Raw genomic sequence first — 66962 nt, 5'->3', positions numbered from 1 at the left:
ACTACTTAGGTACTTCCAAATTCTTGGATCATATGTTGTATTTTGTTATCATGTACTATTCATTTCTGTTGTGCATTCTGCAGGTCCATGACCTCTTTGCTGAGTGATGACGAAGAGCGATATGTCTCCTCACCTGAGGGTGGTGATAGAGAGATGAGACACAGACCCCACTCGGCACCACTGAGTTCTGTGTTTGGAATCTCTGAGGATTCTGTCTTCAACATGGTCCAGAGAGGCCAGTCGCAGAGTGACATCGTACTGTCATCCAGTTGGAGTAGACGGGAGAAATACAGACCTGTCAAAATACCAACGGACACCAGGTTTATGATGGGTATTGTAGAGTTGGTTATGAACCTTCTCAACTCCAGATTGGCTGAGCTAATGCGAAGTTTCAGTCAGGGAACTCTAGGTCCGCTGTCTGGTAGTATCTCAGCAAGTCAGCAGTTTGCCCAAGAAATGCTAAGCATGGTGTCTGCTAAGATGTATTCCCATGCCATAGAGCATATTGCTCACGGCTACAAGTCTCCCCTTGAGTTAGAGAGGGAGCTTGAGGCCATATTGGGTCCTCTGGCTGGACAGGTTATAGTCATCATCATAGATAGCATCTTTAAGGCTAAAGCCAACGGAGGAAACAAGGGACGAGCGACCAGCCCCTTGACCTATTTTCTCACTGCCATTTCGGCAGAAATACAAAGCCTAGTTGTTCAGAGATCGGCTAGCAGACCGTCCACCAGACTGTCCAACAACAACCCACTGCTGAACATTTCCAAGTCAAAGGTCTTAAGATCAGTTCTGCTCAAAATGGCAGAACTCTTTGGCCAAGGTCCAAGTGAAACCTGTCTAGTTCCAGTAATCCAGAGTCAGTCCGACAACTCTGTTTGCGACTGGACTCTGAATGCAGGCACCGTTCATCCAAGTCAATTTCTGTCCCACAACAGAATGTCAGAAGTGTCATCCGATGTTGTGGATCTTGTACTTGAGGTTTTTGGGATAACAGGATTTTTGGATAGCAGGAGCTCGTCAAGGCCACAGAGTGCCTGCTCCTACAACTCAGCTAGTGGAGCAATAGATATGAGAGCTCTTGCTGGGGACTTGGTCAGACAGGTGTCTGTCAAACTCAGACCCTTTGTCTCTGAGAGTCAACTCTCCACCATGTCCATGACAGATCTGTCATCTATTTCTGACTCCACCTTGAAGCAGTTGTGTTGTAGCTCTGCTGTTGCTGCAGCAACGGTCTGTCAAGCAATCAAAATGGAGCTCGAGAACCAGAGACCAACCGACCTGTCAGCCAGAGACCTACTATCGTCTCTGGTACAGAGCATTGAGGACATGGATATTTCTGACATCCTCCAGGGCCCGTCGGCCATTTTGGAGGAGGCTGCTATGATTAAGCACCCAGAGATCTCCACCTCGACAATATACAGGTCTCTGCTTCTCGACTCATCTCTCGCCTCCTCTAACATGGTCACTGAGAGCATTATCTTCAACAGCCCACCCCCATCAGAGGAGAATGTGAGTATTCAGAATGTGCTCCCTGTTGATAAAGTTGACATCCTCCATGGTCAACCAGTGGAGGGATATATCGTCAAAGCTGAGCAATGCATCACTCAGGTCATTCAGGATGCAGCTGTGACATATACTAGCGTGCTGGATAAAACCGACACTTGTGGGAAACTGTCGGAAGTTCTGTCTGTCTGCGTTTCCGCTGAGAATATTGAGGATGCATCCTCTGATCTATTTGGTGGAATTATTTCCGACCTGCATGAGGTATCTGAGGTCAATAAGACCTCCATGCGTACGAAATCAGGTCGCAAAATGTTCTGGATGGAAGTGAGTTCAGGTTCCCAGAAGATTTATACCAAAACCCTGGACAAACTGAGGAAGCTTTTCACCTCTCACCTTCTCACTGAGGGAAAAAATACTCCTGTGCAAATTGAGTTCTATGACACTGGACTACTTGTAACTGAGACCACTGTGGAGGTATCTCCTGTACAGAAGACAGACAGTAATACCTCTTCAATGTCCTCAGCCCACCAGCTCACCCTCGACACCTGCACTAAAGGGGTCATCAAACAGGTGATCTCGGTGCTGAGGGTGGAGACTTCAAAGGAAGTCAAATGCGAGAGCATGTCAAATGCATCCTTCGACTTCAACCAGAAGTTGGACTCTATAATTTCGAAATTGGAGAGCCTCACCATTTCGAGTGACGTGACGTCAGCCAAGATTGCCAGGCTCACGCGATCTCGTAGTGCAGCCAGCAGATCCTCTAACATTTCCATCCAGAGCTTTCACAGTGCTGAGTTCCAAGCTACGGCCAAACTGATTGTGCGTGAGGCCATTCTCAGAGCTGCTAGCGAAGCCAACTGTTCTTTGTCACAGAGCATGACTAGCAGCACCTTCTCACACCATGTGGTTTCTACAACTGAAGATATAGTGAATATGATCATGCAAGACCTTGGAAGTCTATCCCGGTACACAGTGGAGGACGCAGACTCCTTCCCACTAGGAGAGAAAAAGCTGCAGTCCCAGCTCAATCCCAGAGTTGTCTTTGACACCTTATTGGATGCTGCTCAAACCATGTACCACAGAGTAAAGGATAGACTGAACGTCTTTTTGTCTTTTCCACCCGTGTCAGTCACCACAGCCAAAGATGTGCTGGACTCCACCCCTGTGGAGACACTCAGATGCTCAAAGTCCCCTGACACTGCTCTTGTTAAGGACAGGAGCCGCACTCCGTCTGTGAGAAGTGAGAAGCCATTTTCAAAAGTCAGTTTGACTAAAAGGTCTAAAGCCCTTGTGTCTTCGAGTGGCTCCTCCACAGACCACCATGTAATTGACACATGCAGTGAGGATGTCACTCTGCCTACCAGGAGTATGTCAGTTGTGAGCGACACCAGTTTGAAGAGAACCTCTCCTCTCCATGGTAGTGGATTGAGTGCAAGTTGTGAACCTCTTGTGGCTCTACAAGACGGAACAGTGGCAGTCAGCCAAGAAGGCTTTAGCAAAACTGCAAAGGAGACGCTCAGCTTGATCCTAAATGTGATCAAGTGCAGATTGGCCAACTCTGAGAGTTCATCTGTTGGGCAGAATGCAAGGGAGGAGCGTCTGATAACCACTAACATGTTAGACTCTCTACTGGAGAGCCTTGACCTGTTGCCTGACATGAGTGCTGCCAATGAGATCACAAGGACAGAATGCCATACCTCTAACGCAATGGACAAGACAGGTTCACAGTCAGCGCTTGTGAGTCAACAAGAAATAAACATATCTGACACCAGTCTCATAGTGAAAACTATAATGGACACATTGAAGACAGACGACCCAGAGATGACTTCAGCAGAAGAACATCTGGATAGGCTCCTGTCAATTGAAGCCCTTCAAGATGCGTCTGGCAACCTGATCGCAAAGGTCCATGGTCTCATTCAGGAGACAACCATAAGCCGCCAGCTTCAATCCACGACTGGCCACAGAAGCCTCTCTCAACCAGCGCTGCCAAAGCCAGCACTGAGGAAGCTGTCAAAGGACGATGCGTCAGAGCTCGTTTACAGCTTTGCCCAGACTTCTGTTAGCAGACTCCTGGGGCAGTGTTTGGTTAGGCCTATGCCACCCACCGCTGACAGGGTTTTGGATCAGGTCATCAAGTTGATGACAGACATGGTGATGGACAGCCTGACTGATCTGTCCAAGTCTGCAATGGAGGATGGTAAGTGAAAGTACCTCTTCATCTGCATAGGACTTCATTGTAACATGATGCTCACTACATTGCGTTTTATGATGTGAACTTTGCTGTTTGCGTCCAAAATGGCACCTTCTTCCATATTTAGTGCACTACTTTTGACCAGAGCCAGACCCTATGGGCCCAGTTCAAAAGTTGTGCACTATAAAGGGAAGAGAAGGCCTTTTGGGACACAGTGACTGATTTCCATTGTTGCGTCCTCTTCTCCCAGTTATTGTACCCAGGTCGGTCACACCAGCTTGCTCTTCTTACTCAGACACCAGCAATGCCGCAAGTGACATCACTCATGGTATTGTAGCTGACCTTAATGCTACTGAGGAATTCCCTGCCAGGGGCCTTAGCCCGGCTGATGTAAAGGCTGACGGCATGGCCCGCCTTCCCTCTGCCAGGGGGGAAGAGACTAAGAAGAACAGGAAGTGGCATTTCCTACACAAAATTGTCAAGATTCCAAAGATCAGGATTAAGGTAGAGGGCTCAGTGTCTTTAGATTACCTCTGTAAGGCAGGGCTGAAATGTACCCTACAGATTCACTAAACCCCTATTGTCTCTGCATTAGAACAATGCTGTTGTCATTGTCTTTAGGAGGTTGAGTGAGGCCGCTGTAATACAATCCTAATACACATGGGAGAGAGAGTCAATGCATGTGTTCCAAATTGCACCCTATTCCCTATATAGTGCACTACTTTTGACCAGAGCTCGATGGGCCCTTGTCAAAAGTAGTGCCTTAAGTAGCCAATAGGGTGCCTTTTGGGATCCATACCATATATTTTACACAGGCTCAGTTGTCCTGATGTGTTTTGTCAACAGCTGTTCAAGACAAAGGGGGAACCAAAGAGCCACCCTGAACAGGATTCTCTGCCTACCAAACGTCTCAGAGAGACTCGTATTTCACAGGGTAAGTGATAAGCATCGATAATGTCATATTGATGTATCACCCTATGGCCAGCTTGTTAAAACGGTGACTACAGATACAGGCGGACAGACAGATACGCACATTCATTTTCTGATTATGAAATATTATTTTCACAGATGCTGAGTGTGAGGTTCCATCCACTTCCCCACCCAAAGAGGACCTGACAACCACACTGGCCCCTGCTCCCCAGGAGTCCCAGTCCCGTAAACGCCCTCTCATAGTCAGGGTGTTACGAGCTATCTCCAGAGCCGTCTCCAAACCATTCAGAGAAGCTTTTGGGAAGAAGAATTAGCCAAATGCCAGATTTTATTACTATTTTAATCAGAGCCTTTATTTAATAAAACATTACTGCATTGATTTCTGTCTATAGTCGTCTTACTGTTTGTGCAAGATAATGGTACTTCAAACCACATCGTCAAACGTAGTTATAGTGAAGCACTGTTTATGATTATTGATTGTGGAAATCACATTTTAATACAGAAAAGATGTCGTTACATAAAGACAGACATATAGGAGAAAACTCTGTCGACTATTCACATGATCAAGACACAACTAAAGCCATGAATGGATCATATTATTATACCTTTATTTCAACAAGGAACACAGACTGAGACCAAGGTTTCTTTTACAGCTGGGCCCTGCGTAGACATGTTACACATTCAGTTTAGCTACAATGATTAAGAAACTACACAAGAAACAAGACCATCACAGATAACACAAAAATACAGCAGCAGATTATTACGTTTGCACACAGGTTATTCCCCTAACAACACAATAACTTGCATTACCCGAAAGTTACAAGCAATACAGAAATAAAAATCCTCCAATAATTATTTAAAATGGGCAACAGGGGGACAAGAGTCTCAAATTTAAGTTTAGTCTGCAGGCTTTTCCATTGGCAAGGAGCGTAACAGGAAAAGGCAGCCATACCCAACTCTGTGGAAATCGCATGGACCTCAAGTGTAATCCATGCTTGAGACCTGGTTTTAGGAATTCTAATTCTAATATTGATGAGTGATGATAAATAAGATGGTAGTTTATTCAGAAGTGCTTCGTAGACAAACACGAGAACATATTCTCGTCTCATGGACAGCGAAGTCCAACCCACATTTTGATACAAAACACAGTGGTGAGTTCTGTAGCTAGCGTCCGTAATAAACCTAAGTACTCAATGATAAATAGCATCCAGCGATTTAAGTGTTGATGCCATAGCATGCATGTAGATAATATCCCCACAATCTATAACAGACATAAAAGTAGCTTGCACAATTTGTCTTCTATTTGTACAGGACAAACATGTCCTGTCTCTAAAGAGGAAGCCTAGCTTGATTTTTAGCCGTTTATAAAGTTCGTCAATATGCATTTTAATAGGCAGTTCATCATCCAACCATATCCCTAAGTATTTATATGCAGAGACCTGATTCATTCGAGAACCATGTAAGCTCTTGTAAGTGCAAGTGTATTTTCAACCAACTTTTTGAACCTATTAAAAATCATAAAATGTGTTTTCTTTGTTTCTTGTTTTAAATGTACATTTTATTTTAACAATTTTAAAACAAGATGAACAGAGAACAGTTGTTACACTTTCTACTCAAGTCATACACTCATAATTACTTAATTGAGTTAAGTATAAGTGCAGTTATAAACACATAATGAGACCTTGTTTTGTATTTCTTGCAATAAAAAAAGAAAAAGGCTACTAGGTCATACATATTCATAACTACTATCGTACGGCTCATGTGATTGGCCCTGAACCCGGAAGTCGTATAAACGGGTCATGCTTTGGGCAGCAGTGCCAGAAGTCGTTCCGTCACTCAAATTTGCACTCTGTGGAGTAAGTGGCTATCGAAATATCTATCGATTGTCGCTACTCATATAATGCATTTTGTAATGCGGACAAAAACCAATGATTTGCAAGAGATCTAAAAACGACGTATAAGCTATTGAGTATCACTAACAGATTTCTGGACAGTAATAATGGAAGATGTGACAGGCGCTCAGCTCATTGCTGAGGCACTAAAAGCTCAGGTGAGATATGTGCAATTTATATAAAAGAGTATTACACTGTATAACGGTATTGCTACGGTTTGGTAAATAATATATTCGTCGCTGATCATGTCCTTGGCAGTGACAATGTAGCACTAGGAGTTGTGAAAGTGTGTCAAAGGTCATTGCACTGGTATAGCGAACTATTCATATTTGTGTAGCAAAACATTTAGATGTTTATGTGGATGTTTGTTAACATATGGAATGGCATATGTTAACACCCCTGTTGATGTATGCCAAAGTGTGTGTCAATGCAAAGAACATCTACACTACACTGTAACAATTCATACTGTATCCACATGTATCTCTCTGCAGAATGTAGAGTATATGTTTGGAATAGTTGGTGTTCCAGTCATTGAAGTGGCTATGGCAGCTCAAGCCTCAGGAATCAAGTATGTGGGAATGCGCAATGAACAAGCCGTAAGCCACCTTTTATTTTTAGGAATCTTCCCATGACATTTTTTTATGTGAATTGGTTGTGGGTACACCAGTAATACTGATGTGGTGTGTGTCATCCAACAGGCTTGCTATGCTGCGTCTGCTGTTGGTTACCTCACTGGACGGTAGGAGGATTGTCATTATAAGAGAGCTCTAGAGATACTGTCTCTCCTCTCTGAAATCCCTGACCTATCTCCATACATTGTTAATGTGGGAAGCAACCCATCTGCCTAGGGAGACTACTCTCTCCATACAATACTAAACCATGGGATATTAACTAGCCATACACAGACTTGTGTGTGAGGGTCAGTTTCATAGCTGTTTTACATTGCTAATTCTGTCTGTCTCAGTTTGTTTTCCTGTCTTACTGCCTGTTCCTCTCTGTCTGCTTATCTTCCTGTCTTACTGCCTGTTCCTCTCTGTCTGCTTATCTTCCTGTTTGTCTGCCTGTTCCTCTCTGTCTGCTTATCTTCCTGTTTGTCTGCCTGTTCCTCTCTGTCTGCTTATCTTCCTGTTTGTCTGCCTGTCTGTCTGTTCCTCTCTGTCTGCTTATCTTCCTGTTTGTCTGCCTGTCTGCCTGTTCCTCTCTGTCTGCTTATCTTCCTGTTTGTCTGCCTGTCTGCCTGTTCCTCTCTGTCTGCTTATCTTCCTGTTTGTCTGCCTGTCTGCCTGTTCATCTCTGTCTGCTTATCTTCCTGTTTGTCTGCCTGTCTGTCTGTTCCTCTCCAGTCCAGGGGCGTGTCTGGTTGTGTCTGGACCGGGACTCATCCATGCTCTTGGTGGAATGGCCAACGCTAACATGAACTGCTGGTATGTTAGAACTCTACAAACAGAAGGCCCTTCTACTCATGTTCAGTGGTCCTTCCTTTCAAAAGAAGGGATGCTATCCCTACACTGCAAAAAATGATCTGAGGACTCCAAACTATCTCCGCTTGTCAGTTGATGTCATTGTGTGATACCACTCTCTCTGTAGGCCTGTGATTGTTATTGGAGGCTCCTCCGATCAAAACCAGGAGACCACTGGGGCGTTTCAAGAGTTTCCACAGGTACTAATTCAACCATGAGGTTTCTGACTATTGAACATTAGGGGGTGGTTTCCCGGACACAGATTAAGCTTAGTCATGGCCTAAAAAGCAAACTCAATAGAGAATCTCTGTCCAGGAAACTGGTCCTAGTAGTTTAATTGCTGAAAGAAGACATAATTTGTTATTTGTGGTCCTCTTTCTCCGTCAGGTGGAGGCGTGCAGACTGTACAGTAAGTTCTCAGCTAGGCCCAGCAGTCTGGATATGATCTCCTCAGTGGTAGAGAAGGTATACAGTCTCCTCTGACTCCCTATGTTTAGTCCTCTTCATATCATTTGGTATCACCTGCAATTGTTTTCTGAACTCTAATTTTCCAGCTTAGCAAGGTAACTTAAGTTCTTCAGAAGAACACCGCCTTAATTGATAGTGAATGGAAGGGTATTTGGTCTGTCTTAGGCAGTACGCACTAGCATGTATGGACGTCCCGGTGCTGTATACGTAGACATATCTGGGGACATGGTCAATGCTAAAGTGGACAGGAGCAGAGTCAGGTTGGTGGCTATCACTGTCTCTCATCCATTTAAAATGTATACTAATGTGTTACTGTTGAATATGTATACCTCTGACTTCACATCACCATTTAGATTTTATTTTGTTCTACCTTTTAACGTCTGAAGTGAACAAGAAATTACCAGATTTTGTTAAATTAGTTAGAAAATATAGCACTATATCAAAGTATTCTCATCAGAGAATAGCAATAAGCCTAGATAGACCTTCATGATTTATTTACCTATGCAATGAAGTTGATAGGTAACATGTTTAATGTTTGACCAATTCTTTCCTATTTCCTTTGTCAGAGAGGTGCCCTGTTGTCCACCTCCTCCAGTGAGTATGGCTGACCATATGGCGATCACAGAAGCACTGGCTGTTCTAAAAGGAGCCAAACGGCCTTTACTTATCATTGGGAAAGGTAGGTCAAACAGCCTTTACTCATCATTGGGAAAGGTAGGCCAAACAGCCTTTACTCATCATTGGGAAAGGTAGGCCAAACAGCCTTTACTTATCATTGGGAAAGGTAGGCCAAACAGCCTTTACTTATCATTGGGAAAGTTAGGCAATGCTTTTTAATAGCCAAACCCAGAACTGACATCTTGTGGAATTGCGTCAGGTACTTGATTCAGTTCTGTGGGGAGATATTAAGAGAAAGATACAAAGATACAAACATGACTCTTCACCCCCCCCCCCTAAACAGAAACTTTCTGCAAGTTTCAGGCAAGTTTATGGGCCAAATGTCCCCATCCCCTTCTGACATTGAAAAGATGCGAGCACCTGTGAAATCGTGATTTGTCCAAATGATCAGTAGTGAAATATCAGCGTACCAGAACAGAGTTCCTCGTTAGTGGAAGGTAGCCTAGTGGTTAGAGCGTTGGACCACTAACCGAAAGGTTGCTGGATCAAATCTCCCGAGCTGACAAGATAAAAATCTGTCGTTCTGTCCCTGAGCAAGGCACTGTTCCCCGGGTGCCGAAGACGTGGATGTGGATTAAGGCAGCCCCCGCACATTTCTGATTCAGAGGGTTACATACGGAAGACACATTTCAGTTGAAGGCATTCAATTGTACAACTGACTAGGTCTCCCCTTTCCCCAGTTCTACCTGTCAGAGAGGCATGTTTGTTCTACATGTTATATTTTTATCTGAACGTTGCACAACGTTGTGTTCAGCTGAATGCATCCCAGCTGGGAAGGTCAGTCTGTTGATATCAGTGTGGCGGTGCCCTCTGTCTGTTTCCCTCTGCAGGTGCAGCCCATGGAAGAGCAGAGGGGGCTCTGAGGGAGCTGGTGGAGGGGTGTGGCCTGCCCTTCCTACCCACCCCCATGGGTAAAGGGGTGCTGCCTGACGACCACCCCAACTGTGTTGCTGCTGCCCGCTCCAGGTCAGCCACTCCTTCTCTCAGCTGGCATCATATTCATGTACAGACCTTTGACTGTATAAGTAGGACCAGGATGAACAGACCAGGAGAACTCTGGGCCTTCCTGAAATCCCCATCTATAACTAGTCTCTTTTCATCACATTTTGTTTAATCTGATTGTGTTCTTTTCCCTGCTCTCTTCCTCTCTTCCTAACCCTCTTCATCCCCTCTTTCTATCCTCCTCCTCTTTTCTTAACCCTCCTCCTTCTCGCTTTCTATCCACCTCTCTTCCTATCCTCCTCCACCTCTCTTCCTATCCTCCTCCTCCTCTCTTCCTATCCTCCTCCACCTCTCTTCCTATCCTCCTCCACCTCTCTTCCTATCCTCCTCCACCTCTCTTCCTATCCTCCTCCTCCTCTCTTCCTATCCTCCTCCTCCTCTCTTCCTATCCTCCTCCTCCTCTCTTCCTATCCTCCTCCTCCTCTCTTCCTATCCTCCTCCTCTCTTCCTAACCCTCCTCCTCCTATACTCCTCCTCTCTTCCCATCCTCCTGGTTCTATGGTCTTGGTGTGGACTGCAGAGCTCTGCTCCAGTCTGATGTTGTGGTCCTACTTGGTGCCAGGCTCAACTGGATCCTGCACTTTGGCCTTCCCCCCAGGTTTGACCCCCATGTAAAGGTCATCCAGGTAGGTCAAAGTTCACCAGTAGGGTTGCTTTTTAAATGTTATTTTCAGGATTCCAGATTGTCTGCTTATTACGTCAGATTTTCTGATTTCTGGAATCTTCCAACAGGGATTTCTGAGAATTTTGGGAAAGTTGCCATAATTTTGCAACCCTAGTCACAGGTCATGTCGTAGTGTACTGCAGTTCATTGTAATCAGGTATAAATGTCTTTGAGTCAGTCTATTGGATTTAGTCTATTACCTATATAGCTTCTCTATAAGTCTCTTGTGGTCTCTCTAAATAATGTCATGGCTGTCATAGTGCTGTACAGTACATCTGTAAGGTGGTGTGGTAAATGGCCAATATACCACGGCTAAGGGCTGTTCTTATGTACGATGCAACGCAGAGTGCCTGGATACAGGCCTTATCCCGTGATATATTGGCCATATACCTTAAACCCCAGAGGTCCCTTATTGCTATTATAAATTGGTTACCACCACATTCTAACAGTGAAAATATTTTTGGGGTCATACCCATGTTAAACGGTCTTTTATACGCCGGGTGGTTTGAGCCCTGAATGCTGATTGGCTAACAGCCGTGGTTTATCAGACTGTTTACCATGGGTATGACAAAACATATATTTTTACTACTCTAATTATGTTGTTAACCAGATTATAATAGCAATAAGGCACCTCAGGGGTTTGTGGTTATGGCCAATATACCATGGCTAAGGCCTGTATGGTATATTGGCCGTATACCACACCCCCTTGGGCCATATTGCTTAAATATACAGTACCTCGGCTTTAACCCAATCAGCATTCAGTACTCAAATCACTCGGTTTATAAAAGGGAACGCTATATACATACACACACACACACATGCATACATACAGTGGCAAGAAAAAGTATGTGAACCCTTTGGAAAAACCTGGATCTCTGCATAAATTGGTCAAACTTTGATCTGATCTTCATCTAGGTCACAACAACAGACAAACACAGTCTGCTTAAACTTATAACACACAAACAATGATACATTTTCATGTCTTTATTGAACACACTTTCAGTTAAAGCTTGGTCGCACATGGGTCTTCCAAATGGACAATGACCCCAAGTATACTTCCAAAGTTGAGGCAAAATGGCTTAAGGACGACAAAGTCAAGGTATTGGAGTGGCCATCACAAAGCCCTGACCTCAATCCTATAGAAAATTTGTGGGCAGAACTGAAAAAGTGTGTGCGAGCAAGGAGGCCTACAAACCTGACTCGGTTACACCAGCTCTGTCAGGCGGAATGGGCCAAAATTCACCCAACTTATTGTGGGAAGCTTGTGGATGCAATGTTTGACCCAAGTTAAACAATTTAAAGGCAATGCTACCAAATACTAATTGAGTGTATGTAAACTTCTGACCCACTGGGAATGTGATGAAAGAAATAAAAGCTGAAATAAATAATTCTCTCTACTATTATTCTGCCATTTCACATTCTTAAAATAAAGTGGTGATCCTAACTGACCTTAGACAGGGATTTTTACTAGTATTTAATGTCAGGAATTGTGAAAAACTCGGCAATAAAAATAAACGTCCCTTTTTCAGGACCCTGTCTTTCAAAGATAATTCTTAAATATCCAAATAACTTCATAGATCTTCATTGTAAAGGGTTTAAACACTGTTTCCCATGCTTGTTTAATGAACAATAAGACACTAACAGCTTACAGACAGTAGGCAATTAAGGTCACAGTTATGAAAACTTAGGACACTAAAGAGGCCTTTCTACTAACTGAAAAACACCAAAAGAACGATGCCTAGGGTCCCTGCTCATCTGCGTGAACGTGCCTTAGGCATGCTTCAAGGAGGCATGAGGACGACAGATGTGGCTAGGGCAATAAATTGCAATGTCAGTACTGTGAAGACGCCTAAGACAACGCTACAGGGAGACAGGATGGACAGCTGATCGTCCGCGCAGTGGCAGACCAAGTGTAACAACACCTGCACAGGATCGGTACATCCGAACATCACACCTGCGGGACAGGTACAGGATGGCAACAACAACTGCCCGAGTTACACCAGGAACGCACCAATCCCTCCATCAATGCTCAGACTGTCCGCAATAGGCTGAGAGAAGCTGGACTAAGGGCTTGTAGGCCTGTTATAAGGCAAGTCCTCACCAGACATCACCGGCAACAACGTCGCCTATGGGCACAAACCCACCATCGCTGGACCAGACAGGACTCGCAAAAAGTGCTCTTCACTGACGAGTCGCGATTTTGTCTCACCAGGGGTGATGGTCGGATTCGCGTTTATCGTTGAAGGAATGAGCGTTACACCGAGGCCTATACCCTGGAGTGGGATCGATTTGGAGGTGAAGGGTCCGTCATGGTCTGTGGCGGTGTGTCACAGCATCATCGGACTGAGCTTGTTGTCATTGCAGGCAATCTCAACTCTGTGCGTTACAGGGAAGACATCCTCCTCCCTCATGTGGTACCCTTCCTGCAGGCTCATCCTGACCTGACCCTCCATCATGACAATGCCACCAGCCATACTGCTCATTCGATGCGTGATTTCCTGCAAGACAGGAATGTCAGTGTTCTGCCATGGCCAGCGAAGAGCCCAGATCTCAATCCCATTGAGCACGTCTGGGACCTATTGGATTGGAGGGTGAAGGCTAGGGCCATTACCCCCAAAAATCTCAGGGAACTTGCAGGTGCCTTGGTGGAAGAATGGGGTAAAATCTCACAGCAAGAAATTGCAAATCTGGTGCAGTCCATGAGGAGGAGATGCACTGCAGTACTTAATGCAGCTGGTGGCCACACCAGATACTGACTGTTACTTTTGATTTTGACCCCCCCATTGTTCAGGGACACATTATTCAATTTCTGTTAGTCACATGTCTGTGGAACTTGTTCAGTTTATGTCTCAGTTGTTGAATCTTGTTATGTTCATACAAATATTTACACATGTTAAGTTTGCTGAAAATTAAAGGCAGTTGACAGTGAGAGGACATTTCTTTTTTTGCTGAGAATATTTTTGTGTGTGTGTATATATTTATATATATATATGTATATATATATATATGTATATATTTATATATATATATTTATATATATATATATATATATGTATATATTTATATATATATATATATATATATTTACATATATATATATATTTTTACATTTATATATTTATATATATATATATATATATTTACATTTATATATATATATATATATTTATTTATATATATATAAATATATACACACACACAAAAATATTCTTTATTTATTATTTATTTTATATATAATATAATATATACTTGACAACGTTCTTTTTTTTTTTTTTTTTTTCAATTTCATTTAACACAACCGATAAGTAAGTGTACCAGTTCGTTTTTATTTAGTTTTCTTTCCTATTTATATATATATATATTATATATTTATATGTGTGTGTGTGTTAGCCTTATCATTATGTGGTGGAACCTGGTTATTTCTGTTGTGTTTGGCCGGTCTTCCAGCTGCTGTTACATGTGTCGTGCACGGTGCTCTTCCTGTCATGTGTTGCGCACGGTGCTCTTCCTGTCATGTGTCGCGTACGGTGCTCTTCCTGTCATGTGTCGCGCACGGTGCTCTTCCTGTCATGTGTCGTTGCTGGTATGTTGTAGTAACGTTCCACATACTTTATTTATGTCAAGGTTGATCTATGTGCAGAGGAGATGGGGAACAACATGCAACCTGCTGCGGCTCTCCTAGGGGACGTCAATGCTATTGTCAAGCAGGTAACACAACTCAGTCCTGGGGGATATCAATGCTATTGTCAAGCAGGTAACACAACTCAGTCCTGGGGGATGTCAATGCTACTGTCAAGCAGGTAACACAACTCAGTCCTGGGGGATATCAATGCTATTGTCAAGCAGGTAACACAACTCAGTCCTGGGGGATATCAATGCTATTGTCAAGCAGGTAACACAACTCAGTCCTGGGGGATATCAATGCTATTGTCAAGCAGGTAACACAACTCAGTCCTGGGGGATATCAATGCTATTGTCAAGCAGGTAACACAACTCAGTCCTGGGGGATATCAATGCTATTGTCAAGCAGGTAACACATCACAGGCATCTAATATGTGCCCCATATCTGTATGTTACTGTATTGCTGGGTCCTGGTGGTCTGTAGTGTCTTGTCAAGTCACATTTTATTTACAGTGCATTTAACAAGTCTCAATACACATTTTTTTAAAGAAACAAGCATTGATTATCCTGTCTGTAACAACTATTTGATTTTCAGCAAAGTATAAATAGAATTAAATTGGTAAAGATGTAGGATCTTATTTGAACCAGTTTGCTACAGCAGGAAAATAATCCTGCAGCAACAGGAATGTGAATTATTATGTGGATTATAATAATTTGACATTTTCTGTAGGGGTTGATACATTTCTCATAGGGGAAAATCAAGTCTGAAATGTATAAGAGTAAACACTTCAGAAGCCTTTTTAAACCTCAAATATACAACACATTTTACATGTCCTGCATTGCAGGAAAGTTCTCCTGCTACAGGGTGCTCAAATTAAGATCGTACATCTGTACTTGATTCAGTTTGCTTAGTTTCTACTCCTCATCTTAACTTTCAGATCCTAGAGTATGTTCGTAAAGATGGCTGGAAGTATCCAGCTGATACAGAATGGTGGACCACATTGAAAGAGAAGATGGCTGCTAACGCAACAATGACAAAGGTGTGTTGGTGTGTGCGTCCATGACCTGTGACCTAAGCAAGCTAGCCTATCTACCACCCCTGATTTGATTGTGTTTCTCTCCAGGCATTAGCTCTTCAGTCAACAACACCCATGAACTACTACCAAGTGTTCCACCACATCTCCCAGCTGCTGCCCCACGACTGTGTCATCGTGAGTGAGGGGGCCAACACCATGGACATTGGGCGTACCATGTTGAACAACTACCTTCCTCGACACAGGCAAGGCATGCTGCCTCACACAAGTCTTTCCCTGTAGGCAAGTAGGAATTAGTTGTTGTTGTCCAGGAACCTGACAGGTTGACTGGATGACTTCTCAATGTAGTGCTGCCTGACAGGTTGACTGGATGACTTCTCAATGTAGTGCTGCCTGGCAGGCTGACTAGATGACTCCTCAATATAGTGCTGCCTGACAGGTTGACCTCTCAATATAGTGCTGCCTGGCAGGCTGACTAGATGACTTCTCAATGTAGTGCTGCCTGACAGGTTGACTGGATGATTATTCAATGTTGTGCTGCCTGACAGGTTGACTGGATGATTATTCATTGTAGTGCTGCCTGACAGGTTGACTGGATGATTATTCAATGTTGTGCTGCCTGACAGGTTGACTGGATGATTATTCAATGTAGTGCTGCCTGACAGGATGACTTCTCAATATAGTGCTGCCTGACAGGTTGACTTCTCAATGTAGTGCTGCCTGACAGGTTGACTAGATGGACTCTCTTAGTATCTTACCCCCCCAGATATTGTTCCTTGCTTCCTACTTAACACACACGCAAACAAAGATACCTTTTTTTACACACTCTGAGCTCTTATTAACACAGCCGTGTGTGTGTGTGTGTGTGTGTGTGTGCAGGTTGGATGCTGGCACCTTTGGGACGATGGGGGTGGGTCTGGGCTTTGCCATCGCGGCTGCAACAGTGCAGAGGAACCAGAACACAGGCCAGAGAGTGGTGTGTGTGGAGGGCGACAGTGCCTTTGGATTCTCTGGGATGGAGGTAGAGACCATGTGCAGGTTGGTACAGTCAAGGTCTCTCTCACATAGCAAAATGTGGTTGTAGTAATCAATGGTCTGGTGCATAGGATAATTAAAGTGTCAACACCCTAACCTAGTCATTGATGCTTTCCCTCGTTATTGATGCTTTCCCCTCTGACCAGGTATAAACTCCCGGTGGTCATCATCGTGGTCAACAACAACGGGATCTACAGCGGCGTGGATGCAGAGACGTGGGAAATGATGGGGAAGATGGGAGATCTCACCACTGTGTGAGTACAGAGGGGTTTGGGTTTAAAGGTCAATTTGGGACTGGGCCTACTCTGACTGGTCAGGATTACCAAGGTCAGGATTACCTCTAGTGATGGTATGTTGGTCATCTTGTCCTCGGTTCTCCCCCCTCGGTTCTCCCCTCTCCTCTCCAGAGCCCCCCCTGTGACCCTGCTGCCTGAAGCCCGCTATGATGAGGTCATGAACGCCTTCGGAGGACGAGGGTTCCTGGTGCGGACAGAGGAGGAGCTGCGTAGTGCCTTACAGCTCAGCCTCAGTGACTGGGAGAGACCTAGTCTCCTCAACGTCCTCATAGACCCCTCCTCAGACAGGAAGCAACAGGTAACTACAGGACAAATCTGACATGACACCCCGTTCCCTGGTCTATACCAGGCAAATTCAAATCTGGACGTCAAAGCCAGTTCGACTGACTGTCCATGGTCTGTCTCTGTCTCTTAGGAGTTTCCATGGCTAACTCGTTCCAACCTGTAGGCCAGTGAGGAAGACCTGCTTCCTTCTGCCACCTGATGGACAAATTGGGTACATCCCAAATGGCAACCTCTTCTCTATAAGTTTCATTATCTATGGGCCCTGGTTAAAAGTAGTGCACTAAATAGGGAATATGGTGCCATTTGGGATGCAGCCCTTGTCAGTGAAGTTTCTCTCTATAACGTGGTGTTTGGAGACTGACAGCTCCTCTCTCGACCATGAGAAGGCTGCATGTGTTTTTGTATCTAAAAAATAATCATGTTTCTATGAAATGTTTTAATCAAGTCACATTTACTACACGGTAGTATTACATTTTCGATTTTGGAAATTTATACCATGATTAAGATGAGAAAATGTGAGAAAATGTCAGGTATAATATTTGTCTTTGGCTTGTTTACTATATTTGTACAAGTGTCCTTGAAAATAAACTTTGTTGCAGACAAACTGAAAGATATTAGTAGTTATTTTAGAAAATTCTAAGTGAATTCAATGTCTTTCAGAGCAGTAGACTAGAGGACTCTTTGCCACTTCCTTTTGAAGTAAAGGAAATTATTCTGTGTCCTGTTCATCTCTCCAGTCCCTCAGTCAGTGTGCCTTGTCCCCAACAGTACCCAGGTAACTGCTGATATTACAAAGTCCTCCAGCTGAAAATAAGCTCATGTGTAGCATGTGGTCAACGCAACTCCTTCCTCAAACTAACCTCTTACCCCTCTTCAGGGTTCCTCTGCCAAGGAAACATCATGGCTGACATTGGTTAATGAGAAATGTGTGCAATGTCAGTCTGTGTGACATTGGGTTGGAATCAGTGGAGGCTCCTCGGGAGGAAGGGGAGGACCATCCTCCTCAGTGAATTTCATAAACATAAAAACAGTGAAGTGAACCTTTTTAGATAAAACTAAATATATTAATGTCGCCAAATAATCTATTAAAATACAGTGTTGCAATGAAGGTCGACAGTAGCAATAACAGCACTCTGTAGGGTAGCACTATGGTGTCGCTGGAGGACAGCTAGCTTCCTCCTCTGGGTACATTGACTTCAATATAAAACCTAGGAGGGTCGTGGTTCTCACCCCCTTCCAAAAATGTACACATATTCCAGAGGACTTCCTTCAACCTATCGGAGCTCTTGCAGCATTAACTGACATGTTGTTGACCCAATCAAAGGATCAGATAATTAATCTAGTACTGAAAGCATAAGCTACAGCTAGCTAGCACTGCAGTGCATAGCACGTGGTGAGTAGTTGACCCAAAGAGAAAGACAATAATTGAAGCTAAACAAACAAATTTATTTTAAAAATTAAGCGAGAGAGAGCTAGCTATATATTTTTTTCCCACTTTCACTTACTTCGCTAGCTAGTTTAGCCTACTCAAACACCTGGCTCAAACAGAGAGGGATGCTATGTTACCTAGCTAGCTGGCTAAGGCTATCCAACACTGGAACTCTTCCAAGTCACGGTAAGCTTTTGGTTTTATGAATTTATTGCCACTGGGGCCGCCAGTGTAACTGCTTGCTGACTATACACTGTAGTGCAATATTGTAGCGGGTTTACTAACTTGTTAGTTCTAGTAGCCATGTTGACTTGATGTGAGCTAATATGGTGACAACGATGTAGGCTGTGTGTAGCGGTTATGATATGAAGGTTTGGCTTGGAAGGTTTTTTTTTTGCCTGACAGCTGATGTGTTGTGCACTGAAGTCCACAAGTGAAGGGAAAGGTGAGAGGAGGAGAGCATGTAGATGCAAGAAGGAATTAACCAATGATCAAAGTCACACTGTGTGTGTGGCTGCTATGGAAGTGAACTGTTTGTGTGAGTGGGTGTATTCATTCCACCTACTCTGTTAAAAAAAACATTTCTTAAACAGAAGCAAACAGAACAAAAAGGGTATAAACATACCTGAATTCCTCCAATAGAAACTCTTGTTTGCAACTGTTGGGCTAACGATTACACCCTAGATCAGCTCGATGCAGGCAAGAGTGTGCAAGGTGGTATTGAATGTGTCACTGTCTGTCACCTTGATTACTGAAATTTCTCTCGACCTGTGCACCTACATTGTAAACTTTCACTCATAGGCTAGGTTGTAGCATCCTCATGATGGCTATAGGGTAAATGTGAGTATCCTAAACCTATCAATGTTACATTGAGATAGGTGAACGTAATATGAATGACAGTCATCCAATATGCTGTAATAGAAGAAAAAATCATCCCTCATCTTAAACAGTACCGACCTCCACTGGTTGGAATAAGGCCTGTGTGTGTGTGTGCGCGTGCGTGCATGCATGTATTTTCAATGTGTGGCTGTGTCCCTGCCTGGCCAGCAGCACCCTGCATGCCTGTCATTCCTCTCAATAGGTCAGGGATTTCCACTGGGACTGGGAGGACAGCTGGGTCCCTGCCTGCTTCCTGCCCTGAGGCCTCCCCAGCCCAGCGTCACCCCCCACGCCCTCCTCCCCTTACAACCGTAACTAAACTCCACCCCAACCTGCACTCAAATAACACGTTTTCTCTTTTGTGAGGGAAACATGATGTATTCACCTTATTTGTTGGATATGTAACAATTATTTACTTAACAAACAGGAAGATATTTCTGTCCTGCTAATGCTGTGTTTTATGGTCTCCACTCTAGCACCCTGCAGCTAGTCTGGGTGTTGAGGACATGGGTTCTACGAGAGATAGCTTGAAGCTGACAAAAAAAAATATGTGTATATATATATATATATATATTTTACCTTTATTTAACTAGGCAAGTCAGTTAAGAACAAATTCTTATTTTCAATGATGGCCTAGGAACAGTGGGTTAACTGCCTGTTCAGGGGCAGAACGACAGATTTGTACCTTGTCAGCTCGGGGATTTGAACTAGCAACCTTCCGGACTTGTGTTGGTGATAAAAACCTAAAAGCTAGCATTCTATAGACAAGATGTGGTCTGTGTGACTCGAGATAGAGAGAGCCTGGAAGAATTAAGAATAATGTTGCCTCATCTTCCTGGCGTCTGGGAAACTAAGTAAAAGACCATCCTGTGTAGATAACCAAGGTGGCTTATGGGAAGGTTAGAAGTGACTGACTAAGCAATCTTGGTATCAGCTATATAAAAACTGTGCGTTGTCTGTAAAGGCTAGACTCTCAGCCTAACAGTCAGTCAAGACTGGTGGGCTGACTGTCTCATTATTGCAATAATTAATTGATGTTAAATAAAGATGATTGTTTGAAGAAATGACTAAGACCAAGTCTCTCTCAGTACTGAATTTCCACAACACTTTTCTGTGGGAATGAAAAGCCAGTGACTGTTCATTATTTCATGACCCGCCACCACTCCTGTCTCACTCAGGCATCCTGATGGGTCAGAGGTCAAAGCCCCCCCCCCCTCCCAGGATAAACTGATGAAGGTCACCCAGACTGTCCGTCTCAAATTATATTTTAGGGTCACACAGAGCACAAAATGGCCTCTGTATTCTTTTATCAACTTCAGAACTCTTCATTAAGATAATAGAATGGGCTGCATTTCTAAAGGCATCTACAGAGAGACATCTGTACTCTGCCCACAAATCACATTGGTCTGGTTAGGGAACCCAGAGTGGTAGGACAAAGAAAAGCAGAAGTAAGCTTTTACTTGGGCATCTCTGCAGGCAAATGAACCTTAATGAAATCATGGAGTGAAATATGACATGGTAATTGAGTTACGGAGAGGGGAGGGCAGAACGGCAGCCAACTCTTACCTACTCCTGTCCTGTACCCATGGCTCCCTGCCACAACCTGAGCCCTCAATCTTCTGCCTCAGAGACACAAGCGCACGCACACACACACACACACCTGAGAGATCATACAATTCCTTTGTTTGCTTTTCAGTTGATAACAATTCCTTTGTTTGCTTTTCAGTTGATTAGGGCATTTACAAGAATAATGTTACTGCTCGTGAGGTAGACCATCAGGCTGACTATAGAAGACTAGGCCAAATCCGGGGGAGTTGATGACAATTCTAGCTGTGGTGTGTTCAGTTCAAGACTCTGTCTCTCTGAGGATATTTATGCCCTGCCAATACATGAAATAGTACAGACAGACACAGCACTTTGTCAGCAGCTGCCTGCTGACAGTCTTTTCTCTGCTTGATGCAGGTCCACTGCTGTGCAATGTGTTCTCTTCCTTCCTGAGAGAACGTCAACAGAATTTCCGTAACTGTCAGTCTGCTCCCCACCACACACCAACCATCCAATCACTGTCAACGACAGAGGAGACTCCTCTACTCGGGGATGCTGACAAACCCCTGACTCCCAGCCCCATGTCAGACCAACCAGATGCCCTGACACTAACTACAGAGTATTGACTCTGGTCAAAAATGTGTACGCAACCATTTGATGTGAGTTCCTTGGCTGAGTAAATAGCTTGTAGCAGTCAACAGCTTCCATTTTCTCATCTTTATTTTGATCTCAATAATGCATGTCTGTGTCAAACATGTTTTAATTATGAAATCAGAGAGGAGTTTTGAAATCCTGATATGCGAGTGCATTCACCACCAAAAAGCATTGTGTAATGTTATCACATGCTACCAGTGTACCTACAGCATACAGTACACTCATATTAGCCAAACTAATGGATATTTCATGTGTTTATACACGGTGCAATGGATAATACATTTATACCTGTCATATAAAAGTTGACGTAATATTCAGTCCTTACAGTTATACAGTTACATTAACAAGAACCATCAATATTTCTTTAAAAGCATATACCTTGTCGAGAGTTGACTAATATTTACTTACAGCATGTAGGCTTCATTCACAGCCTCCTTTGGCAAATCGGTTGCATTTTAAACTTGTAAATTACAGTACCACTAACATGCAGATGTAACATTTAGAACAGTCTTGAAATGACATATTTTCATACATCCACTTTTACGTGAGCAACAATATTTTCCTAAGTGTGGGTGAGGTTAAAGGTCGGCCTCCGTTGGCACGGCGACCTATAGCTTGTGGTAAAGAACAGCTTATCCTGAAACGTTCTCTTAAACTACTGAGGGAATACAGGAAGTACTGCAGACTACAACTATAGTGTTCAGTTCTCCACTGAGTGGTGCAGTAGTTCTGCTCCAGTTATATAAGCAGGCAGGCTGGAGGTATCAAGAGGAGTGCTGCTATAAATACGAGACAGGAAGATGTCCAGAGCTTTCTAACTGATGCACCGTAGACTGTCATAAGGTTTCCCACCCTAACTATCGGAATTCACTTCCTACCAATTAGCAGCTAAAAAAGCTTCCTGTTCTGCAATGAGGAAATGATTTAAGAACATGTAGTAGTAGCAGTAATAATAACAGTTTGCCTGCCTTCACGTGTCATATCTCCCTGCAGACAGTAGTTCACTGAGGTCCTCCTCTTTACCTGGAGGACTGATGGCACGAGTCATCAACATGTACAGTAAGCACATCTGAGTGAGGAGGGGGACAGTTTAACAGTCAGTGTGCAGCATAGACTCATTGGTCTCATCTGTGTTCTACAGTGGATATGAGGGAGGATTTCTCTGAAAACATTATGTTAGAGGTTCCTGAGTTAAACCGTGGAAATGTCAATCTAAACTAAAGCAAAGCTTGACCTTGCCCACAATGTCCACATTCTGAACGGCCCTCTTCAACTACAGTACAGTGCCATCAAAAGCTAAGAGCGCACGGGCCTGGCTGTCCAAATGGCACACTATCCCCTATATAGTGCACTACTTTTAACCAGGGCCCATAGGACTCTTGTCACAAGTAGTGCACTACATAGGGAATAGGGTGTCATTTGGGACAACAGCTGTTCAGTTCTACCAGAAGGTGAGGGTTCCCAGTCTATCAGCTTGGCTGCTATTTCCACAGGCAGTCATCTTGGCTTAATGCTACTACTGTACAGTACATAGCTTTACTGTTCTTCTGAAGAGGATCTGACCAAGGCTTCAGATCTGCCTCTTCAGTACAGACTGACCAAGGCTTAAGATCTGCCTCTTCAGTACAGACTGACCAAGGTTTAAGATCTGCCTCTACAGTACAGACTGACCAAGGCTTAAGATCTGCCTCTACAGTACAGACTGACCAAGGCTTAAGATCTGCCTCTTCAGTACAGACTGACCAAGGTTTAAGATCTGCCTCTTCAGTACAGACTGACCAAGGCTTAAGATCTGCCTCTTCAGTACAGACTGACCAAGGTTTAAGATCTGCCTCTACAGTACAGACTGACCAAGGCTTAAGATCTGCCTCTACAGTACAGACTGACCAAGGTTTAAGATCTGCCTCTTCAGTACAGACTGACCAAGGCTTAAGATCTGCCTCTTCAGTACAGACTGACCAAGGCTTAAGATCTGCCTCTTCAGTACAGACTGACCAAGGCTTCAGTACAGACTGACCAAGGCTCTCAGAATCCTCCTGAATACTGTATAACATGTACTAACATGCCCCTGCTGTCCTGATTAGTACAATTATAACATACAATATACTCCCTACGTACAATTGGAGACGTATACCTACTATATATACACAGTACGAAGCTCATGACAACGATAGTAAGTATTGTGATTGGTTAAATGCCTAGGTAATGACATCTGTGGCCATGGTCTCACAGCAATCTCAGCCTCATGCAAATGCTACAGTACATGACGTCATTGACATTGCAGTAAAATACACAGCACCCTACTTCTGATTGTTCAGACCTGGTTCTCTCTTCTTTAACAGTTCTACGTCGAGGTAAATATGGCTTCCGGCTCCACCCACGAGTCTCTCACTTTCTCAGAGCTTTCCCATTGGCTGTCTTTCCCTTCCTGGCTGTCTCTCATTTGACCGCCTCTCGTTCAGCGGCTGGTCCTATCAGTTGGGCAGAGCCTCTTCAGTCTTGAGTTGAGTTTTATTTAAGACAAAGTGAAATTGTCCAGTGCGAATGGATGAGGGGACGTTTTACTGGCCCCGGCTCCCCTCCTCGGGAGCTACATGGCTTCAGCAGCGATACAACAGAGTTAGTGTGTGTAGTTTTAGTTATTTTGTCAGGCTTAGTCCAGTTTGTCAACACTTCCTTTTTGAGTCTCTTGTTTGCAGTGTTGTTGTTGATCTTTTATTTGCATTACCGTCATCCTGTTCAGTACCAAGGCAAACAAGACAAGAAGGATCCCACTGCTGTGTCCAGGGTCCTCCTCATGTGAAATACTTGCAGTTTGTAGAGTCAATGACACAGTACGGAGTGCATCTGAGACGACCATAAGACCTGGGAATCAAGGAGAATTAGAACCCTCTGTCAACTAATCATGACAATGGCAGACAGTTACTGCTTCATAGGGAACACAAAGTTATGAGGTTACGTACAGTAAGATATGGAAAGCAGACAAGAATGGATCAAGCCAGTAAGCCTACTAACCCTGGGAGATATGAGTTGCATGTCTGATAGCCAAAGTCCTTTCCATCACATTCCTCGGCCCCGTCGTAGCGATAACCATCTCCACAGTAAGCATGTTTACACTCTGAGGAGGAAGGGATGGAGAGAGAAACAGAGGGGGAGAAAAATAGAGACACGCGGAGAGAGAAAGACACAGAGAGACAGGGAGAGATCAATAGCCATTCAAACCAGACCGGTGCTTCTGTGTGTCATCAATAGCATTATCATTTAACAAGTGCATTTATCCAAATCAACTTCCCATGCGGTAACTGAACCCACAACAAACAGAACCATCAGCAGAACCAAACCACGAATCTGGTTCATCCACTCTGATAACATGACTTACTGACGCAGCCGTCGGTGACAATCCTATTCCCGTCGTCACATTCCTCCCCACTGGGAATCTGAACGATCCCGTCGCCACAGTAACCCTCCTGTTCCGGAGCGTTCTCCGTAGACTGGAACGGCGTCAGCTGGAAGAAAGAAGTCTTTTACAGAGATTAGAAACTAAAACTAACCAAATGAAATAAAACTGTAACTTAAAGATGAACCTTGCCAGGCAATACTGTAAGCACTTAGACATATCCCGTTTAGAAGATAGTGTATCAAGTGAGGTACCTGAATGGGCAGCCATCCGCTGGTGTCTTTGAAGTAAAGCGATCTCTGGTCTTTCCGGAAGGCTAGGGCATTGTCCGTATGAAGACGATCTAGTTCTTCTTGATTGTTTACCACAAATATCTGTATGAGAAACAAAAAAATAAATTCTGGGTGAGACACATTAAAGACTAATTTGGCCTATTAAGTGCCTTAGCTGAGGCAAGTTTCTGATTCGCAATAAATGTTGATCATGTGTTACTTGTGTTGCCTGCTCACCGCCGGCACTTTGGCGTAGTCGCTCCTGGAACTATGTTCATCAAACTGTGGACTCTTCACACTAATGGAGTTACAGCTGCAAGGTCCAGGAAGACCTGGTAGCCCCCTCTCACCTTTCGTTCCAACCACGTAGAGTCCTGAACAAGAAATAAACATTTAGATCATATATTATCAATGTAGGCATATGTACAAAAAGTGATGTACACATGAAACCATCTCTATATCACAGAGTACCACATTCAGAGACAGCCATGAGCGAGGTCACAGGGACTATATGTTATAAATACCTCTGCTGAAATGCACTGTCCTGGCCCCCTCGTCTATCTATGAAGTTGGTAAAGCAATCAAATTAATTTGCGCAGACACCTGAACAAGACACCAGCTGTCACAGTTTAATTACATGGTGTCATAATGTTTGTAAATATGTAAGGAGCTTCTTGGCCCACTATGAATTTGTTTTAAGGACATGATGTCATGGCTTTAGCATCCGTCCCATCCCAGATCCCCCCGCCACCCCCCTCATGGTATCTGTTACACCTCAGGAGGGGGAGAGAGGGGCGGTGATCAGGTTCCTCTGAAGCTAAATAAGCTCTCTGGTGTTACCTCCTGCTGTGTTTTAATGTCTGCTTCCTTTCGCTGATGCTGATGCCTGCCTGAAGCTTCTCATACCCATCCCTGAAGCTTCTCAGACCCATACCTGAAGCTTCTCACACCCATCCCTGAAGTTTCTCAGACCCATACCTGAAGCTTCTCACACCCATCCCTGAAGCTTCTCAGACCCATACCTGAAGCTTCTCACACCCATCCCTGAAGCTTCTCAGACCCATCCCTGAAGCTTCTCACACTCATCCCTGAAGCTTCTCACACCCATCCCTGAAGATTCTCACACCCATCCCTGAAGCTTCTCACACCCATCCCTGAAGCTTCTCACACCCATCCCTGAAGCTTCTCACACTGACGGGACCTCATATTAAACCTCAAAATGTACTTTCCAGTGAGATTCTCCATTTTGCCTTTCTTTTAATTACAGGACAAGGTTTTAATAATCTAGGTCTGAGAAACTAGCCTTCAGAGTCCAGAAAATGGGCAGAGCCTCCAACAAAGAACATACCAATCACTCTAAATCTGACTCGATGTTCTTCCCTGGAATTCATCCAGGTACACACTCAGACTGCATATCACAGACTGGCAACAGATTAGCATGTTAGCCCAGCCACACTCCCTAGCCCTACAGCGGTCTCTAAAGAAGCGAAGCTCAGATGGGAGAGCTGATGGAGGTAGAGTCCTTACCTGAGGCTGGGAGACCTGGGGGACCAGGGTGGCCTGGGGGCCCCTGAGGACCTGCTGGACCTAGAGGGCCGATAATCCCATTGTCGCCCTTCCCTCCCTGTTTAATCAGACAAGAAAAATACCACATGTAAAAACATCGACAGACAAACATATGGTAAACCTTTAGTGGTCGAAACATGTCACCACATCATAGTGATTTGAAGTTACAGTATGTTGCTCAAAGAGGGCAGCAGGTAGCATAGTGGTTAGAGCGTTGGACTAGTAATCGAAAGGTTGCTAGATCAAATCCCCGAGCTGACATGGTCAAAATCTGTTGTTCTGCCCCTGAACAAGGCAGTTAACCCACTGTTTCTAGGCCGTCATTGAAAATAAGAATTTGTTCTTAACTGACTTCCCTAGTTAAATAAAGGTAAAAAAAACCTTTTTTAATCACAGCTTCTAACAGCATATGATATTAAGTAATTAAGATCCAAGTAAGATCCTAATACAGTATATCTCTCACCTGTTTAATAAACAAAACACATCTTTAATACAGCATCTCTCACCTGTTTAATACAGCATCTCTCACCTGTTTAATACAGCATCTCTCACCTGTTTAATACAGCATCTCTCACCTGTTTAATACAGTATCTCTCTCACCTGTTTAATACAGTATCTCTCTCACCTGTTTAATACAGCATCTCTCTCACCTGTTTAATACAGCTTCTCTCTCACCTGTTTAATACAGCATCTCTCTCACCTGTTTAATACAGCATCTCTCACCTGTTTAATACAGTATCTCTCACCTGTTTAATACAGTATCTCTCTCACCTGTTTAATACAGCATCTCTCTTACCTGTTTAATACAGCATCTCTCACCTGTTTAATACAGCATCTCTCACCTGTTTAATACAGTATCTCTCACCTGTTTAATACAGCATCTCTCACCTGTTTAATACAGTATCTCTCTCACCTGTTTAATACAGTATCTCTCACCTGTTTAATACAGCATCTCTCTCACCTGTTTAATACAGCATCTCTCACCTGTTTAATACAGCATCTCTCACCTGTTTAATACAGTATCTCTCTCACCTGTTTAATACAGCATCTCTCACCTGTTTAATACAGCATCTCTCACCTGTTTAATACAGTATCTCTCTCACCTGTTTAATACAGCATCTCTCACCTGTTTAATACAGCATCTCTCACCTGTTTAATACAGTATCTCTCTCACCTGTTTAATACAGTATCTCTCTCACCAGTTTAATACAGTATCTCTCACCTGTTTAATACAGAATCTCTCTCACCTGTTTAATACAGCATCTCTCACCTGTTTAATACAGCATCTCTCTCACCTGTTTAATACAGTATCTCTCTCACCTGTTTAATACAGTATCTCTCTCACCTGTTTAATACAGTATCTCTCACCTGTTTAATACAGCATCTCTCACCTGTTTAATACAGTATCTCTCTCACCTGTTTAATACAGTATCTCTCTCACCTGTTTAATACAGTATCTCTCTCACCTGTTTAATACAGTATCCCTCTCACCTGTTTAATACAGTTTCTCTCTCACCTGTTTAATACAGTATCTCTCTCACCTGTTTAATACAGTATCTCTCTCACCTGTTTAATACAGTATCTCTCTCACCTGTTTAATACAGTATCTCTCTCACCTGTTTAATACCGTTTCTCTCTCACCTGTTTAATACAGTATCTCTCTCACCTGTTTAATACAGTATCTCTCTCACCTGTTTAATACAGTATATCTCTCACCTGTTTAATACAGTATATCTCTCACCTGTTTAATACAGTATATCTCACCTGTTTAATACAGTATATCTCTCACCTGTTTAATACAGTATATCTCTCACCTGTTTAATACAGTATATCTCACCTGTTTACTAATCAGGTATATCTCTCACCTGTTTTCTACAGTAACTATCTCACCTGTTTAATACAGTATCTCTCTCACCTGTTTAATACAGTTTCTCTCACCTGTTTACTAATAAATAATATCTCTCACCTGTTTACTAATCAGGTATATCTCTCACCTGTTTACTAATAAAGTATATATCTCACCTGTTTACTAAGAAAGTATATCTCTCACCTGTTTACTAATCAGGTATATCTCTCACCTGTTTACTAAGAAAGTATATCTCTCACCTGTTTACTAATCAGGTATATCTCTCACCTGTTTACTAATAATATATATCTCTCACTTGTTTACTAATAAAGTATATCTCTCACCTGTTTACTAATAAAGTATATCTCTCACCTGTTTACTAATAAAGTATATCTCTCACCTGTTTACTAATAAAGTATATCTCTCACCTGTTTATTAATCAGGTATATATCCCATCTGTTTACTAATAAAGTATATCTCTCACCTGTTTAATGATAAGATATATCTCTCACCTGTTTACTAATAAAGTATATCTCTCATCTGTTTACTAATAAAGTATATCTCTCAGCTGTTTACTAATAAAGTATATCTCTCACCTGTTTGCCCCTCTTCCCTGGTCTGCCCGTCGGTCCTCTATTCCCTGAGATTCCAGGTTCTCCCTTTGGACCCATTTCCCCCTGAGGACATAAACCACAGCACTCCATCAACAACAACATATGCCAGTACGTCATATAAATAATTGTGGTCCAGTTTAGAATTGTGTTCTTCAGTTATTACTGAGGGCCAGTTGATTCTGGTTCTATCCTGTTGTTCAATGAGCCTCCACTACACGTCACCCTACAATGACCTCCTCCTGCTCCTTCTCCCCTTCCTCCAGCTCCTCCACATCAACCCCAGCAGCCGATAAACATCAGATCATGTAACAAGATGTATGTCTCACTTTCTGTCCAAGCATTCCAGGGAAGCCCATTGTGCCCTTGTCTCCCTTCATCCCTCTCTCACTACGGTCACCACGGGAACCCTGATGAGACAGACAGGAGACAAAACAACTGTAAACAAAACATCCATAAACACACTGAAAACACACACATGTTGTTGAACCAACCCAGAGGAACTAAAATATGGTTTGTAATGTAATAGAATAAAAGAAAGCAGTCAAAAACATTTGAAGTAATCACCCACCTTTTCTCCTTTGTATCCAGGTAAACCCTAGGAAGGAAGATCAGAAGTCTGAAGTATAGAAATTATGAATAACATGATGGTTGAAATCAGACAATTTTCTCAGTGAAGGATGAAGGTTCACAGACCTTAGGTCCAAGAGGTCCTCTTGCTCCAGGTATTCCCATCAATCCACCATCTCCCTTCTCCCCCTGCCAGACACAAACGCACGCACGCGTGCACACACACACACACACACACACACACACGGCTCTGACAACACCGTCTTCATCTACCTTTACAAATAATATCATACAGATGTGGTATCTTAATTTTGATCACTCTGTCGCAGAGAATTTTCCTGCACCATAAGAAATTCAAATGAGCCTCATGATTTACATAAATTCACTGAAAACCCACAGTTCTCTTTCCCTTACTAGATCTTACTGCTAATATATAACCTGCTGTGGCCTATCAAAACTACAGTCCATTCTCATTAGAAATTATCACTTAAAAAAAAAAAAAAAATCCTCCTGCTGCAGGATTATTTTACTCCTCGAAACTGGTCAAATTAAGATCTAACACCTGTAGGTACAGGAACACACATATCTTATTGCATAATTTGTGTTCTATCATTTTTTTTCCATACTATGATACGGTATAATATCATATTGACATTTGGGCACCATGAAATAGGACTTACTCACCTTGGGCCCATTTGGTCCTGGCCACCCGGCTGGTCCCTGGCGCCCCGGGAGACCTGGAGGCCCCGTCCGACCCTGGTGGGCCACAACATAATTTCTTTAGCACAGGGTTCCCAAATTGTTTTTTTGCGTGGGTGACCCCTTATGTGATAGCAAATTCATCAGGGACAACCTCATAATATCAGAACACAAGTCCTACTTCAGAGTGGACTATAACTAGCATAGAAGCAGTTTTACTATGACTTCAAGTCTTGGGTTCCAGGAAATACATCTTTAAAGGCCCCTTTTAGCGTCAGAGAAGAAATTCTCATTACCTGGAATTCTACACATTTTGCCTTTGGGCATAGTGGCCATTTTAAAGTTGATTTCTTGCAATTCTAGTACCAGTGTACTAGAATGAGAGGCCTGTAATTTTCATCATAGGTACACTTCAACTATGACAGACAAAATGAGAAAAAGTAATCCAGAAAATCACATTGTAGGATTTTTAATGAATTTATTTGTAAATGATGGTGGGAAATAAGTATTTGGTCAATAACAAAAGTTTCTCAATACTTTGTTATATACCTTTTGTTGACAATGACAGAGGTCAAACGTTTTCTGTAAGTCTTCACAAGGTTTTCACACACTGTTGCTGGTATTTTGGCCCATTGCTCCATGCAGATCTCCTCTAGAGCAGTGATGTTTTGGGGCTGTTGCTGGGCAACACGGACTTTCAACTCCCTTCAAAGATTTTCTATGGGGTTGAGATCTGGACTCCTTCGTTGCCCGGGCGGTGTGTTTGGGATCATTGTCATGCTGAAAGACCCAGCCACATTTCATTTTCAATGCCCTTGCTGATGGAAGGAGGTTTTCACTCAAAATCTCACGATACATGGCCCCATTCATTCTTTCCTTTATCAGTCGTCCTGGTCCCTTTGCAGAAAAACAGCCCTAAAGCATGATGTTTCCACCCCCATGCTTCACAGTAGGTATGGTGTTCTTTGGATGCAACTCAGCATTCTTTGTCCTCCAAACACGACGAGTTGAGTTTTTACCAAAAAGTTCTATTTTGGTTTCATCTGACCATATGACATTCTCCCAATCTTCTTCTGGATCATCCAAATGCTCTCTAGCAAACTTCAGACAGGCCTGGACATGTACTGGCTTAAGCAGGGAGACACGTCTGGCACTGCAGGATTTGAGTCCCTGGCGGCGTAGTGTGTTACTGATGGTAGGCTTTGTTACTTTGGTCCCAGCTCTCTGCAGGTCATTCACTAGGTCCCCCCGTGTGGTTCTGGGATTTTTGCTCACCGTTCTTGTGATCATTTTGACCCCACGGGTGAGATCTTGCGTGGAGCCTCAGATCGAGGGAGATTATCAGTGGTCTTGTATGTCTTCCATTTCCTAATAATTGCTCCCACAGTTGATTTCTTCAAACCAAGCTGATTACCTATTGCAGATTCAGTCTTCCCAGCCTGGTGTAGGTCTACAATTTTGTAGCTTTTTGGTCTTGGCCATAGTGGAGTTTGGAGTGTGACTGTTTGGGGTTGTGGACAGGTGTCTTTTATACTGATAACAAGTTCAAACAGGTGCCATTAATACAGGTAACGAGTGGAGGACAGAGGAGCCTCTTAAAGAAGAATATACAGGTCTGTGAGAGCCAGAAATCTTGCTTGTTTGTAGGTGACCAAATACTTATTTTCCACCATAATTTGCAAATAAATTCATTAAAATTTTCTCATTTTGTCTGTCATAGTTGAAGTGTACCTATGATGAAAATTACAGGCTTCTCTCATCTTTTTAAGTGGGGGAACTTGCACAATTGGTGGCTGACTAAATACTTTTTTGCCCCACTGTATGCCAAAAAAATACTTGACAACTTATTTTTCCTGACTAAAGCTCTGGAAAAAAACGATAACTGTAACTTGATTTTAGTTGATAAAAATGTGACCAGATGAGAATTCCACACGAGACTAATGGACATTTAATTTGACATGAAGCTCCTTTTCATCTGTTTTGTCCAATCAGAAGTCAGGATATTTCATGCAACCCTCTCATTGGCAGAGTTGACATCTTTCAGTTGCGCGATCTGATTTAGCTGATCTGTCCGACTCTCCCACAAAGCTCCCAGGTGGTCTCTTCAGTCCATCTTTTGAACGGATGTGAAGCCAAGACACTTCACTTGTAACTAACCTCAACCAGAAACAATCATGTTTATTCTCTTTCTTACTTTCATGTAGGGAAGTTCTGTTTTGATATCATCAGAAGCTCTATTTTCCCATACAATAATATTTCTGGAATTTCTGGAAAGCTAAAATTCTCCCCTTCAATGAAACAATTGTTATTTACCCCTTCAACAGTCACGATGGGGAGAAAATCAGAGCTGTACATTTTATTTACCTGTAGCCCAGCCTTTATGGTTAATTATGGCTGGCTTTGGTTACAATCTGCCACAATATCAATGTGGCTAAACTATACCAGGGATAGTAGGCCTAGTGGGACAAGGCCACCTGAATGTAATCTACACCTTCATTAGGTTGATATACACTGAGCGTACCAAACATTAAGAACACCTTCCTAATATTGAGTTGCATCCCCCCTTTTGCCCTCAGAACAGTCTCAATTTGTCGGGGTATGGAGTCTACAAGGTGTCCAAAGTGTTCCACAGGGATGCAGGCCCATGTTGACTCCAATGTTTCCCACAGTTGTGTCAAGTTGGCTGGATGTCCTCTGCGTGGTGGACCATTATTGATACACACAGGAAACTGTTGAGAGTGAAAAACCCAGCAGCATTGCAGTTCTTGACACAAACCGGTGCGCCTGGCTCCTACTACCATACCCCATTCAAAGGCACTTAAATGTTTTGTCTTGCCCATTCACCCTCTGAATGGCACACATACAAAATCCATGTCCCAATTGTCTCAAGGCTTAAAAATCCTTCTTTAACCTGTCTCCTCCCCTTCATCTACACTGACTGAAGTGGATTTAACAAATTACATCAATAAGGGATCATAGCATTCACCTGGATTCACCTGGTCAGTCTACGTTATGGAAATAACACTCTCTTCAAACAATAGCATGGTATTCTTTCACTGTAATAGCTACTGTAAATTGGACAGTGCAGTTCGATTAACAAGAATTTAAGCTTTCTGCCAATATCAGATATGTCTATGTTCTGGGAAATGTTCTTGTTACTTACAACCTCAGGCTAATGTGATTAGCATATGTTAGCTCAACCTTCCGGAGGGGGACTCACCAATCCTGTAGAGGTTATGGAAAGAGCATAATGTTTTGTCCACTCAGTGTAAATTGTTATTATGTTGTTTGAGTGTCATTTCTATATAGACGACACTTTCTCATTCTGAACTTCTGACAAGAGTGGAATGGGTGTGGCTTCGTGAAAATGACCACATGAGCAGCTGCCTCTCACCGATTTGACAGCTCTAACAGAGTTACACCTCTGACACCGCCAAAACATCAGCTATGTGGGTGTCGGATATCGCCTGTTAACACTTAATCTGATTAAATCTAGGTCTAAGACTAAAACAGGTGACCAAATTAGTTCTACCCATTTTGCCATGGACACAGAGAAAATGTTGCCGTTTTAGACATAAATTACAGTGCCATTATGTTCAAAACAACATTTTGGGGAATACAAGAAGAATTTAGTTAAAGAAATGTATAATTGATGGAGAACTGTGGATATCTATATACCGATGAACCTCCCAGTCCCAGGCTGTGCATCTAAGGTTTAACAGAAATTGTGGTTGAATAATATATTGTATTGTATTGCACCCTCTAGTCTAAACACTTTTCACAGATCCCTTCTGCAAAATGTGTTTAATCGGTTGTTGGTAGCAATATTAATACAAAATATATTGTATTAATGAATGTATTATTATTGTTAAAAAAATAAGAATCATGCCGCAGACCCCCTGCAGTACCTCCACTTTGGAAATGCCTGATTTAGCAGATTTTTTACAGTTATCACACAATAATGGTTGGAGCAGACTTTTTACAGTTATCACACAGTAATGGTTGGAGCAGACTTTTTACAGTTGTCACACAGTAATGGTTGGAGCAGACTTTTTACAGTTATCACACAGTAATGGTTGGAGCAGACTTTTTACAGTTATCACACCGTACTGGTTGGAGCAGACTTTTTACAGTTATCACACCGTACTGGTTGGAGCAGACTTTTTACAGTTATCACACAGTAATGGTTGGAGCAGACTTTTTTAATATATTTTTTTACCCCTTTTTCTCCCCAATTTCATGGTATCCAATTGTTGTAGTAGCTACTCCCGTACGGGCTCGGGAGAGACGAAGGCTGAATGTCATGCGTCCTCCGATACACAACCCAACCAGCCGTACTGCTTCTTAATACAGCGCGCATCCAACCCGGAAGCCAGCCGCACCAATGTGTCGGAGGCTACACCGTGCACCTGGCAACCTTGGCTAGTGCGCACTGCGCCCGGCCCGCCACAGGAGTCGCTGGTGCGCGATGAGACAAGGAGATCCCTACCGACCAATCCCTCCCTAACCCGGACGACGCTAGACCAATTGTGCGTCGCCCCACGGACCTCCCGGTCGCGGCCGGTTACGACAGAGCCTGGGCGCGAACCCAGGGACTCTGATGGCACAGCTGGCGCTGCAGTACAGCACCCTTAACCACTGCGCCACCCGGGAGGCCGGAGCAGACTTTTTACAGTTATCCCACAGTAATGGTTGGAGCATACTTTGTGGAATGGTATCAAATACATCAAACACATGGCTTCCATGGTTTCCATGTGTTTGATGCCATTCCATTTGTGGCGTTCCGGACGTTATTATGAGCCGTCCTCCCCTCAGCAGCCTCCTGTGTACGGTACATAGGGTATGTGTGGGAATAGCTGAGCCATATCAGAACTGTTAGAACACTACTTTAACCAGACCAGAAGTTCTGAACTGACTAGAAAACACAGGGCATGAAGACTGCCGTATACAAAGAAATTACCAGCTGACCTGGCATCATTTAAATAAAGAAAATAAGTATTGAATGAATCAGCAGCTATCCATGTAAGCTGTGTAGTGTACAGTATAATATTTCCATGTGTAATATCATAGAAGTAGCATATAGCAGGAGTTACAAACATGATTGTTCTGAATAGTTACAGAGAATTCCATAAGCCGATCGGGATGTTGACATGACAACCTGTGTTCTGTATTTACCCTGGTCCGCCATGTGGAGAGAGAGAAGGACTTTAACAAGGTCTGTCACTCTGTCCGCTTTAATTAAATGATAGGCCGTATATATAGAACAGGAAGGCCCTCTGCTTGTGGGAAATAAAATGATTTATGGTCTGGCTCGAGCACTAAGCTAAATTGCACTGCAATGCTGCTGCTGTACACAGCCAGCCCTGCAGCTCAGACAGAGCAGGGCAGTGACTGAGGACACGTTCCAAATGGCACCCTATTCTCTATATAGCGCACTACTTTTGACCATGGGTCCTGGTCAAAAGTAGTCAACTATAAAGGGAATAGGGTGCCATTTGGGACGCATTGTGAAGCTCTCCCAACGGAACTGTTTTAATACATAACTGCAGCCACCAATTGATTAAGACCACACTTCTCTTCTGACAGGTCTCACTCTTCCCCTGTCCCTCCGACAATCTTCTATTTTCTATGCTATACATCTCTATGTGAAGGTGCTGTAACGCTGCACCCTCCTGAACAGGGCCCAGTGAATCTGGATAGGTTTCAGGAGCTAACAGGGTGACCATAAGTTCCCCATCTGTTAGAGGAGACATGGGACGGGGTGGGAGGTTTATCCACTCTCCTCTACAACTCAGCAGAATGATTCTATGCATCTTCTATCTCAGCGGCTCTCTCTGTGTCCTAGCTGTACTGGCATCGTGTCAAGGTTGTGCTGCTTGTCTTTCTCTCTCTGTGTCCTAGCTGTCCTGGCATCGTGTAAAGGTTGTGCTGCTTGTCTTGCTCTCTCTGTGTCCTAGCTGTCCTGGCATCGTGTCAAGGTTGTGCTGCTTGTCTTTCTCTCTCTGTGTCCTAGCTGTCCTGGCATCGTGTAAAGGTTGTGCTGCTTGTCTTGCTCTCTCTGTGTCCTAGCTGTTCTGGCATCGTGTACAGGTTGTACTGCTTGTCTTTCTCTCTCTGTGTCCTAGCTGTCCTGGCATCGTGTCAAGGTTGTGCTGCTTGTCTTGCTCTCTCTGTGTCCTAGCTGTCCTGGCATCATATCAAGGTTGTGCTGCTTGTCTTTCTCTCTCTGTGTCCTAGCTGTCCTGGCATCGTGTCAAGGTTGTGCTGCTTGTCTTGCTCTCTCTGTGTCCTAGCTATCCTGGCATCGTATCAAGGTTGTGCTGCTTGTATTTCTCTCTCTGTGTCCTAGCTGTCCGGGCATCGTGTCAAGGTTGTGCTGCTTGTCTTGCTCTCTCTGTGTCCCAGCTGTTCTGGCATTGTGTACAGGTTGTGCTTCTTGTCTTTCTCTCTCTGTGTCCTAGCTGTCCTGGCATCGTGTCAAGGTTGTGTTGCTTGTATTTCTCTCTCTGTGTCCTAGCTGTCCTGGCATTGTGTCAAGGTTGTGTTGCTTGTCTTTCTCTCTCTGTGTCCCAGCTGTCCTGGCATTGTGTCAAGGTTGTGCTGCTTGTCTTGCTCTCTCTGTGTCCTAGCTGTCCTGGCATCGTGTCAAGGTTGTGCTGCTTGTCTTTCTCTCTCTGTGTCCTAGCTGTCCTGGCATCGTGTCAAGGTGGTGCTGCTTGTCTTGCTCTCTCTGTGTCCCAGCTGTTCTGGCATTGTGTACAGGTTGTGCTTCTTGTCTTTCTCTCTCTGTGTCCTAGCTGTCCTGGCATCGTGTAAAGGTTGTGCTGCTTGTCTTTCTCTCTCTGTGTCCCAGCTGTCCTGGCATCGTGTAAAGGTTGTGCTGCTTGTCTTGCTCTCTCTGTGTCCTAGCTGTCCTGGCATCGTGTAAAGGTTGTGCTGCTTGTCTTGCTCTCTCTGTGTCCTAGCTGTTCTGGCATCGTGTACAGGTTGTGCTGCTTGTATTTCTCTCTCTGTGTCCCAGCTGTCCTGGCATCGTGTAAAGGTTGTGCTGCTTGTCTTGCTCTCTCTGTGTCCTAGCTGTTCTGGCATCGTGTACAAGTTGTGCTACTTGTCTTTCTCTCTCTGTGTCCTAGCTGTCCTGGCATTGTGTCAAGGTTGTGCTGCTTGTCTTTCTCTCTCTGTGTCCTAGCTGTTCTGGCATTGTGTACAGGTTGTGCTGCTTGTCTTTCTCTCTCTGTGTCCTAGCTGTTCTGGCATCGTGTACAGGTTGTGCTGCTTGTCTTTCTCTCTCTGTGTCCTAGCTGTCCTGGCATCGTGTCAAGGTTGTGCTGCTTGTCTTGCTCTCTCTGTGTCCTAGCTGTTCTGGCATCGTATCAAGGTTGTGCTGCTTGTCTTTCTCTCTCTGTGTCCTAGCTGTCCTGGAGTCGTGTAAAGGTTGTGCTGCTTGTCTTGCTCTCTCTGTGTCCTAGCTATCCTGGCATCGTATCAAGGTTGTGCTGCTTGTCTTTCTCTCTCTGTGTCCTAGCTGTCCTGGCTTCGTGTACAGGTTGTGCTGCTTGTCGTTCTCTCTCTGTGTCCTAGCTGTCCTGGCATCGTGTCAAGGTTGTGCTGCTTGTCTTTCTCTCTCTGTGTCCTAGCTGTCCTGGCATCGTGTAAAGGTTGTGCTTCTTGTCTTGCTCTCTCTGTGTCCTAGCTGTCCTGGCATCGTGTCAAGGTGGTGCTGCTTGTCTTGCTCTCTCTGTGTCCTAGCTGTCCTGGCATTGTGTAAAGGTTGTGCTGCTTGTCTTTCTCTCTCTCTGTATCCTAGCTGTCCTGGCATCGTGTCAAGGTTGTGCTGCTTGTCTTGCTCTCTCTGTGTCCTAGCTGTCCTGGCATCGTGTACAGGTTGTGCTGCTTGTCTTTCTCTGAATGTCATAATGCTCATAACCAGGCAGCGGGCGGACAGACGGGCGGCGGGGACGTGAGTTACAGCCCACCAGACAGACTGAGGAGGGACTGGATCTCATTTTTCAGCAAATCCACTTAGCAGAGCTAATAGAATGATCAATGGGTGCTCTCACCTTTTGTCCAGGTCGTCCCAGTTCTCCCTGGCAACAAGATCGTTGGATGGAGGTGGAGAGAGAGAGCGAAGAAGAGAGACAAAGAGACAGACAGAGATATAACTACTGATTTTTTATACAAGGCCTTTCCGCTTCGTATAATGGTAGTTTTCAATCATTCACTAAACATCTAATGCAAAAACAACTGTTTATAAATGACACTTACCTTTTCACCTTTTGGTCCCGTCAGACCTGGTAGCCCAGCTGGACCCTGTAGAAGGTCAACAATAATCAGATATCTAACCAATCAGAACATGGGCTTTTTCTGTCTTTATGCCATCAACTGATTATTTACAATCCCAGTAATATTCTAAATATTATTTCCCTTCACAATGTCATGTTAATGAGTAGGTACAGGATCCATACGGACACCAAATGTGTTTGTTGTTAGCTTCCTTAGCAGTCAGCTAACTCCGGTGCCATACTGTATAGGCTAAATTGTGTATGAATACAGATGTGAAAAACAAATCTGAAGAGTTTACCAATCATGCTCTCCTCTCCCTGACAGAATGCCATCTAGGCAAGTGGCCATTTATAGGACTCTGGAATTACTATAGGATCTTCTGCATTACAACACCACCACCACCCTCCACACAGCAACACCACCACCACCCTCCACACAGCAACAACACCACCACCCTCCACACAGCAACAACACCACCACCCACCCTCCACACAGCAACAACACCACCACCCACCCTCCACACAGCAACAACACCACCACCCACCCTCCACACAGCAACAACACCACCCACCCTCCACACAGCAACACCACCACCACCCTCCACACAGCAACAACACCACCCACCCTCCACACAGCCACACCACCACCACCCTCCACACAGCAACAACACCACCCACCCTCCACACAGCAACACCACCACCACCCACCCTCCACACAGCAACACCACCACCACCCACCCTCCACACAGCAACAACACCACCACCCACCCTCCACACAGCAACAACACCACCACCCACCCTCCACACAGCAACAACACCACCACCCACCCTCCACACAGAAACAACACCACCACCCACCCTCCACACAATAACACCACCACCCACCCTCCACACAGCAACAACACCACCACCCACCCTCCACACAATAACACCACCACCCACCCTCCACACAGCAACACCACCACCACCCTCCACACAGCAACACCACCACCCACCAACCCTCCACACAGCACCACCACCCACCCACCCTCCACACAGCAACATCACCACCCACCCTCCACACAGCAACACCACCACCCACCCTCCACACAGCAACAACACCACCACCCACCCTCCACACAACACCACCACCCACCAACCCTCCACACAGCACCACCACCCACCCACCCTCCACACAGCAACATCACCACCCACCCTCCACACAGCAACAACACCACCCCCACCCTCCACACAGAAACAACACCACCACCCACCCTCCACACAGCAACAACACCACCACCCACCCTCCACACAGCAACAACACCACCACCCACCCTCCACACAACACCACCACCCACCAACCCTCCACACAGCACCACCACCCACCCACCCTCCACACAGCAACAACACCACCCCCACCCTCCACACAGAAACAACACCACCACCCACCCTCCACACAGCAACACCACCACCACCCACCCTCCACACAGCAACAACACCACCACCACCCTCCACACAGCAACAACACCACCACCCTCCACACAATAACACCACCACCCACCCTCCACACAGCAACACCACCACCACCCTCCACACAGCAACAACACCACCCACCCTCCACACAGCAACACCACCACCACCCACCCTCCACACAGCAACAACACCACCACCCACCCTCCACACAGCAACAACACCACCACCCACCCTCCACACAGCAACAACACCACCACCCACCCTCCACACAGCAACAACACCACCACCCACCCTCCACACAGCAACAACACCACCACCCACCCTCCACACAATAACACCACCACCCACCCTCCACACAGCAACAACACCACCACCCACCCTCCACACAGCAACAACACCACCACCCACCCTCCACACAATAACACCACCACCCACCCTCCACACAGCAACAACACCACCACCCACCCTCCACACAGCAACACCACCACCCACCAACCCTCCACACAGCACCACCACCCACCCACCCTCCACACAGCAACATCACCACCCACCCTCCACACAGCAACACCACCACCCACCCTCCACACAGCAACAACACCACCACCCACCCTCCACACAACACCACCACCCACCAACCCTCCACACAACACCACCACCCACCCACCCTCCACACAGCAACACCACCACCCACCCTCCACACAGCAACACCACCACCCACCCTCCACACAGAAACAACACCACCACCCACCCTCCACACAGCAACACCACCACCACCCACCCTCCACACAGCAACAACACCACCCCCACCCTCCACACAGCAACAACACCACCCACCCTCCACACAGCAACACCACCACCCACCCTCCACACAGCAACAACACCACCACCCACCCTCCACACAGCAACAACACCACCACCACCCTCCACACAATAACACCACCACCCACCCTCCACACAGCAACACCACCACCCACCCTCCACACAGCAACACCACCCAACCTGGTGGGCGATACAGGAATTGACTCCCTCCACTCAATATGTCTTTCCATGCAGACTGTTTGGGTTGTTTCTAAGAATGGTGTGTGGAGGGACGGAGAGTCGTGGCAGTCAGTGGAAAAAGTCTATTTGCGTCGTGTCTAAATGTGGAGCATTAATGTGTTGCAGAGCTCCATGTAATCCCCATTCCTGTCCCCGTCCCGTCTCCGTCCCTGTCCCCGTCTCCGTCTCCATCTCCTTCCCAGTCTCTGTCCCTGTCCCGTCCCTGTCCCCGTCTCTGTCCCTGTCTCCGTCCATGTCCCCGTCCCTGTCCCCGTCTCCGTCCCTGTCCCCGTCCCTGTCTCTGTCCCTCTCTGTCCCTGTCCCTGTCTCCGTCCCCATCTCCGTCCCTGTCTCTGTCCCTGTCTCTGTCTCTGTCCCTGTCCCCATCTCTGTCCCTGTCTCTGTCCCTGTCTCTGTCCCCGTCCCCGTCTTCGTCCCCGTCCCCGTCTCCATCCCCGTCCCTGTCCCCATCTCCGTCCCCGTCCCTGTCCCTAGCTCTAGAGGAACAAGAGGAAGGAAGGAGAAGGAACTCACATGGGTCTCAGATGGTAAAGAGCTGATAGAGGTCTATAGAGGACTTAGCCAACCCCCCAACACCTGTCTACCACCATTACTGACAAGTAAGGAAGCTCAGGCAACTAACCATTGTCTCCACCTGATAAACCCTGATTAAATACTCTTCCAAATATCTGCATTATAACCGTATTATAACTGTATGGGCCATTATCGGGCTTAAAAAATATATATTGAATTGATGAAGCCAGTGGGATGACAACATTAACAGAGACATTTGGGGGTGGATAGGTTTACCTACCTGAGGACCGGGGGGTCCGTTGGGGCCAGGGGGTCCTGGGACACAGCTGGGCCCTTTCAGCTCCGTCCCTGTATCTGGATCTGGTCTGTGATCACCTCCCTTACTGGTCTCCTCATTCTAAACCAATCAAACAAAAACACTCTTCCATTCAATCAGTGCTCTATTTTATAATAAAATGATCAGTAGCCGTTTGTGGTACTGAAGTACAATTACAGTGCAGTTAAGATGTGGATCACTTATGCTCACTACTTGCCAATCAAAATGACAGCTGTGTGTCATGTCATCTGTCAATTTGAATTTCAGATTCTACACAATTATTCAGTGTCAACTCCTGCTCATCACCCCTCTTGAGTTTACAGTCCAGGCTCGAGACTGAGGGTTGTATCTCTGGGAAAGGGAAGGGGAATACCTAGTCAGTTGTACAACTGAATGCATTCAACTGAAATGTGTCTTCTGCATTTAATCCAACCCCTCTGAATTAGAGAATTAGAGAGGTGCGGGGGGGCTGCCTTAATCAACATCCACGTCATCGGCGCCCGGGGAACAGCAGCTGCCTTGCTCAGGGCCAGAACGACAGAGGACCCTCTAACAGGATAGACAGAGTCGTATCTCTGAGAGGACCATCTAACAGACATAGTTGTATCTCTGAGAGGACCCTCTAACAGACAGAGTTGTATCTCTGAGAGGACCCTCTAACAGGATATACAGAGTTGTATCTCTGAGAGGACCATCTAACAGACATAGTTGTATCTCTGAGAGGACCCTCTAACAGGATATACAGAGTTGTATCTCTGAGAGGACCATCTATGGTCGTATCACCTCATCAACCCTGATCTGCAGTCAGCACTGTTGGGAGACCAGTTAATCCATTGCTTCCTGCACACACCTACTCTATCATCAGAAATCCCTACTGCTCTTAGTCAGTGGCGGAGGAGGGCAAGAGTGAGGCTAAGTCAGAAATGACACACTGTTCCCTATACATTATAGTCCACTACTTTTGACCACAGCCCTATCAAATGTAGTACGCTAAATAGGGAATAGGGTGCCATTTGGAACGTAGCCAGGGAGTGAGGGTTGGACAGCACCCAAGGACAAATAAACAATCATACACCTGTCAAACGGGCAAGTCACATGACATTGGACTCACATGACCACCGGGGTGCCACAGTGAGGGAGGAGGGAATAGGGGGGGCGGGGGTGGACTCAGTAAACAGCAGGGGTTGAATTTCCTCTGCTGGTCCACGGCAGGTTGTTGTTGGAGAGCTGAGGAAAGTAGTGGACAGTATGGTAAGTCAGTCACATGGGAAATAAATACACACCGACCCTGCAGAGGATGCCCTTGTAATAGACATATTTCATTTGTTTGTCATGTTAACATCAGTGGGAAATTAAATGAATAGAGTCCGTGTCAAAACTAGTTGAAGGGGCTTAAAGAAAACTCAATGTTGGCTTATTTCTAACAGCATCAGAGTGGATGGTAAGGTGTGTAATAGAATCTGTATGTTACTGCATCCTGCAGAGGCAGAGAACAAACACCTCACTAACAAGCCACGAAGGAAAAGCTCCTGCATAGGGGCATTGGCAAAGAAGTGGTGTTGCAGCTGCCAAGTTAAAATCCACTCAATCAGCAGATCCTCCCCTTCACAAAAAACATCAGCTGAACTGAAAGTAATCTGTAAATGTATCCAAATGTACAGTTGTGGCCAAAAGTTTTGAGAATGACACAAATATTAATTTTCAAAGGCTGCTGCCTCATTTTGAATGATGGCAATTTGCATATACTCCAGAATGTTATGAAGAGTGATCAGATGAATTGCAATTAATTGCAAAGTGCCATGCAAATAAACTGAATCCCCCAAAAACATTTCCACTGCATTTCAGCCCTGCCACAAAAGGATCAGCTAACATCATGTCAGCGATTCTCTCGTTAACGCAGGTGTGAGTGTTGACGAGGACAAGGCTGGAGATCTCTGTCATGCTGATTGAGTTTGAATAACAGACTGGAAGCTTCAAAAGGAGGGTGGTGCTTAGAATCATTGCTCTTCCTCTGTCAATCATGGTTACCTGCAAGGAAACACGTGCCGTCATCATTGCTTTGCAAAAAAAGGGCTTCACAGGCAAGGTTATGGTTGCCAGTAAGATTGCACCTAAATCAACCATTTTCGGATCATCAAGAACTTCAAGGAGAGCGGTTCAATTGTTGTGAAGAAGGCTTCAGGGAGCCCAAGACATTCCAGCAAGCGCCAGGACCGTCTCCTAAAGTTGATTCAGCTGCGGGATCGGGGCACCACAGAGCTTGATCAGGAATGGCAGCAGGCAGGTGTGAGTGCATCTGCATGCACAGTGAGGCGTAGACTTTTGGGGGGTGGCCTGGTGTCAAGAAGGGCAGCAAAGAAGCCACTTCTCTCCAGGAAAAACATAAGGGACAGACTGATATTCTGCAAAAGGTACAGGGATTGGACTGCTGAGGACTGGGGTAAAGTCACTTTCTCTGATGAATCCCCTTTCCGATTGTTTGGGGCATCCGGAAAAAAGCTTGTCCGGAGAAGACAAGGTGAGCGCTACCATCAGTCCTGTGTCATGCCAACAGTAAAGCATCCTGAGACCATTCATGTGTGGGGTTGCATCTCAGCCAAGGGACTGGGCTCACTCACAATTTTTCCTAAGAACACAGCCATGAATAAAGAATAGTACCAACACATCCTCCGAGAGCAACTTCTCCCAACCATCCAGGAACAGTTTGGTGACAAACAATGCCTTTTCCAGCATGATGGAGCACCTTGCCATAAGGCAAAAGTGATAACTAAGTGGCTCGGGGAACAAAACATCGATATTTTCGGTTCATGGCCAGGAAACTCCCCAGACCTTAATCCCATTGAGAACTTGTGGTCAATCCTCAAGAGGTGGGTGGACAAACAAAAACCCACAAATTCTGACAAACTCCAAGCATTGATTATGCAAGAATGGGCTGCCATCAGTCAGGATGTGGCCCAGAAGTTAATTGACAGGATGCCAGGGCGGATTGCAGAGGTCTTGAAAAAGAAGGGTCAACACAGCAAATATTGACTCTTTGCATCAACTTCATGTAAATGTTAATAAAAGCCTTTGACCCTTATGAAATGCTTGTAATTATACTTCAGTATTCCATAGTAACATCTGACAAAAGTATCTAAAGACACTGAAGCAGCAAACTTTGTGGAAATTAATATTTGTGTCATTCTCAAAACTTTTGGCCAAGACTGTACAGTCTGGTAGGTTGTTGACAACACTAGACGCTAGAACTGGTATCTACATAGATATACAACAACAAGTAAAATAGCTCTACAAATCTAACACGTAATAACTAGAATCCAATAAGAACAGCAGAAATATTCCGACTGGGAGCTGTAACATGATACGTGGAGTCATCCACACCGGAGAGAGCTGCTCCTGGCTCTGACTGAATACACATATGAAGCACCATGCGCCTCCCTGTCAGGAACTGTCCACAGACGCTATTTATAGAGACATTTCCATTCTGACAGCATTTCATATTCCATAAATGAAGGGAAAATACACAGGAACACACACTTCTTCAAAAGTGCAAAGACAAATCAGGATAAGACACGACATGGGGTTTACCCAGGGTCGGACTGCAGCTTGTCAAAACCGTGCATGACATATTCCTGCACGCACACACACATATAAACACACACACACACACATATAAACACACACACATATAAACACACACACACACACATATAAACACACACACACACACACACACATATAAACACACACACACACACACATATAAACACACACACATATAAACACACACACATATAAACACACACACACACACACATATAAACACACACACATATAAACACACACACACACACATATAAACACACACACACACACACATATAAACACACACACATATAAACACACACACACACACACACATATAAACACACACACATATAAAACACACACACATATAAACACACACACACACACACATATAAACACACACACATGCATGAGTATGCGCATGTACACACACACACACACGGCTGGCTCTCTTACCTGCTGGGAATGAGAGAATATTGTCCAGGAAAGAGGACTGAGACAAGACATAACAAAACAATAGTGGAAGATAGAGTCCAAATGTGATAAGGATCATGCTGCTGTCAATACAATGCCCTCTGTCTCCAACTTGGGTTTACTGAGGAGCCACAGCAAAACGACTCCACTCTCACTCTCTGACTCTCTCTTGCCTACTGCCCTCAACAGCCCGCTCTCTCCTCTCTCAGTATCCCTGCGTCTTTAGGAGGGGGGTGCCTGCCAACCATTGCCCATTAAATCTCCTGCCTCAGTGAGCGCTAAATTTACAGGAGGCATCGTGTCAGCTGCTCTTTGTGACAATATTACAATCTTACTACTGCAAGGGATGCCTTTCTGAATCCTTTCCCCTCTCCTCTCATAAGGAAACAAGACGACACAACGACGACACAACATACTACATGGCTGGAATGTCATTGGAAAGACAAAGACCATACATACTATGTGGTCACTTCACAACTGTAGACAAATAAACAGAACACAATTTCACAAGGTATCTGATCTTGTACATGTTGCACAAGACAAGGAAAGATGAACACGGTTCTGTCATGAATGCATGCAAATCGCAAAGCACCTGTGTCGGGTTGTCACCGTAAAAAATATATAATCTAAAACATTTGTTAGATTATATGATTATCAGAAAAATAAGGTTTAGGTATTAAAAGTGCACCACATGGTTACGCAATGAATAGGACTCCACAGCATTCACCACAACGTCGGTCTCTAGGATATATCAATTAGACCACCATCTATTTATCAGCCTCTGCCGCAACATTAATGGCCAGGCATTTATAAAGAGGCACTTGGATCGTGGGTTGGCAGGGGATCAATATAGACGCCAGTATCAATTTAAATAAATTAATGTAAAAGTGTTGAATTATATTTGACAATTTCTCCCAATTAGAGCAATCAGTTGTTTGCATGTGTAGGTGATTGCCATGACTTGTTCAGTTTTATCACCCCAAATGAAGTGAACAAATGAATTACTCTCACAAATGAACATTTCCTCTCCAAATGAACATAGCCTTGTGGGTATCAATTTAACCTTGTTTAACAATTATTTCTCACTGATATGAAAGGTCCTTATGCTTCCAAAACCATGCTCTCAACAAACTCAAGTGTCAGGACTCTTAAGAAAACCCCATGGAGAAGATGCCTTTATCCAATGACTTCTGTGTAATGGAGAGTCATAATCAAGGGCTAGGAAGAGGGGATTTCACAGGGTTGTAATGGAAACTGAAATGCCCTAGGTAGAAATAACATCCAAATGACCAAAACATAGCCATTCACGATTTCATCAAGTTTAATACATATGTAAAAATGCCATCTTATGTACATTCGTATAAAATGTGTTCTGAAATTGTGAGATACAAAAACATTAGCATTAACACTAGAAATTATTCACAACAAGGAATCAGCCTATTGCACATCGGTCAGATATTCCTGCTTTGTCCAAATGGTTCAGTGCATCTATAACAAGACTGAATTAATGTCCAGAACTAAGAGGCCAAAGTTAGACTGCCTCTATGATGATCCCCGTTGTATTATTCTTAACCCACAACATCAGTCACAGAGAGGAAAGTCAGCTAATAGAAGACAATAACAATCTATCCACCATGATTGTTAATACATTTTGAATCAAGGCCTTGCTATATATCCCACTTCAGTTGGCACCTCAGTCGAACCCTATACATTAAAACATGGACATTTCCCATCCATATAGAACATGGTTTATTCCATAAGTTACTCATAAAGACTACATTTAAATGATTACGATAATGAGGAAAATAATAGTTCATGTTAATGTCACTTGGTAAACAATACATTTGTAGATGAGACAATGTGAGAGAATGAGAATGGTTCTGGAGGGAGGGAGGAGGTTGGTTCTGGAGGGAGGGGGTTGGTTCTGGAGGGAGTGGGTTGGTTCTGGAGGGAGGAGGTGGGTTCTGGAGGGAGGGAGGAGGTTGGTTCTGGAGGGAGGGAGTGGGTTGGTTCTGGAGGGAGGGAGTGGGTTGGTTCTGGAGGGAGGAGGTGGGTTCTAGAGGGAGGAGGTGGGTTCTGGAGGGAGGAGGTGGGTTCTGGAGGGAGGGGGTTGGTTCTGGAGGGAGGGGGTTGGTTCTGGAGGGAGGGAGGGGGTTGGTTCTGGAGGGAGGGAGGAGGTTGGTTCTGGAGGGAGGGAGGAGGTTGGTTCTGGAGGGAGGGAGGAGGTTGGTTCTGGAGGGAGGGAGGAGGTTGGTTCTGGAGGGAGGGAGGAGGTTGGTTCTGGAGGGAGGGAGGAGGTTGGTTCTGGAGGGAGGGAGGTTGGTTCTGGAGGGAGGGAGGGAGGTTGGTTCTGGAGGGAGGGAGGGAGGTTGGTTCTGGAGGGAGGGAGGAGGTTGGTTCTGGAGGGAGGGAGGAGGTTGGTTCTGGAGGGAGGGAGGAGGTTGGTTCTGGAGGGAGGGAGGAGGTGGGTTGGTACGCAGGTCATCCATGTAGATACAGTATATTGGTGTAGGAGTTCAGCAGGGATCAATACTAACACCGCTACATTATACTCTTCAGTGTTGTATGCAGTTCATTACATGCAGCCTATGTAGGCTGTCAAATAATGCTGTCAATAATAACAATATCAGCCTCAATTTAAAGTAAAAGTCCATATTTGTGCAATCTCAGCCACCAATGGTGCAGCTGTTCATAATGGAAGTGACTTCCAGGAGGGAAAAGAGCCTGAGTCTAAAGTACTGTACACTACATCAAGTACACCAGAGCCACTGCTCTGCTGCGGCGGCTCATATCGGGCTCTCCTCTTCTACCTCCTCCTCCTCCTTCGTCACTGTATCCCAGATGGTCTGAGTCTGAGGGCTCTCTTCCTCCTCTGGTAGTGTTCCTCTCAGGCCACCAGTTGGGATCTCGTCCCCTCCTCTCAGGCCAGCAGTTGGGATCTCGTCTCCTCCTCTCAGGCCACCAGTTGGGATCTCGTCTCCTCCTCTCAGGCCACCAGTTGGGATCTCGTCTCCTCCTCTCAGGCCACCAGTTGGGATCTCGTCTCCTCCTCTCAGGCCACCAGTTGGGATCTCGTCTCCTCCTCTCAGACCACCTCATCTGACTCCAGGTTGTATTCTTCATACAGGGCATCCAGGATGGCCAGTTGTTTCTCCATGGCAGGCAGGTAGACCCCCAGGTCCCGGTGCATGCCTGTGTTGAATCCTTCTTTCAGTTCCTCCCCCTCTCTGGACACCAGAGCCGCCGCAAAGCTGCTGTATGATGGCGCTGCTCGGAGGGCCAGCTGGGAACGGAGAGACGAAGTGTCACTAAGTCTCACACACCAACACACCAAGGTTATTATAGGTTTGTACTTACACTACTGTTCAAAAGTTTGGGGTCACTTAGAAAATGTCCTTGTTTTTGAAAGAAAAGCACTTTTTGTCCATTAAAATAACATTGTTTATGTTGTAAATGACTATTGTAGCTGGAAACGGCAGATTTGTTTAATGGAATATCTACATAGGCCCATTATCAGCAACCATCACTCCTGTGTTCCAACCACACGTTGTGTTAGCTAATCCAAGTTCATAATTTTAAAAGGCTAATTGATCATTAGAAAACCCTTTTGCAATTATGTTAGCACAGCTGAAAACTGTTGTGCTGATTTGAAGAAGCAATAAAAAAAACTGACCTACTTTAAACTAGTTGAGTATCCGGAGCATCAACATTTGTGGGTTCGATTACAGTCTCAAAATGGCCAGAAACAAATAACTCTTCTTAAACTCATCAGTTTCTTGGCAATTTCTCACATGAAATAGCGTTCATTTCTCAGAACAAGAATAGACTGAAGATCTCGTACAACGCTGTGTCCACGTTGTGGACGTCCTGGGCTGGTGTGGTTATACGTGGTCTGCGATTGTGAGGCCGGATGGACGCCAAATTCTCTAAAATGATGGAGGGGGCTTATGGTAGAGAAATTAAGATTAAATTCTCTGGCAACAGCTCTGGTAGACATTCCTGTAGTCAGTATGCCAATTGCACGCTCCCTCAACTTGAGACATCTGTGGCATTGTGTTTGACAAAACTGCACATTTTAGTGGCCTTTTATTGTCCCCAGCACAAGGTGCCCTTGTGTAATGATCATCCTGTTTAATCAGCTTCTTGATATGCCACATCTGTCAGGTGGATGGATTATCTTGGCAAGGGAGAAATGCTCACTATCAGGGATGTAAACCAATTTGGGCACAACATTTCAGAGAAATAACCATTCGTGCCTATGAAAAATTTCTGGAAACTTTACATGTTGCATTTATATTTTTGTTCAGGATAGTATTATTTCAGTTTGTGTGTGATATAGGAGTTATATACACATTATAAAGAAAACCTTTTTATAAACAATCGCTGCCATGTTGATCTGAGCCTTGCTGTTAGAGAACATTAGTGTCTGGCTTTCAGCTGTCGCAAATGCACCTCCCCCCGACTCCAGTCCTTGACAGTTGGTTGTTTTAGAATTACCACTCTAACGCGCCCAATATCTGCAGTACTGCTCCTCGTCTTGCGGAGTCTCCCTTTAAATTATAAAGTCCATCTCAATGTGATCCGCAAGATTCAGAAGCTTGAAAACCCCATTAGAAAAAAAATCCTTAAACCCCATTTGTCTCCCAAAAAAAAACTACATTTTAGTTTTTATTTCAGTTTGTTTTGGAGTCAAAGATAAGTTTCAGTATAGCTTTTCAAACAGGTTTGTTAATTATTTTATTTCCGTTTACTAAATAGTTTTTGTTCCTTGATTAGTTTGTTTCAGTTGACTATAATAGCCTTAGTGCACGCACGCACAGACACACGCACGCACAGACACATGCCCGCCCGCCCGCCAAAGTGGGCCTAATCTTATGATGGGATACTTTTTCCAACTATAAACTGCTTCCTTAAAAAGAGCTTGAAGACTGATTATCAAGCATTACTCACAGCAAATACACCTCGCACAACCCATCCATGATACTGTCGCAGACTCCGTCCATAAGCATTACCTGAGTGGACGAGGGAGGGGAGTGTGTTAGGAATAGAGGACATTACGTAATACACTATATGACATCAAACCAAAAGAGGACTATCACCTAACCATTAATTAACCGTGTGTGTGTACCACAGTGTTGCGATGCTAACTCACCCAGCGCTCCAGGGATATCCCTTTCCCCAGAGTTGACCAGGGACAGGAACTCCTTGAGGAACTTGAGTCCTCGTTTGAGCCACAGCAGGGCCTCGGTGGCTGAGTTGCGGACGCGGGCCACGCCGGTCTGCACCTCGTGGAGCACTATGGTCTGCAGTGTGGGGAAGCTGCCCGGGTCCGACGACAGCTTCTGGTGGATCTTCTACAGACAGCCACACAGAGAGACAGAAGAACTTGTCGTCATAAAGACAATGTCTGATGACCAAACGGCACTCTATTCCCTTTATAGTACACTATATGTGCGCCCTGGTCAAAAGTAGTGCACTACATAGGGAATAGGGCGCTGTTTGTCACGCAGCCCCAGCAGTTCTTATAGGTTTCTAAATCTGGTTGGTCGTGTCGTGTTGCCACTTAGCAGGTTTACTTGTTCCATGACAACACTGGAAACCATAGCTTGTTATTTCTTGGTGGCGGTAGAGTAAAATAACTCTGTTAAAGCTCTGCTAGTGAAATGTTCCAGTGCTTTATACACACAGCACTGCCTAATGACAATATATCACTTTCACCTTCCAGCACAGAAATTGTTAGAACAGTATTTGTTTAGTGTGTATTCTGCCCAACTGAAGAGTTCACAGGGCAGGTTAAGGACCCTATTCCCTCTGTAGTGCACTACTTCTGTACTGCGCTACCGTATATATAGGGAATAGGGTGCCATTTGGGACAGATCCAGTGGGTGTAAAAGTCCATTTGGTCCCATTGTAACTGCATGGATGGAGGAGAGTCCCTCTTGTGGTCATTTAGAGAACTGTTGATACCAGACAGGTTTATACAACATCTGCACCCAGAATGTTATGCTGATTTGAGCAGCTTTTTAAAAAAGGTAGGCTTTAGTAAACTTAATCTAACTTTAATTTCCTGTAATGTAAAAATCTAACATTGTTCTAAACTCGAGACAGCCTTTCCTCTTACCTTGATGTTGCCTGTAAAATCCATTTTTACTGGACCAAATACTGTGGATCCTAGTTTGTCTGAGGAGAGAGAGTCCAATGTCACTTCAATGCTGGATATTTTTGTTACACTATTGTTTGTCCTTGTGGGGCGGTTTCACGGACACATATTAAGGCTAGTCCTGGACTAAAAAAAAAACTTTGACAGAGAATCTCCATTAAATGCTTGAGTCAAGAATGTGTGTTAATCTGTGTCCGGGACCCCCCCCCCCCCCGGCGTTTTATTCCCCAGTAACCATTACAAATTGATGTAGACTTCAATAGAAGAGTAAATTGACAAAACAACTTAGTATAACATGGAAGAGATCGTAAGCCTGGAGGATCCAGAACAATGTGTGTAACATACAATTACATACCCGTAGCTCTCTATAGTTTATCACAGTGACATGCATTACGGTCGGATCACACGAACAATGGACAGAGGGCTGTTGTATGACTTCAAGATGGATTACACACTCCAGACTCACATTCACACACCCTCCCTCCCAGGAAACCCACCCACTTGATTAGTAAGATCAATTAGATGCAGACGAGGAGAACAGTATGAGAGGAGACTGAAGAAAGGAAACATGAACAGAACATGCACCACCACCAGGTGGAAAAGATTATTTACAACATGTTTCAGAAAAGATGGTATGATTGAAAAAAAAAAAAGATGGAGGAAGAGACAGAGAGGAGTGAAGTGACCGTCCTACCTAATACAGGCACTATTGCATAGCATGAGTCCAAAAAGGCTTGTGTAGGAATACCACTGTCACCGTCCAGTCTTATATCACTAAATCTAAAGAGAAGTCAGAGAGATTCAAACAAGGGGAGATATTAGTGAGGTCCAGCATCGACAACCTTTATTTCATTCAATCAAACCAAAACAGAAAAGAAACAGATACAACCAAAGCCAAAGACAGCCTCCACACAAGACCATGCTGTCAGGCTATTGGGTGATTTGATACTTGTTTTGAGTTCTCTAACTTAGATACACCTGTATAATAAATAGTTCTAATGTATCAAAAGCATATCTGCTATGTTCCCCAACCTCTACGGCGTTGTTCTAAGGATTTCGTTTTCACTAGTTCTGTGTTGGATGTTTACTGCACTTAAACACGTTAACACTGCTTACATTGTCTCTCCCAGTCATTGGAATACTGTAATATCACAAGTGAACATCACGGTTATGATCATTCAATTCACGGTTATGATCGTTACAATCTTATCTTAATGCTGAATAACACTGTTAAAAAGGGGCTTTCAAATGTCATCAAAATGAAAATGAAAAGAAAGAGTGAAATGATTACCCAAAAAAAAAAACAACCCCAAAATCAGATGAGGGCATCTCTGTAATAGTCATGTGATCAACCGAGAACACACCAGTGTAAAACTTGTTATATGTTCAATTGGGTTTAAAAAGTCAACAAAAAATTGCTCTGTTTTAACCTAGTCAGTCATTAACAGCAACAGAGTTGGCAAGAGCACAAAGATCTGGGACCAGGCTAGTTCTCCCTTTTTGTTTTCGTACAGGCATGGAAAAATGACCTTTGCCCTTTCATACCCAAAGCATTAGCATTGGGCCTAAACAGTATATATCAGAGTAGCACAATTTGCAGCATAATCTGAACACACTAAATACATGAATCTCAATAATAAATACCTCATTGTGGAATCAACATCATTACAGTACCTAGAATAATTATAGGAAATATGGGGATTAATCCATTAGTGTATGTGTTGGCCCTTGTTCTGTCTAGTTACTGCTGGTGAAATATTAGCATTGGCCGCAGTAGTAAAACACCTACACTCTGGGGTGAAGTTTTCCCCGAGTTACAGATCTATCATCAGCTTCCCCTCCCACAAAGCAACAAGTGAAATCTAGGCAAGCCTAATTATCTTATGTAGACTTTTCCTTCTTTTTTCCCCCGTACCAGGCTAATTGTGCATATTCTAACCAAAAACATGCTTAATACAAGTCATTTCTCTTATTTCAAGATATTTAGCTAAATATTTTGCCTTAATACAATGATGTCTATGCGTTCAATATGAAGGAAGATGGAGGTAGTTTCGTGAGCCAATGCTAACTAGCTTAGCGCAAAGAAAATGTCTTCTGCATCAGCTAGCATGCTAGCAGATACCCAAGACTTCCAGTCTTTGAGCTAACGCTACATTGCCAAAATCCCAAACTATCCCTTTAACCATTAGTGGGGGAAATGCAAAACTGACCACAGATCAGCATTCTAGGGTCAACTTCACCCTACACCGTAAGGTCTACAGTATGTGTCCCTCCTGCGGTGTGTCCCCATACCTGTGACTCATCGTACTGAAGAATGTGTCCACCTGCTCTGTCTCCTCCTCTTCTCCCTGTGGCTGGGCAGGCTGCTCCTCCTCCAGCTTGGCTTCCTCTTGGTCAGTGACAGCTTCCTGTTGGTTCTGGGTCACTTCCTGTTTCTCTTCTTCTTGGGCGTTGCTCATTTCCTGCTCCACCTCTTTGAATTCCTCCTCCTCCTCCTCCTCTTCCTGCTGTGCTGGTTGTTCGGTGTGTTCTGGGTCAGGGTTTGTGTGGGTGGTTTGGGTAGTGGCCTCCTCTTCCACTGCAGACTCCTCTGGGCCCTGGGGGTCCCCACCGACTGGGCTATTTTCTGTATGGCACAGAGAGACACACAACATGTTCACAAATGTTCTGTTCCAGTTGGCATGTATGAGCCATAGCAACTAGCATGTGAAACCCATTCAAGCAGAAATTGTCAATGTCATTTCAAGGAGAACTCTAAACCACTACCTTAAAAGTATCTAGGTGTGCCATATTGTGAAAGAAGCACTTTCTGAGTTCCACATTTATCAAGTGCCAGTGATACATCTAGCTTCGTACATTGGGGTCCGTTATTTTAATCAATGTTAAGATAAATATAATAAATCATTGTCTCCCATCTAGAAGACATTGCCAACTTCAGCTGGTCCTCTTTCTACAGAACTCTAGAAGACATTGTCAACTTCAGCTGCTCCTCTTTCTACAGAACTCTAGAAGACATTGCCAACTTCAGCTGGTCCTCTTTCTACAGGACTCCTGCATGGTGAGCAGTAAAAGGTCTCATGCTTTGGAGGTGAGTCTGGTTCACATACAGGGTGTGTGTGTGTATACATGTACATTTGAAAGGGCAAGTGTATTTAAATGAGAGACCTGTTGGGGGTGTTTGGGTGGTTCTCTCAGGGAGCGTGTCTGGTCCGTCTCGTTGGTCTGGTCCCTCTGCTCCAGAGTCAAGGCTCTGGTTGTCATGTGTTACAGATCCTCCTGAGATTTCTTTACACTCCCTGTGTCTGGAGAAAAAGACAATTAAGCCCCCCCCCCACATCCCATAGAACAAGACAATAACCCCCTACATCCCAGAGAACAAGACAATAACCCCCCACATCACAGAGAACAAGACAATAACCCCCTACATCCCAGAGAACAAGACAATAACCCCCTACATCCCAGAGAACAAGACAATAACCCCCTACATCCCAGAGAACAAGACAATAACCCCCTACATCCCAGAGAACAAGCCAATAACCCCCTACATCCCAGAGAACAAGACAATAACCCCCCACATCCCGGAGAACAAGCCAATAATCCCCCACATCCCGGCCACAGAGTTATCATGGATACATATCTAATGCTGTAGTTTCATGCAGTTAGTGGACATGTAGCAGTTCATTGAAGATGGAGATAAGGGAGTGCTGGTGTAAAGGTTGAGACCGTGAGGAAAAAGTTAGCTTCAAACCAAACTTCTGAAAAGAGAGCCACCTACTTTTCCTGATTTGATCGATTGACAGGTTTGACCTGTGGAACAACAAAAAAATTGCACATTAGCCAAAGACAGAGCAGTATGAAGATAAAACGTTGGCTGGCTAAGCTCATGTGTAGAATCCCTGTCGTCTTGCACCAAACTGAGGCCGTCAAATCAAACGGTAGTCCTTCAAACGGTAGTCCTCCCGGGTGGCGCAGGGGTCTAGTGCACTACATGTGCCACCAGAGACTCTGGGTTCGAGCCCAGGCTCTGTCGCAGCCGGCCGCAACCGGGAGGTCCATGGGGCGACGCACAATTGGCCTAGTGTCGTCCGGGTTAGGAAGGGTTTGGCCGGTAGGGATATCCCGGTCTCATCGCGCACGGTGTTCTCCGACACATTGGTGAGGCTGGCTTCCGGGTTGGATGCGCGCTGTGTTAAGAAGCAGTGCGGCTTGGTTGGGTTGTGTTTCGGAGGACGCATGGCTTTCGACCTTCGTCTCTCCCGAGCCCGTACGGAGTTGTAGCGATGAGACAAGATAGTAACTACTAACAATTGGACACCACGAAAAGGGGGGTAACATTAAAAAAATACTTAAGATATTGGCTCCAATCTAGGTTGAGCCTTTAGATTGAGAAAATTAACAACTAAATAATCTTTTTCCACTTCTCTCAGACTTATAAAACGTGTTTCCACTCACTACCAAATATGGTGGTGAGAGGAAGCCCAGTGGCCGGCAGTGGTGAGAGGAAGCCCAGTGGCCGGCAGTGGGTGAAGATGGAACCAGATGGATTTTGGCCAACATTCTGCAAATTTTCTCATCAATTAAACATTTGATCGCAATCTACATGCACCACCTTCATGTTACAAACAGAGTGGACTAAGTTTTGTAGACTTTACCATTTGCCAAAGTTTTAAAATTGTTGTTACTTAGTAGTGCAAATTCAAATTGAGTTGTTGCACATGCTCACTCCATGGTAGGCGCAAATATGCAAAGGAATGCTAGAACGCACCAATAGGATCTCGCTAGTTCGTGCTTGGCTCTGCCCACCTCCTTGCTTGTTCTGCCCAATATGACAATTTTTTTCTCATTTGAAACGACGGGCTGTGGTCTATCTTGGTTTAGTTATAAAAAACCTTTGGCATCTCTCTGTGTACGCCGGTACCTTCTGGGGTTTGATGGTTGCCACGGGAGGTGACCCGGGTGGGGTCTTTGTGGCCTGGTCTGAGCTGAAGGTGCGGTTGGCGATCAGCATGCACTCCTCCAACGTCTTGATGAAGGTGGTGCATGTAGATTTCACCATGGTGCCAGGGTTCTCCCCAGCCTGAAACAGACACACAGATATACACAACCATCAACTCCTAAGCAGATTGCTTATCCCTTGCTTGTGCTGTAAAAGTGACTGGCCATTTGCATTGCAACATAATCCACTGGCGATTCAAACAGAGCATACATACTGAACTCAGTGAGAAAAGGTTCTGGTTGCACAGAGAGTAAATAGTCCATTGAAACCTCACCCCGCCCTCTGTCTTACCTCCTCAGTCTCCTCACTGTCCTTGATCTGGTTAACTTGCTGGAAGAGAAGGTCACAGTACAGCCTCAACTCTGACATCTTGGTCTTAAGAGCCTCTGTGTTCTCCTGGTGCTCTGAGGGAGAGAGAGAGAGACACGATGTCGCTTCTTGAAAATATCCTTGGTTGTGTTAGGTGAATATTTAAGATGAATAAAGATCATTCTCTGCATACATTTACCTCTCTATAATACACAATGTCCAGTGTTCTGTTGGTGGCTCTCTATAATACACAATGTCCAGTTGGTGGCTCTCTATAATAAACAATGTCCAGTTGGTGGCTCTCTATAATACACAATGTCCAGTGTTCTGTTGGTGGCTCTCTATAATACACAATGTCCCGTGTTCTGTTGGTGGCTCTCTATAATACACAATGTCCAGTGTTCTGTTGGTGGCTCTCTATAATACACAATGTCCAGTGTTCTGCTGGTGGCTCTCTATAATACACAATGTCCAGTGTTCTGCTGGTGGCCCTCTATAATACACAATGTCCAGTGTTCTGTTGGTGGCTCTCTATAATACACAATGTCCAGTGTTCTGTTGGTGGCTCTCTATAATACACAATGTCCAGTTGGTGGCTCTCTATAATACACAATGTCCCGTGTTCTGTTGGTGGCTCTCTATAATACACAATGTCCAGTGTTCTGTTGGTGGCTCTCTATAATACACAATGTCCAGTTGGTGACTCTCGGGTTGATGGTCACTAGACTGGATGCTGTATGTTACGGATTAAACTCATATCTGTTGATAGTGAATGACACCAGTGTCTGAAACACTGTGATCCTGTAGAAGCTGACAGTCACTGCCTTTTGTTTTTAACTTCATACAAGCCTTCTGGGCTGGTGTTTACAAAGCAGTCTGCTGATTAGGATTTAGTCTCAGAGAAGGCCAGGTAGACATTTTCTCTGCTGCTGTGCTGGAGGCGTCTCCCTGTTATAACTTGTAATAAACAGGATTGGCTAACGGAGACTGCTCTTCTCTTTTGTTCACCTGGAAATTAATTTTACTAGTTACGTCCCAAATGACACCCTATTCCCTATTTAGTGCACTACTTTTGACCAGGGTCAATAGGCAAGTAGTGCACTATATGGGAATAGATGCCATTTGGGATGCGGAGGTTCTCACGTACTTGCTGTAGATCATCAACTAGTCAGCAGCGGGACCATTTTTTTATTGAGCTGGGCCGGAACATAATTAAAAATCATTTGTAGTATATTTGACAAAAACATAATCATTTCAAACCTTGCTTACATTTATACGATCACGTCTCTATTATGTGGGAATACTTTGGAACAGATTTTACAGTCTCACGTCCAACAAATAAACACCTTGTTTTGTTTTTTTTTTTGCTCAGAAAACTTGGGTGATTTTATTTGTCCCTCCCTCGGGCCACCAGTTGAGGAATATAAACACATTCATTTCATGAAGTCAGTTGGATAGCTTTTAACAGGTACACCTACATGTCCATGGTAGGCACCAGGCTACAACAGGTAAAACCAAGCCAAATACCCACACAGCAGCATGAAATCGTGTTTCAGTCAAGTTATTGTGTTTTCAGACTTGTGTGGAGTAACCCAAAGCTATCACCTTACCTTTCTCTCTCTTGGTTCGGTTGTCTGTGAGGCAGGCCTTTGCAGATCCCAATGCGACCAGCCATTTCTGCCTCTCCGCTGCGTTGATTGCTCTGAGATAGAAGTACTGTTCTCCAGGGATGGTCAGGTCAACCCGTGTGAAGTCAGAGGAGTGGACTAGTAGGGAGAGATGGTGGAAGAGAGAGAAAGACAGAAAGTGGGTAAACCCCAGTTAACAGCAGACTCAAGGGTGTAGGACAGTGGTTCCCAACCTTTTTTTGGTTACTGTACCACCAACTGAATTTAGCTCTGCCCGGAGTACCCCCTCATGTGCCATTTACCAGTAGGCCTATGGGCTCATGAGTCTTCTCAAGTACTCCTGTGGATAGGCCAAGTACCCCAGGTTGGGAACCACTGGGGTAGGAGACATTTTGGCAATCATATGTGGTTGTTAAGTTGTCTATAGTTTGTCTGCCTTTGTATATTCCACTTAATTTGTACACTAGAGTGCACGATATGTTGGGTCATGGGTCACATGTATATAGGCACACAGGTAAGCAGGAAGTGGGAAAGAGTTTTTCAAATGGAAGGTTTGGGGACAACAACAATATAGACTAAGCTTCAGATTGACTCTTCAGTAGGGTGTAGCCCTATCTAGTTCAAAGGACTGCAACAGTTAGCATGTTGTCATAATACAGGCCACTGTGTCTGTACCAAGACAATAATAGCTACCAAGTACCAACCTTGTATTTCACACACTGAGATTTTGATGCTTCCCTTGCATCCTTTCCAGGAGTCCTCTTGCGAGTCATAGTAGGACAAAGTCCCTCCTTCCAGTACAAACCAGCGAGGCTGCCAACCTGGAAAAAAGGATGTTGATAACTATGACCACTGTGAAAAACAACATTCACTATTCATTGTAACCTGTAGTTGCCAGCTATCTAGCTAACAGAGCAATACACATGACTCAGTGCCATCCAATTACAATTAGCTAACTAGCTAGCTAAGGTTAGATCATGTTGTTTTTCTGGTTGATTACCTGTCCAGCTAGTTGTTAGCTAGCTAGCTAACAATCTGATTCAAAGCTGACTTATTCAGAAGCTCAGTTAGCTGCTTAGTTTCTTCTTACCACTTATGTAATTTGTCCACTTGAATAGGATTCCCTCCATTCTTCATCTGTTTCTGAGGTTCATTACTTGTTTACTAGAACAAGACGCCGGCCACAGCTGATCCTGGAGACTCAATTTCATTCCCAAGTAAGATTTTCGGAAATAAAGGACCCGTTTCATTTGGATACGACAGAAAAGTACGTAAATCATACATGAATGGGGTTCCATGTGATCGCGTGAGATCCCGCCCAGTTCTATGACGTCAAAGGATTTGCGTTTAAGGCCCTGTGGACGTGACAATGTGGGAGGAACTATGTATGTCCTCCAATGAACAGAAACTATTTAGAAATTGGGTGCGGCCTCCAAAAATTCTCTCCAATCGCAAAAAAGATGGTCTCACAAGTGAACATTTTGCAAGTACCCCTGTCAGTTTGACTGCCACGTAGCTATCAATTGGGCTAGACTCCATACAAATTTGCTGCACACTTGTTAGTCAGGCCTAGTCTGTTTAGTTGTGTACTCTGGTGTGATTAATCTATCTATCCAACCAGAAACCACTGAAATGTTACTTTTATATTTTTGCCAATTTTTTTCGTGCTTTTTATATATATGAATGGCGCTAAACTACCCGAACCAGTGGTGAAAATTGAGGTTTTGCATAAACCCTTTGCCTGCTTTCAGAAGTCGAAATATGGAGACATACTTCTTGTGCACTTGGAGGGATTTCTGGAGAGCAATGGCACCATGTTTCATTCCAGGTGACTTGTTGAAACCGATATGAAATGCTCTGTTGATTGGATAAGGTTCCGTTGCCTGTTGCTGCAATCTTAGTCTACTAACCAATGGTCAACCAGTCCATCATACTCAAGGGTTGAATTGAGATCTTGAAGTTGGCACAAAAAAAACCCAGTTGCCCACCAAATGAATCCCCCTAATCACACTCCCATAACACCTGCATGTTTGTCGACATTGACAATCGATGTGTTTGTTTTTCTGAGTAACCGTTTGGTTAAAGGGACAGTCCAATCGAAAATGATATTTTGGTATTTTGTCAATTAGTCCACCATTAATACAATCCTAAAAATAGTGCATGCCAGAACTGTGTTTTTGCGTGTGAACCAGAGGAGGCTGGTGAGAGAAGCTATAGGAGGATGGGCTCATTTTAATGGCTGGAATGAACTGTATCAAGTATATGGAAACTACATGTTTGACTCCGTTCCATGAATTCCTTTCCAGCTATGACAATGAGCCCATCCTCCCATTGCTCCTCCCACCAGCTGCCACTGGTGTGAAATCGTCCTTTAATTTAGTGGTTACTGATTTTTCTTTAAGAACACTATGATGGATCTGTGTGACTCTTGTCAGCCGTAACCACAGGGACAAGCAGCCAGTGTGGTTCACCCTGGGGATCTGAGAGGTGATCAATGGTTGGGATAAGGGGCTGAAGAACATGTGTCCAGGAGGGAGGAGGGAGCTCATTATCCCCCCAGCTCTGGCCTATGGCAAAGAGGGAAAAGGTATTGCACATGTATTAACCTATGACTACCAGTAGCTTAGTGCTTACCTAGCCCTTCATACCCAATTACAGAACGTTAGCCTGATCATTAGTGTGATCTCCTGAAGCACTGAAATCCATAATTACTTTATTTCGCTAGGTGATTCTTTTGTGTCAAGGGTCAATGTCATCGGATGCACCACAAATGGGACAATGCTTTACTTTTGACTAGAGCGCTCTGGATGAAATAAGTCCACTAGGGAATAGGATGGCATTTGGGAAACAGCCATCGTGTTATATTGTTCACGTGTATTTTGTCAGGTAAAATCCCCCTGAGAGGACGTTGATCTTTGACATTGAGATCATGGAGATTCGGAACGGTCCCAGGTCCCATGAGTCGTTCCAGGAAATGGATCGAAACGATGACTGGAGGCTCCCTGGTTCGAGCTCAGTAAGGGACAGGGTACCTAAGGAAGGAAGTGATACTGTTAAGCAAGCTAAAGCGATACTGTTACACCAGGATAAACTCAATCAAGCCCAGTATTTGAACCCAGGTCTAGTGATTGTTAATCTCCTGTAGGCAGATTATTTTACTTCTGGGTTACAGAGATGAGGTGTTTGTTAATGTGAGGGTTTTATGTTTTCTCTGTGACAGAAGAAAGAGTTTGAAAGACATGGCTACCCTACACGCGTCATGAGGCGATGGTGCAGGACTTATTCATATCTTCTAGAGAGTTTACCTACAAACATAATGAGCTGTAGAAGTCTGAAATGGTTTACAGTAGGGCAAGCGACTGTCTGTGTCGTTAGCCCAGGTATAAACCAGCCTTTACTCCTATTAACATGACATTTTAACTGTTTAATCGGTCATGAACGTACAATTAAAGTGTTCTGAGGGCGCTCAGGATTTACTGCTTTATATTTATGTGATATGGGTATTTTTCAGGGTTTTGCGGGTATGAAAAAGCCATTTTTTTAATGTTTTATTTTTACTAGGCAAGTCAGTGACTTGAACAAATTCTTATTTACAATGACGGTCTACCGGGGAACAGCGGGTTAACTGCCTTGTTCAGGGGCAGAGCAATAGATTTGAACCTTGGTAGCTCCGGGATTTGATCCAGCAACCTTTCGGTTACTGGCCTAACACTCTAACCACTAGGCTACCTGCCTCCCCAACTGCCTTGAAGACGTATCATAGAGAACACTAAATCCATCCACTGCATTTCTACCCAATGTGACCCATGTACAGTTATTCACATTCATTTCAATGATTTTCTGTATAGATACATATTTTTGTGTTAGTCTTTAGTTCAAGTACAAGGTTGATGGTGAATGATGGGGTCACCAGTTTGTAAAGTATCATACAGTATTCATAAGAATATCTGTATTTGTCAGCCACTGAAATAAAATGCCTTTTCATAAATCTCTCAGGAGAGTCATGTACCCCCCCCCCACCCCACCCCACCCCACGGCAAACATGGCCAAGTTGCAACTGTGCCACCAAGGCCTAGAGAGGCACTGATAGTAGAGTACAGGATGAACAGTAGAGGGCGCTCTTTCTTCTGTTTTCATACCAATACCCAAAGTCCAGAACAACTCCTTTGCTTACTTGGAGAGAACAGTTGAAGTGAAAAGCTCACAGAAGCCATTCCATCACAAATATTTGTCCCCCTTTTTCACACCATCTGTAACACGGGTGAATAAGCAGATTACATAGAGCAGCGGGGAATACAGTATGTACTTCTGCATGAATCTGAGTTGAAAAATAATTAACCAGATCATTCCTTTATACTGTACATTTCACTTAAATAAGGTCGTCAAGGCCTCCCGGGTGGCGCAGTGGTTAAGGGCGCTGTACTGCAGCGCCAGCTGTGCCATCAGAGTCCTGGGTTCGCGCCCAGGCTCTGTCGTAACCGGCCGCGACCGGGAGGTCCGTGGGGCGACGCACAATTGGCCTAGCGTCGCCCGGGTTAGGGAGGGCTTGGTCGGTAGGGGTGTCCTTGTCTCATCGCGCACCAGCGACTCCTGTGGCGGGCCAGGCGCAGTGCGCACTAGCCAAGGTGGCCAGGTGCACGGTGTTTCCTCCGGCGCATTGGTGCGGCTGGCTTCCGGGTTGGATGTGCGCTGTGTTAAAGAAGCAGCGGCTTGGTTGGTTGTGTATCGGAGGACGCATGACTTTCAACCTTCGTCTCTCCCGAGCCCGTACGGGAGTTGTAGCGATGAGACAAGATAGTAGCTACTACAACAATTGGATACTACGAAATTGGGGAGAAAAAGGGGTAAAATTAAAAAAAAATAAAATAAGGTCGTCAGTCAGCCATTATCCAGTCCCGGCACTGTCATTATCAGGTCATGGCACTGTCATTAGCAACCATTATCATGTCCTGGCACTGTCATTAGCAGCCATTATCAGATCCTGGCACTGTCATTAGCAACCATTATCAGGTCCTGGCACTGTCATTAGCAACCATTATCAGGTCCCGGGACTGTCATTAGCAGCCATTATCAGGTCCTGGCACTGTCATTAGCAACCATTATCCATTCCCGGCACTGTCATTAGCAACCATTATCAGATCCTGGCACTGTCATTAGCAGCCATTATCAGGTCCTGGTACTGTCATTAGCAACCATTATCAGATCCTGGCACTGTCATTAGCAGCCATTATCAGGTCCTGGTACTGTCATTAGCAACCATTATCAGATCCTGGCACTGTCATTAGCAACCATTATCAGGTCCTGGCACTGTCATTAGCAGCCATTATCAGGTCCTGGCACTGTCATTAGCAACCATTATCAGGTCCCGGGACTGTCATTAGCAGCCATTATCAGGTCCTGGCACTGTCATTAGCAACCATTATCCATTCCCGGCACTGTCATTAGCAACCATTATCAGATCCTGGCACTGTCATTAGCAGCCATTATCAGGTCCTGGTACTGTCATTAGCAACCATTATCAGATCCTGGCACTGTCATTAGCAGCCATTATCAGGTCCTGGTACTGTCATTAGCAACCATTATCAGATCCTGGCACTGTCATTAGCAACCATTATCAGGTCCTGGCACTGTCATTAGCAGCCATTATCAGGTCCTGGCACTGTCATTAGCAACCATTATCAGATCCTGGCACTGTCATTAGCAGCCATTATCAGGTCCCAGCACTGTCATTAGAAGCCATTATCAGGTCAATGCACTGTCATTAGCAACCATTATCAGATCCTGGCACTGTCATTAGCAAACATTATCAGATCCTGGCACTGTCATTAGCAACCATTATCATGTCCTGGCACTGTCATTAGAAGCCATTATCAGGTCCTGGGACTGTCATTAGCAACCATTATCAGGTCCTGGCACTGTCATTAGAAGCCATTATCAGGTCCTGGCACTGTCATTAGCAGCCATTATCAGATCCTGGCACTGTCATTAGCAACCATTATCAGGTCCTGGCACTGTCATTAGAAGCCATTATCAGGTCCTGGCACTGTCATTAGCAGCCATTATCAGATCCTGGCACTGTCATTAGCAGCCATTATCAGGTCCTGGCACTGTCATTAGCAGCCATTATCAGGTCCTGGCACTGTCATTAGCAACCATGCCGTTCACATGAACCATAATGAGTTACAGTAGCTACCTCGAATCCAGTAAGGAGGAACTGGTCATTCGGATCTATCAATAATTTATTGTAATAAGCCAAGGTAATTCTGTTTCTAATAATGGTGCTCTAAAAGGCAAGAATGTATGATTTAAAAATAACCCCAGCAGCCCCAGGGAAGCTGCTGTCTAAACATTTCACCACACCCAGAGGCCTAGCAATAGAACAATGACAATGGCTACATCTATTGTGTGGTTCGAGGTCATGCATCCATTGATCTTCTAGAAACCAGGATAAACCAGAATCTTGAAAATTCTAAATGTGTACAGACATCTCGATGTATTTAGATTTCTAGATATATTTATACTTCTAGGTGTATTTAGACTTCTAGGTGTATTTAGACTTCTAGGTGTATTTAGATTTCTAGATATATTTAGACTTCTAGGTGTATTTAGACTTCTAGGTGTATTTATACTTCTAGGTGTATTTAGACTTCTAGGTGTATTTAGACTTCTAGGTGTATTTAGACTTTTAGGTGTATTTAGACTTTTAGGTGTATTTAGAATTCTAGGTGTATTTATACTTCTAGGTGTATTTAGACTTCTAGATGTATTTAGACTTCTAGGTGTATTTAGACTTTTAGACTTCTAGGTGTATTTATACTTCTAGGTGTATTTAGACTTTTAGACTTCTAGGTGTATTTATACTTCTAGGTGTATTTATACTTCTAGGTGTATTTAGACTTCTAGGTGTATTTAGACTTCTAGGTGTATTTAGACTTCTAGGTGTATTTAGACTTCTAGATGTATTTAGACTTCTAGATGTATTTAGACTTCTAGGTGTATTTAGACTTCTAGGTGTATTTAGACTTTTAGACTTTTAGATGTATTTAGACTTTTAGACTTCTAGGTGTATTTAGACTTTTAGACTTCTAGGTGTATTTAGACTTTTAGACTTCTAGGTGTATTTATACTTCTAGGTGTATTTAGACTTTTAGACTTCTAGGTGTATTTATACTTCTAGGTGTATTTATACTTCTAGGTGTATTTAGACTTCTAGGTGTATTTAGACTTCTAGGTGTATTTAGACTTCTAGGTGTATTTAGACTTCTAGATGTATTTATACTTCTAGGTGTATTTAGACTTCTAGGTGTATTTAGACTTTTAGACTTTTAGATGTATTTAGACTTTTAGATGTATTTAGACTTTTAGACTTCTAGATGTATTTAGACTTCTAGATGTATTTAGACTTCTAGGTGTATTTAGACTTCTAGGTGTATTTAGACTTCTAGGTGTATTTAGACTTCTAGGTGTATTTAGACTTTTAGACTTTTAGATGTATTTAGACTTTTAGATGTATTTAGACTTTTAGACTTCTAGATGTATTTAGACTTCTAGGTGTATTTAGACTTTTAGATGTATTTAGACTTTTAGACTTTTAGATGTATTTAGACTTTTAGATGTATTTAGACTTTTAGACTTCTAGATGTATTTAGACTTCTAGG

At 44.3% G+C, this 66962-nt stretch overlaps 3 protein-coding genes across 4 annotated transcripts; 1 reads left to right on the top strand and 2 right to left on the bottom strand.

Annotated features, from left to right (window-relative positions):
- The first annotated feature begins 6414 nt into the window (after window positions 1-6414).
- Window positions 6415-17672, top strand: LOC139387186 (2-hydroxyacyl-CoA lyase 1-like). The gene is made up of 17 exons (XM_071133255.1): window positions 6415-6677; window positions 7011-7115; window positions 7218-7258; window positions 7863-7943; window positions 8107-8179; window positions 8367-8444; window positions 8613-8707; window positions 9014-9126; window positions 9956-10091; window positions 10648-10753; window positions 14416-14499; window positions 15351-15452; window positions 15537-15691; window positions 16326-16484; window positions 16628-16735; window positions 16889-17075; window positions 17193-17672. Exons 1-17 carry the CDS (start codon window positions 6627-6629, stop codon window positions 17223-17225), a joined length of 1707 nt encoding a protein of 568 aa, XP_070989356.1. The 5' UTR covers window positions 6415-6626; the 3' UTR covers window positions 17226-17672.
- Window positions 17673-21761: 4089 nt separating this feature from the next.
- LOC139387175 (acetylcholinesterase collagenic tail peptide-like) lies at window positions 21762-46304 on the bottom strand. Of its 2 annotated transcripts, none has more exons than XM_071133233.1 (16): window positions 46194-46304; window positions 43264-43379; window positions 42117-42233; window positions 38796-38840; window positions 38591-38617; window positions 30516-30587; window positions 29958-30020; window positions 29833-29859; window positions 29591-29671; window positions 29247-29327; window positions 26766-26862; window positions 25476-25612; window positions 25221-25340; window positions 24949-25090; window positions 24585-24687; window positions 21762-24434 (listed from the first exon to the last, which is right to left on the bottom strand). In XM_071133233.1, exons 1-16 carry the CDS (start codon window positions 46288-46290, stop codon window positions 24365-24367), a joined length of 1395 nt encoding a protein of 464 aa, XP_070989334.1. In that variant the 5' UTR covers window positions 46291-46304; the 3' UTR covers window positions 21762-24364. The 2 variants fall into 2 exon arrangements, with proteins under 2 accessions (XP_070989334.1, XP_070989344.1); XM_071133243.1 differs by having other exon boundaries at window positions 24949-25075.
- A 1210-nt stretch (window positions 46305-47514) lies between these two features.
- LOC139387166 (pleckstrin homology domain-containing family A member 8-like) lies at window positions 47515-60575 on the bottom strand. Its single transcript, XM_071133221.1, has 13 exons — window positions 60395-60575; window positions 60009-60125; window positions 59287-59442; window positions 57659-57771; window positions 57290-57448; window positions 56147-56178; window positions 55537-55673; window positions 54664-54997; window positions 53066-53151; window positions 52333-52391; window positions 51364-51565; window positions 51162-51223; window positions 47515-49494 (listed from the first exon to the last, which is right to left on the bottom strand). The coding sequence occupies exons 1-13, from the start codon at window positions 60432-60434 to the stop codon at window positions 49297-49299; spliced, it is 1695 nt and encodes a 564-aa protein (XP_070989322.1). The 5' UTR covers window positions 60435-60575; the 3' UTR covers window positions 47515-49296.
- Window positions 60576-66962: the final 6387 nt, after the last annotated feature.

Source organism: Oncorhynchus clarkii, chromosome 3 (assembly GCF_045791955.1).
Source record: "Oncorhynchus clarkii lewisi isolate Uvic-CL-2024 chromosome 3, UVic_Ocla_1.0, whole genome shotgun sequence".
Lineage (NCBI taxonomy): Eukaryota > Metazoa > Chordata > Actinopteri > Salmoniformes > Salmonidae > Oncorhynchus > Oncorhynchus clarkii.
The sequence above is the reverse complement of the archived record's forward strand: the minus strand, read 5'-3'. Positions and strand labels throughout refer to the sequence as shown.

Excerpts from the sequence above, each read along its gene's own strand:
- LOC139387186 (XM_071133255.1), top strand. The coding sequence starts at position 6,627 with ATGGAAGATGTGACAGGCGCTCAGCTCATTGCTGAGGCACTAAAAGCT. Across the intron at positions 7,116-7,217 it reads GAATGCGCAATGAACAAGCC|GCTTGCTATGCTGCGTCTGC; the intron begins GTAAGCCACCTT and ends GTCATCCAACAG. Across the intron at positions 14,500-15,350 it reads TCAATGCTATTGTCAAGCAG|ATCCTAGAGTATGTTCGTAA; the intron begins GTAACACAACTC and ends CTTAACTTTCAG.
- LOC139387175 (XM_071133233.1), bottom strand. The coding sequence starts at position 46,290 with ATGATCCTTATCACATTTGGACTCTATCTTCCACTATTGTTTTGTTAT. Across the intron at positions 29,672-29,832 it reads CTGGATACAAAGGAGAAAAG|GGTTCCCGTGGTGACCGTAG; the intron begins GTGGGTGATTAC and ends CTGTCTCATCAG. Across the intron at positions 25,613-26,765 it reads CCCAGGTCTCCCAGCCTCAG|GACTCTACGTGGTTGGAACG; the intron begins GTAAGGACTCTA and ends TTTCTTGTTCAG.
- LOC139387166 (XM_071133221.1), bottom strand. The coding sequence starts at position 60,434 with ATGGAGGGAATCCTATTCAAGTGGACAAATTACATAAGTG. Across the intron at positions 59,443-60,008 it reads CTCAGTGTGTGAAATACAAG|TCCACTCCTCTGACTTCACA; the intron begins GTTGGTACTTGG and ends TCTCCCTACTAG. Across the intron at positions 54,998-55,536 it reads CACCCAAACACCCCCAACAG|AAAATAGCCCAGTCGGTGGG; the intron begins GTCTCTCATTTA and ends TGTGCCATACAG.